The sequence below is a fragment of the Salvia miltiorrhiza genome, chromosome 5, assembly GCF_028751815.1.
Source record: "Salvia miltiorrhiza cultivar Shanhuang (shh) chromosome 5, IMPLAD_Smil_shh, whole genome shotgun sequence".
Taxonomy (NCBI): domain Eukaryota; kingdom Viridiplantae; phylum Streptophyta; class Magnoliopsida; order Lamiales; family Lamiaceae; genus Salvia; species Salvia miltiorrhiza.
The window spans coordinates 8,891,375-8,952,322 of NC_080391.1; the positions used below are offsets into that span (position 1 = coordinate 8,891,375).

The window sequence follows — 60,948 nt, forward strand, 5'->3', positions numbered from 1 at the left end:
TTCCTGACCTTTGTTCCCTGTCCTCCCTTCGGGATTTCTCCCTCAGTGATTCCTCCAGATCCTGGAGTTGATGTTTTAGCTGAGACACTTGGTTTTTTAGCCGAGCTTTCTCCCTCGGTCTCTCTTCCTCGAACACCAAAGAGACGGATTGACTATCAGACTCGTCAACCCTCTCCTTTCTCACCACACTGTTAAGTCTGACCCGGCTCCCCTCTGGTCTTCTTTCCACTTCCCTGTCAGCAGGGTCCCCTTGTACTTCCAGAGGCACCGCAGCTTGTTTGTTGATTGCTAAAGTGTTTACCTCCTGAGCAGCGGGAGGTGGGGCCTCAGCGCCCTGCAGAGTAGCCGTTCCCACCAGTGGAGCTACAGTGGGAACAGCGGACAACATGGGAGTTCCTAGTGCCTGACGCACAGCGGAGTAGTGAAGCAGCGCCATCATCTGTTCCATCGATCCAAACGTGATTTGTCCCGCTCCAGACGCGGGGGTTAAGCATGGCATGTCAGATCCTGGAGTCACCAGAGCAGATCTCTGGAGGCTTGCATTCAACCCTGTCAACGGAGTGGCGGGGATAGCCTGAAACCCTGGTGGGGCAGTGAAGGTAGCATTGCCCTGGAGGCCCGGGAACAATGAAGGTGGCATCTCAGTGGTGAGAGCAGCGGAGTCGAACTCCCTTTCTAGGTTGCGGTGTGCATCTGATGATCCCATGGTACCTACACATAAACAAAGTGAGAAGCTATTCTAACGACGAAAGAATAAACCCCTTATTACCGATTGGGGTCCCAATGTAAGAAATCCAATAAGAAATCCCGGCTTCCGGTGCAGAGACCGTTAAAAAATTCCCTTCCAAGTAATTCTACACTCGGGGAAATAAACCCAGAGTATAGATTGAGAAAACAGAGCCCTCAATAAAACTTCAACAGACGCAAAATACCCAGGGATAAATACAAACAGAGCTACCACCAGAAGATACGTTAGCACGATTGCATTAAACATGATAAGAAAAGGAATTATGTAAGAGACGAAGCTAATAATTTCGAAGATTAGTCAAGGAAAACATGGAGAAGCATGAATAATCGTTTCCCATAAGTGAAGATCATTCACAAAACAACAATATGGATCTCACCATAACTAAGACAAAGTGTTTAATCATCATATTATTGAGGTAAAACTCTTGTATCAACGACAATAAATACTCTCGACATCGACGATTAACCACAAAAACCCATAAATCCGCAACAAAGAATTCCAATACATCAGGATCAAAGCATAACTTCCCAATTCAATCACCGAAATCGAAGATTAACCACGAAAATCATGGAAAACGCCCATAAACCCCCTCCCTTAAACGAAAAGCGTCTATAAACCCCCAGCACAGAGCCAACATAACAAAAACAGGGCAGCAACTCCGATCCAACGGTATAGAACGAAGATTTGTCATTCAGGCAAATGAAGTAACGGTAATTATCAACCTTAAACGGAGAAGACCCACAGATTTAACCACACGAGCCCAAGCACAACGAAGACTAACCATAGAAACCATGGAAACACTGATAAACATCCTTCTTAAATGAAAAATACCAGTAAATTAACAGTATCAGCCTCATCATAACGGAAACAAAACACCATTCCCCGATCCACCGATAAAACACGAGGATTAACCATAAAAACATGGAAAATACTGATAAGCACCATCCGCGAACAACAAACACTCACAGATCAACCACGCAAGCCCAATCATAACCAAAATGGAGTGCTAACTAACACCCTATCGCTGCAAACCCACAAATCCCCAACACAGAGCCAATCATTAAGCAAAAACAGAGCTAAAATTCCATAATTCACCGATAAAACCGTTAGATCTACGAATAATCTCTCCATTCTCCAAAGGAAACTCACATTTGCCCATAATTACCCCGATCCACAGTGAAGAAACGTAAATTTTCCCTAATTCATAATTTATAACCGTCGCCACCTTTTCCCCATGCACAAAAACACAATTGAACGTAGATCTCCCGAACTTGTAAGTAAATTTGCACGAAAACATAAAAACTGATCTACAATAACTTGAAACCTCCGAATGATGGCGTAATTGGGACCTACGCATGCAAATCCGGCGACGATTCCGGATCTGCATACGCAGGGGGTGGAATTCTCACGCCTTAGCCCATTTTTTCCCACAGACGGCGCCAGTTGGTGTTTAACGAAACCAACACCTAAAACTATACGATGAAACAGTAAACTATACCTATTGGGACTGATCGGAAGGAGCGAAGTAGAATGATCGGAAACTTAATACGAGAGAAAAATGACTGTTGTATTTGGAAAATAAGAGATAGCGTAAGAAATAATACACGAGCTCGGACCCTATTTATAGATTTACAAGCGGAGGGGTAAAATAGTAAAAACATCTTCGGTGCATGCGTCCTGCGTGGTGGAAGGGTACGTTGGTAATTTCGATAATACGCGGGAGACCTTCCCGCGCGTTTATTGGCTCCTCTGATGGAAATGTCTTCTCTGGCGAAGGCGTCTTCTCTGGTGATATTGACATCTCTGGCATGAGGGACTCCTCTGGTAAACACGTCTTCTCTGTCATGAAGAACTCCTCTGATAAACACGTCTTCTCTGTCATGAAGAACTCCTCTGGTAAACACGTCTTCTCTGGCAAGGGCGTCTCCTCTGGCGGTAGTGACTTCTCTGATGGAGTTGACTTTTCTGATGACGATGACCTCCCTGACGATGGTGACCTTTCCGGCGCGGATGATTTCTCTGGAGGAGAGGGCTCCTCTGTCAAGAATGACTTCTCTGGTGCGGATGACTCCTCTGGCTAGAGTCATTCCTCTGATGGATGAAATCCTTCTGGTATAAATGGTTCTTCTGACCCATACGGCTCCTCTGATGAGAGTGGTTCCTCTGATTTGTACTCTCTCCCTACTCTGCATATATTGCTCCTCACCACCATATTTCCTTTTTCGTTCGTCCACGAAATGAGTACCCATTTTCCTTTTTGGCAAGTGTACCCCACAAAACTCTTTAATTAATACACTAAAAAAGGTGGGACCCTTATTCTATTCACACTACACTCAATACATTTCTTAAAACCCGTGTCGTCCACAAATGAGTACTCATTTCGTGAACGGAGGGAGTAGTAGTATATACTATAGTACCAAATCTAAACTACACATTCTGTACATGTGGCGCACTAAGAACGCGACATGTGGTAGAAGGCTTCCAAGATAAAATACACGCAAGAGTAAAAAAAAATCAAATTTTAAAACAATTATTTTATTTTATTTACTTTTGTCTGAAATTTATTTAATGCATATAATTGAACATAAAAATGCATAACTTTGCACATAAATATGCATTGCATTGTGGCAATATCGTTCACATAGCATAATTGTATGTGTATATATATATATATATATATATATATATATATATATACTGAGCAAAGTTATGCATTTTTGTGTTCGATTATATGCATCATTCAAACGAGAGGAGGGGGTTCATGGCCGAGAGAGGTACTTGACTGATTGCATAGTGCAATGTATTTTTGCGTGCAATGTTATGCATATTTGTCTTTATATACTCCCTCTGTCCCATTAAAGTTGGCCATATTCTTTTCAAGATTAAGAAAGGGATTGTTATGTGTTAATTAAGTGTGGTCCACCAAAATTAAAGAGTTAATTAAGTCTTTCTTGAACCTAAATCTGTGTCTTCTTCTCCATTTTCCGGCTGACGGCGACCGCGACACCGGTGACGGCAACAATCGCCCCAAATTTTCTGGCTATGCGAGTTCGTTCGTCTGTCACAAAAAAACCAAAAACCAAAAAATCAAAAAACAAAAACCAAAAAATCAAAAAACCCAAACCAAATCAGACTCCAATTTCCTCAAAACCAAATCAAACCCCAAGCAAAATCAAACGGCGACGTGCGAAGGGAGAGGAAGAGGGAGGTCGGGGGCGGGGCGGCGGCCGACGCTGCTGTCGGAGAAGAATAGAGAATGGGGAAGGGGCTGAAGCTGCTGGTGCGTGCGTGTGAGAGAGGCAAAGCCCTAGCCCGAAATCGGAGAGGTAGCGCCGACTAGAGAGGCGGAGCGGCGGAGAGGCAAACCCAGAACGGCCAAACCAGAGCAAACCCGCGCTGCGGACGAGGCGGGCGGCGGTGCTCTCCGTCGAGGAAGAAGGGGGCGACGTCGATGGTGCTGTTGTGCGCGCGCGCAACGAGAGAGACATGGAGTAAGAGCAAAGATGAGTGTCACGACCGGACATAATTAAGGATAATTAAGCCGGGGAAACCATGACTAATGGAGGGAGATTAGAAGCGGGGTAGAAAGGGGAATAATCAAACAAGAAAGGATCACATTTCATCATTTAACAAAAGGAATATTTATAATATAACAGAAGTTTAGTCGTATAGACTCAAATAACTAGTAAGTTCAGATATCTCTGACTTAGTCAAATAAACATAAAACTTCTGAGTACGCAGCGGAATAAGGTTCTGATTACATGTATGAAGACATGTAACCCTAGAGTTCATTAATACATAATAAGACAAAAGAGTCCCGCTCGTCACTTCATCACCATCGGCAGCTGCTCAACCTGCACATTTAGAAATATATGCAGGGCTGAGTACAAAAGTACTCAGTGGGCACATATGCCTACTATGAAATATAACATGCTTCGTAAAGTTGTAAATTGTCATGCCATCATAAACAGTACAGCAAGGGAGTTTTTCGCTAAAAAGGCCCAAGCTTACTAAATTCATTTGTGATTCTTAAAGTTCGTCTGCAGACTAAGTTCTCTTGTAATCTATCATATCTGGAACTGTGTGCCGGAGAGGTGGCCACCTCTCACGGACACTTGACCGGCCAACCCGCTAGATGACTCACGGTCACTGGTGTACACTAGCCCTGGCAGGATAGCTATCAACTGCTCAGGACCCGAATTCGATTTCATAATAACTGGCAAAGCCACATCAGATAGATATCATACCAAACATTGAAACATTTATGGCAAGACAACAGTTAAAAAAATTTTCAGTTCAAAGATTTTGCAATGAAATAACTATTCAAACATAACATTAAACTCATTTGATATATATGAAAGTAACCCACCTGATAGCAAAGCTTTGCTACAGATTAGTGACTCCTTGACGAGCTCTTATTCTTGCGCTCGACCTTTAATCCGAGAAAATAACGTAAGACTTTAAATCGAGGGAAAATTCTCAATTAAATGAGAATGCGTAATTAAACTATGCATGAATCTCGTATGCATGAACTATTATTCTGAGATAATAATCAGGGAATTTCTATTGTTAATCCAGGCTATCGGATTTAAACAAAAGCTAAGTCTCGTCTCATGAAGCCGGATAATTAACAAAAATTAATCCGTTCTCTTCGGGGTGTTCTAATTCGTCAATTAAATAAACCCCGCTCCTCGTAGTCAATAGAAAATAAATAAATACTTCAGCTTATTCGCTTTATAACCTCATAATTAATCGGCTTAATAAATAGGAATAAGTAATGTTATAAGATTAAATAATTAAAAGGCTCAACATAAGGCAACCTAATAATTAAGTAAAAGTGGGCTTGAATAATTAACATGAGAGGCCCAATTGAAATAATTCATCGGCTCAAGTAATTAAATAAATCTTGGCCCAATAAATAATTATTTGATTAGCTGGGCTCAATTAAATAAATCAAAGGAGGCCCAACGTAGATAATATAACAGCCCAATTAAAATAAAATAGATGGGCTTCAATTTAAATAAATTCGGCCCAATGAAATAATGTAATAAAAGCCCATCTGAGTAAAATAAATAAATTCAGAGGCCCAATCAGTAATTAAAATCGGCCCATATAAATAAAATCAGAGGCCCAATCAGAATTAAATAACAAAGGCCCATCTGAATAAATAACAGAAGGCCCAACTGAATAAAAGATATTCTGGGCTCAGATCAATAAAAGTGGCCCAAATGAAATAAAACAGCAGCCCATATAAAATAAGGTGCAGTTGGGCTTTAATGAAAGAATCGGCCCAACTAAATAAAATAACAAAGGCCCAAATGAATTACTCTCTCTCTCTCTCACTCCCAGATCAGTCGAGCCCCTTTTCTCTCAAATCAGTCGAAAACTCTCTCTCTTTCTCATATCAGTCGAGCTCTCTCTCCCTTCGGCTCTCTCTCTCTCTCTCTCGATCCATCTCCAGCCGAGGCGCCCGCCGTCGCCGCTCCACAATCCGGCGAGTCAGCTTCTACCTCGCCAATGTCCGACACCTCCTCCTCTCTTCAATTCCTTCCTCTCAAATTTACTGGAGAAATCAAAAAGAAATCCCAAATTTCCCTTTTTGGAGCTGCCGCCGCCGCTGCATTTTCCGGCGAGCATGACGCTATTTCCGCCATTCTGAGGTCCGACGAGGTCGGCTCCTTCCGTCGCTGTCGGTGCTGGGTGAAGGCACCACGAACCGCCGCTGTGCCCAATTTCCGTCGAGTCCGTCGTTGCAACTGGAAGTCCGACGTGATTCGCCGCTGCTATTTCGCCGGGTCGCGGTCTGGAGTTTTATCGTCGGACGTCGCCGCTGCTGAGGTAACGTCGCCGCCTGGAGCGCCGCCGCCAGCCGCTGCTGTTAACAGCAAGGGCCCGGCAGCCTCCTTTCCCGGAGCCGCCGTCTTCCGATTCAGAGCAGGGCAGTCGGCCCTATTCCTTAAGCTAAGTTCTCTAGTCATTCTTCCTTTTTATCGATTCGAAAACGTGAACTAGACAAGGTGAAATCTTCTTGTTTTGCATAACTCAAATTATGCTCGTTTACTCCTATGTAATCTGTCACTTGTTCATGATCGCATAGTTGGGTGTTTACTAAGTTCAAGATGCTTATAACTTGCTATTCTAGAGTGCATCAGATTGTGAAACTTATGATCTCTCTACTGTACGACATATCTTCCCTATTTGATGCAGATGAACTGTGATATGTAAGATATGGATGTGAACTGAATTGAATATTAGGATAGCATGATTACCTTGAATGTTTGTGCTTTTGGTTGGCTGCGGTGATGTTGAGTTCAATGAGAAGATAGCTGAAAACAAATTGTGTATTTTGTTTGCTTAACAATGCAGGAGGAACTTAGGAAGAAACTGGAGAGGATCAGGTCAATCTTACCTCTCGAATCTTGCAGCAATTATGACAACTTCCTCAAGCTGTTGATGCGTAAAGAGAGAAGGATTTGGTGGGTGATATAATAAGGAGTGAAGTTGGTGGCTGTAAAGGGAGGAAAGCATGGCTTTTGGTGGTTGAAGAGGTGGGGAGCAAAGGATGGTGGCAGCACACTTATTTCTTTCCACTAACTTTAATGATTTTCCTTTATTGCTTTATTGATTTTCCTTTATTGATTCCTTGTCGGCTGATGGTATTAAACAAGGAATGGTGTTGCATTTGATGTGTAGTAATGTGGGATATGGATGAAGTAAAGCTCTTGCCTCTTGGGAATTATAAACTTGTAGTACAGTAACGCGCTTAATGAAATACTAATCTTGAATTCTTACTAATGTAGCGTATATATATATACTCGCACGATATTTGATTTCTTGCTTGCTAGCATCGATGGACTGTAAAATACATCTAAATTAAATCCGTAGATTTAATTCTCCTCACAAGCCGGAAATAATCCACGACTTAAGTAATTATAAATAATAGATTCGATAGTCTCATCTTGCTTAATTAATTAACGTGACTTTGCTAAGTCAGTTATAATTCTGAAATAATAGCATTGACTGCTTTAACAATATAAATTCAGGATCATAAGCTGAATTCATATCAGGATAATAACCGGTTTCATTCACTGATGAAAAAAATAATAACACGAAATACTGGATTTAATATACATAAAAGAGCGGGTCACTACAATGAGGGAGAGGGAGGTGAAGGGGAGGGACGGCGGCCGGCGCTGCTGTCGGCCGCCGGAGAAGAAGAGATAAGGGAGAGGTTTTGGGTCTGTGCGTGTGTTGTGTGTGTTTTGTTTTAAAGAGGATTTAGATTTAAGTAGAAGTTTTAATTAAATTAATTAATTGAGCTTAATTAAATTAAATTAGTGGCTTTAATTAAGTCTAATTTTTCCTTCTTTTAGAAAGTAGTCAATAATAGTGGGACAAACTAAAAAGAAAATGTGACCAATTTTAATGGGACATAGGGAGTATATGATTTTTCTGTTCAAATATATTCATTAAATAAATTTTGAATATATTTTTTTGTAATAGGCAAAAATGCCCTTTTCTTATAAACACTTGTAAAAATGCCCACTTTCACTTATGAAAGTGGGCATTTTTACAAGTGTTTATAAGAAAAGGGCATTTTTGCAAATGCCCCTTTTTTTAATATCCAAATTTTTTATTTTCATTTATCCATGTGTGTATTCTGTTTTGGAAGACCTTGAAAGGTTTCTGTTACGTGTCATGTCCTTGATGTGTTATTTGGACAAATTGTATAATTTAGAATTAATACTATCTAAAAGCATGTATAGTAAAAAAAATTGTTTTTTTTAGGCACAAACTTTTCTTTCAGAATTAATTAGGAAAGAGTGATGTTAAACAGTTATATTGTGGCCACCCACAAACTAGTTAAATAAAAAAATATATTAATTTATTCAACTAATTTTTAATGGTAAAGGTCACTTTCTGTCCCATCGTTTTAGCGAATTCTCAAAAATGTCCCAACCTAATGATAATATCAAAACGATACCCAACCTATCAAAAAAATATCATTCGTGTCCTATTAAAATTTTCCGGAGACCGGAAATTGACGTGGACGACCGGAGAGCCTACATGGCTTGCCTACGTGGATTGAAAGGAAAAAGAAAACTAAAAACTAAAATACACGTAATTTATCATTTCTTTTTCTTTTTTTTTCTCCGCAATTTCCGGTAAATGGTCAGCTCTTCCACCGCCAAAGACTCCATCCCTCTCTTAAGTCGCGGTTGCTCTGATATCGGCGAGGACCTCTGTTCGACATCTCGCCACCTCCCCTGTTGATGTGTCGTTTCCGCTGCCACTGGAGGGGGGCCGACAAGAGTCATCGTCGGCTCAGTTCCACGAATCACAGTTAGACTCGAATTCTTCTACAATTTGATCCAAATCAATAAATTTCGGATTCACAGAAGAAATAATGGGCTCAGAGAAGAATCCTAAAGCAAATAATGCGAAAAAAGAAGAAGAGCGAGAAGAATTTCTTCACCCCCTTTCTGCAGACTATAAATTGCAAACCCTAACCACTCTTTCTTCCTCCGCCGAGCAACCCTTTTTACCCGCCGTCAATCACCACCACTCCCGCCGTCTGGAAATAGGTCAAGAATGGAGAGCTGCAGCCGTATTCATAGGCGAAGGCTTCTCCGGTGACTCCATCAACTTTTTGGTGCGTCGTCATCCTCGAGGCGGATGTAAGCTCTGCTGTCGAGGCAGCTAGGGAGGGAGCCCTCCACCGTGTTGCAGGCGGTGGGGGGGGGAGGTCCTCCACCGGAGCAAAGTTGCTAGGGAGGAGCCCTCCAACGTCGAATTTGTGGTGGGAAATGAGGAAGGATATGAAAGAAAGGAGAGGGGGGAGGGGGAGGGGGGTGAGAGGGGCGGCAGATTGGGCCCAATTGAAGAAGGAGATGAGGGCAGACGGGTGGCGGTGGAGGGCGGAGGAGGAGAGAATGGAGTGGAAGACGTCGGAAGTTAGCTGGGGGAGGTAGGGCGATAAGGCGGCGTTGAGGGTGGGTGTGGCGGGGTTGGCAGTCTTCAGGAATGTGGTGATGGTGGAGATTTAATTTTAAGAGCCATGTTAAAAAAAATTCCAGCTAGATAAATTTCGTCCACGTCGATATGGCCATGTAGGCTCTCCGGTCGTCCACGTCAATTTCCGGTCTCCGGAAAATTTTAATAGGACACGAATGATATTTTTTTGATAGGTTGGGTATCGTTTTGATATTATCATTAGGTTGGGACATTTTTGAGAATTCGCTAAAACGATGGGACAGAAAGTGACCTTTACCCTATTTTTAAACAAATATTTAATTAATTTATTGTATTGTCTAGATTGTAGTTATTCTTTTATAATTTTTTTTGTAATTTTATTTTTTTAAAAAATAAAATAAAAATAAAAAATATTTTTTTTACAAAATAGTTACAATCTAGACAATACAATAAAATAATTAAATTTTATCTTTATTTAAAAAATAAATTAAATATTTTTTTTTCTATTTAATTAGTTCATGGATGATCATAACGTAGTTGTATAAGACTAGCAATAACAACGACTCCAATCACTTAAAAAACTATAATAATTATACAAAATGTAAGGGTCGAGTGATTGAAGTGAAGTGATCATGGATAAATTTCTCAAAATAAGTGTGATTGGATTGGAATAATATTGATGGTGTGTAAAAGAGAAAAATCAATTAAATATTAAAGAAATTAGATGGTTTAGTGATTGTAGTGGTTGATGTTAATGGTAATTTTGAGAGGAAGATAGACCTGTAAGGCTGTAAAAGCCAACTTTTGCCTTTCCCTCTGCACCAATCACATGGATTTATATAATGAATTGACTTCTTTATTCGATATTATTGAGTATCAATTACTGTAGCTATAGATACCATTCAATATGCAAAATTTTGTCTAGATAGTAAAAAATAAAATTTAGGTGTTGGAACCTTGTTCATCTTTGCACCATTTCACGTGGGAGTAATATATTAATCAATTAATTAAGTAATAGGGAGTATTATAGAATAAAGTTACATGTCCAACTACAATAGATTTTTATTAAGCAGCGATATTATCCTCCAAATTTCGGGGCACACTTCCTCCCCCCTCTCTCTATTAGATATTACCCGTCTCGTGCATCGATTCTATGTGATGAATCAAACACTAACACCTAATTTCAATGCTTATAAATAAAAAAAGAATAACACGTGCCAAATTTTAAAGATTGCTTGAAGGAGAAAACACTATTGGATATATATTTTCGCGTGATCCTTACAAATATACTGATCTATACTATTTATAGAGGATTACATGGAGGATAATACTGTTAATTTATGAAATTCACGTACACTGCATGGTGCTATACCTATCATTATTAACACGATTACTATTACCTTTACTAACTAACGAATAGCTTTTGTCTACTACCTTGGCAGAGCTTATAGGTTGATGCGGTCTTCACCTCTTAGCGATCTTCATCGTACAATCTTATAAAATCTTCTATTTTAGTTGAGCTCGGTGTGCACCGGCGTGCGAGTTCCCAATGTGAATGCTCTAAGGCTTGATCTTTTAGTTATGGAGTATAAAGTTTAGAGATCTCGCTCCTAATCAAGTACTTAATTATATAATTAGGAAGTAGTTAGATTTATTTTTTATTTTTTGTATATTAAAATTAGGGTGTTACATCAAATTCAATCATATTACCAAACTGATCATGTGTTATTGTTGTGCATTGAAATGAAATGCAAGCGACAGCAATAGCCGTAGGGCTGGGAATTTCGGGATCGGGTAATCGGGTACCCGATACCCGACCCGAAAAAATCGGGGTCTGAGTCGGGGTCGGGTATTTAGGCTGTGAAAAAATCGGATATCGGGTATACCCGAAATACCAGAATTTTTAATTAAATGTATTTTAAATTATATAATTAAATTTAATTTTTAAAATCAAAAGTTAAAGTTTCAAAATGAAGTCAGAGGGTCTAATCCCCATTTTCGAGAATCGAGAATCCCAAATTCCTTATTTCCTTTAATACCTTCCTTTTCCTATTTCCCTTCGTCTTCGTGAGTCTCCCGTCTCCGCCTCCCGCCTGCTGTTCCAGGGACCAGAATCTCCGGCCTCCCACCCAGCGCCCCTCGCCCGCCCGCCGTTGCTGTTTCCGCGACGGCGCGACCCTCTCCAATCGCCCCCAGGTCCGAGACCCTTGCTCAGTCGCCCAGCCGTTCCCGTCGTTCCGCCGCCGCCTACGACTTCGCCCCGCAGCAGCCGCACCACCTCCGAGCTCCAACAGGCGCTGCTGCTTCTTCTTCTTCCTCTTTTTTTTTTTAAATAAACAGATATGCTTTTTTGTACAAAATGGAGAATTGCTACAGATCTGAAAGTTGCTACGACTTAGAGTTTGAGAATTGAGCAAAAAAAATGAAATTATGTACAGATATGAAAGTTACTACAGATCGGGTAATTTAGGGTACCCGAATACCCGATTCGGGTACCCGAGTCGGGTATTAGGGTACCCGATTTCAATTTCAGGGTCGGGTATAGGGTTTAGGGGATTTTCGGGTTCGGGTACCCGAACCCGACCCGATTCCCAGCCCTAGCAATAGGTGGTCCACTGTTTCTTCATTCTTGTGATATATATGCAATATTTTACCAGTCAATTAATGTGAGAAATGTGCATTCATTTTTTGAAGATCAATACTTTAATATGGGAAATGTGCAGTTATTTTATGAAAATCAATACTTCATCTGCCAATAAAAAAAATATTTCTTTTATGATGGCACAGCTTGTAATAAATTGATTGAATATTATGAGTGAAATAAAAACCTCGTTTTTATTTTAGGTTTAAATTGATAACTAAATTGGTAAGTCTAATAATGATAATATTGATAAATAATAAATAATAATGAGAACTATAATTAAATAAATTATATGAGTGAAATAATGGTCTCACTTTTGTTATAGTTTGATCCACTTATGGCTTTTCATATACATATGTTGGGCAAAGCATCAAATCCTTCTCCCTTGATTCTCACGATTTGTATGGAATCACAATTTTGATTAATAAGGGTTCATCGTATTTTATTTTATTTTATTTTACCTTTTTTCTTGTGGGATCAAGTTTTGGCCATTACTGGTGATGTAAATTTAAAGTTCCCTAATCCCTACAAAAGTAAGCTTGAAAGTGATGGAATTGAGTTAGATGACTCTGTGATTGCACCATATTCTTCACCAAATCTGAGATTTTGAGGATCCTATGCTGTTAAAATTTATAATAATTAGTTGTCTGTTTTATTCGGAGTTGATTGTCGGAAACAATATAAATAAATTTAATATTTGCAATTTACATGATCTTTAAAGTGTTGCAGTTATAATAGTATGACTTTTTTTTTTTGGCCAATTGTTAAGTCAAGTTGGAAAAATGGGAAAATCAAGCATAAGAATTACTTCCTTCTTGTCAGAAAAGTTGATTAATTTTTTTTCGACACCGAATTCGAAAAATTAAAATTACAAATGTGTTTAGTAATAAAGTGAATAAATGATTAAATATTTTCTTATTTATATTTATTTCATATAAGGAAATTGATCAATTTAATTGAATATTTTAAAAAAAAATATTGATCAAGTTAATTATGACGAAGGGAATAAATGAATTTAAATTTGAATTGCATAAAATGTGTAAGAGAGAAAGCTTCGGTACATGAATAAGTAGTTACTAATTTGAACATGAGGTCACTATCTATATGGTACATGCTAAACGTAACGCCAAGACCATTAGCAAAATAACTTGGCTCAAGTCTAGTTAAAATCTATTCCTTCCGTTCAAGATATTATTTTCACTTTTGTTATTTTGATCCGTCTATAATTTTATTTTTACATTTATTTATAGTAGAATGGAATCATATAACACTTTATTTCCCCTCATACATTTATAGTAAGACCCAAACTCTAATCACACCAATATCCACTATTATCAACTACTATCCACCATTTTCTTAAAACATGTGTCGTGCACAATGTGGAAACGATATCGTGACGGAGGGAGTATAAGTAAAAAAAAAATCGATTGGAAAAAATATCTTATATTCCCTCCGTCCATGAAAAGTATGATACTTTTGCCATTTTTGGCATCGACCAAAAGTATGTCACTTTTCTTTTTAGAACATATATGGCCCCACATATATTCCTTAACTTTTATCCTTACAAATACTTCATAGTTACAAAAAAAATCACCTCAAATTCAATCTCAACCACACATCTCTCTTTCTCCGCTACATAAAAATCTTCACCAATTTTATTAAAATATGTGCCTTATACTTTTGGTGGACGAAGGGAGTATGAAACATAGTACTCGATCTAATATAATAATATGAAAATGATTTGGGCTACATGTATTTTCTGGTCTTTTACAGTTAATATTGATTATCATATTTGATATGTGCTTTCAAGTTTGCTAAGAGCTTCGCTTGAATTAAATGGGTAATGTGTCCTTACAGTCGGGCATTATTTCACTAATTAAAAAATATATCGTATTTAAAAGCTAACAAGTACGACGTCATAATATAATAATTCTTTCTAACGGGATTGAAAGTTTGAAGGTCTAAGACTAGAACAATATTTCATACTAGGCATATAATATATACACAAAATAATTGTTGGAGAAAGCAATGGAAAATGAAAGTCACATAAAATAGTCCAAAATTTATCGATATAGTTAGACATCAGATAATATTCACCAAGCGAATTTATTTTAGCGGAAGCAGAACATAACATTATTCAAATAATATGAACAACCTTTTCATTAGCCTCGCACATCACCACCAGTTGTTCAATCTGCAAAAGATTTTGAAAACATTTGCAGGAGTAAGTATTAGGGCGTGTTTTGTAGCCAAGTAGAGGGCATATTGCAATCCAAACTTGGGTATTTTATTAATTTGGTAGCCATTTGTCGGAACACTGAGGCCCGCTCTTAAAAGACGGCCCGCACCAAAAAGCATTGTTCCCCTACGTAATTGAAACCCGGGGTCACCCTCGGTTCTATTTCCAGGTGTGCTACAGTGGTAGCTGCTATTTTGACGTGTACAATTTTACCCACTATTTCAAAAAAAAAAAAAAAAATCAAACTTTCATTTTTCTCTCTCGTTTTTGGTTCTGCTCGACGAACCTGTGTTCTTCGCAGAGGGACGAACAAGAAGCAAAGTCACAGATCCTTGTCTATAGGTAAGACTCACAACATCAATGTATGTGAATTTTCTTGGATAAACCTTCGCTGATTTTTTTTTTTTTTGAATCAAAACCCCCAATTTTTTTTTTTTTTTTGGGTTTTGAGCATTCAGAAGCCCCAATTTCATAAACACACCAATTTGGAAATGTGGTGGCGCAATTTTCACAAACACAATGAGGAGTGCATGTGGGTATTTGTTGACTCAATTTTGTGTTAATTATTTGTTGTATTTCGTTGTGTACGCAGCTGCCTCATCCGGCCGCAGGATAGCAAAGCCGCCATATCGTTTCTTTGGTTTCTAGAAATTGGAAGGCTTCAATTCTTAAAAAAAGGATATTTGGTAATTTACAAAAAAGAAATCAGGGACATAATAATAAATTCACAGACTTTTCACTTTCTTGAGAAAGACTACCAAATATCCCCCATGGGTTTACTTATTTTTTTCAGTATCTACCAAACATCATTCCCCGGCTAGTAATCTGGCATCACCCAATGAAACGTGGCTGGACTTTAGCATTATGGACTAAACTATAGTCGGCTATAAAACACGCCCTTAATGTACTCAGTGGGTTGAGTCATTTAAAAATATTTTGAAAGCTAGTATATTATAAAAAGAAATAATTCGTGCTTTGAACAATATAAACACATAACGGTTTTAAAACAAGTAATTCCATGCATGCTTAAAATTCGAGTACTCTATTTTTGCTGGCTCATCGATTGAGTGCTATCTACAATTAGTTGACATCGGAAAAAATGAATTTCCCGAGACAATAGGTATTGGTGTACGTACACAATTTTGATTGGCAGAACCAATAATATTCTAGTAGAAACATTTAACCAATAGAGAGCAAAACATTTTAAGCACGAACCATCAAATTTAATTTTTCATAAAATTGAGCTTATTAGCTCAACACATACATTTCAGAAATAGAATCTCACCTGATTTACAAACAATTTAATCAATTGAACTGGTTTGGTTAGAAACCTAAATCTCCGCTTTTTTGTGACCTACAAGATAAGTTCTCAACCTAAACCCGTAGCCCTATGAACCAATCTTAATCTTTTTATAACTTGTCATCATTTCTAACTAAATTCACAACATATGAATTTTCAAAAATTCATAATAAATCTTGAAAATCATCTATCAAGCTAATATTCTTTCACGGTAGATTAACATAATGCGTCAAACACTTTCAATTGAAATAAAACAGAGGTCCAATTAAAGATATTAAATCATAGGCCCAATTTAAAGATTATAGAAAGGTGATTTTATACATAGCCCCTATTTTTTTTCATTGTAGCCTCTTATTTTAAAAAATAATAAAAATATTAATGAATTTACTGTTTTACCCTTATAACCCCACGATTTAAAACAATAATATGTTAGTTACTTCATTTGTAGCCCCAAAAATGCAGAATGAAACAACTAATCCGTTGACTACTTCATCACTATAGCAATTTCAAGAATTTTAGTAGTTTGTGTGGTGTCAATTGCTCTCCAACTAATATTTTCTTCATCATCTTATCTTGGTTTTCTTGAAAACCTGATTTCTCTTCCTTTTACCTGCTCCATCTAAAGACAAATTGCAGGGCCTAAATGATGATTATGATATTATAATAGTAAAATTCTCTTGTATCCGTAGAATGGCTGATGATGCAGCTGGAAATACCTCTTTGTCAACGAAAATGGAGTTGTGATTACAGTAACGAGGGATGGGAGCATGAAGAAGAGAGGGCTATAAACAAAGAAAGGATAAATTTGACATCTTGGTCGATTAGGTTTGGAATCTACTCCCTCTGTCCTAACGAAGTTGAGTCATATTTCTTTTGGGACCGTCCCAACGAAGTTATTCCTTTTTTAGCAAAAATTAGACAATTTAAAGCTTTAATTAACAAAACTAACTACATCTTTTATTTTTTATTAATCAACCCAATTAATCAACTTTCTCTCACCCCATCTCACTAACTCATTACGCACACACACAATCGCCCCACCCATCCCAAATCGTCGGCGCCTCTTCGGACACTAACACCGGAACCTCTCTCCCTCTGACCTCTGACGTCAACACTTTTCTCCCCTTTTTATTCTTCTCCGATAAGATAGATCAATAGGGGCTCTCACCGCCGCCTCTGAAATTTCCGATGAGGCTAAACGGCGTCGGCCCCCTCTCTCTCTCGCCTCTCAACTCTGTTTCCGTCAAACAACGGAACACACGTACCTCACACCGCCCACGCCGCCTCCTTCCTTGACGACGACGACAGAGGGAGTATATTTTACAACCAAACTTAAATAAATAAACAATAACTCCTTAAATCTCGTACCCAAAACAAACGCCTCAACTTTGGCGGGACGGAGGGAGTATATTTTAATTATTTGTTTAGCTAAGGATATTATAGAGATAAAAATTGGGGCTACGTATAAAAATACCCTTATAGAAAAGCTAAATCATTATGTTCAGCCTATGTAGCCCAAACTACTTTTTCCTTTTAATCAAGCCCAAGAATTTAATTAAAGGCCAAGCAATTGAGTGTTGTGCAACTGCAAGGGCTTTATGTCGCCCCGTCCAACCCATTTTAAATAATTCCCGGAATTCATTACAGACAAAGAGGATTCTCAATATTGGGCCTATGATGAAAGGGGCAGATATGCGAACAAGGATATTTGTGTGCGACGAAGATAATCAAAATTCTTCCGACTACCCAGCCGGGGCTTGGAGGGCAACTCAGAATCTCATTGGAAATCTCTTTCGACACCATATTCCGTGCAATGGTATCTGTTTTCGACACAACATTGCCTTCTTTGGTGTCCCAACATATTATTCGGCCATTTAAACACCTACAGTTGGATGATCTTTGTTGTGTTGTGGAAGAGGCTCTGGGGGTCCAAGGCTTAGAATTTTGGGTCTTCTTGCTTTGCTTTGTTGGAAATATCTTTGCTCCATTAAACATAGTGATTGTGAGGAACAGAGGCGAGTACGGGAGAGATGATTCTTGCCGAGTACCAGAAATCCCGTGAGAAGGTGTTGATCGAGCTACAGGCCCTACCGAAGAAGGGGGAAAGACACTGGTTTCCGCTGCCGCGACGTGGATGTGGCTTACCGTGATGGAGGACAGGATGTGGCTATACACATGCTTCATGATTCCCATCATGGCTCGGATTCTCTATGTGACCATCTTTGGGAGGTGTTTAATCATGCCCGAACAACCGTGGTGCTTGAGTTCTATCACGCTCCACGTGATGCTAACAGAGCCGCGCATGCGCTGGCTCATTTCCCTTTTTCCGTTTCTGATGTAATAACCTGGAAGTCGGAGTTTCCTTCTTGGCTTACAAATATTGCCATTTCGAACTTGTCTTAATTTTAACTATATTTTTCCTTCAAAAAAAATATTGGATTCTGATGTCAAGTTCTCAAAAATATGATTGGTAATTTTCTAATATGATTGTGAAAATATATGTAACAGGAAATGGGTTGTTGAAGAAAAATGTAAAAGAAATCCGTTCTATTTGAAAGAAATGCACTCATACCGTAATTCTAAGGTTGAGATTCGATTCAAAATTGAACTGAACTGACCATCTACATAATAATCGAAATTGAAGCCCCTTTTTATAATCGAAATCGAATCGATCGTAGCATAGTATAAACAAAGCGAAATCGATATTGGTTTGAAAATCGATCAAAATCAAACCGATAAAAATTGATCGGTTTTCAAACCAAACCGACTAAACACGCACACACTGATTCTCAATCTCTTATCCAAAATATAAACAAGAACACATAAATTTTTATTTTTATTATAATTTTGTTAGAGGTAAGATAGTCTATTTATAGAAAAGTGATTATAATTAGTAGTTTATATTATATTTATTTTCATAACAATCATTAATATTTTGTTAATAAAATAGTTATTTAGAGGCATTAACAAGTGAATGCTGAAGTTGAAGAAGCTTCAAGTGTTGTTAAAATGGAAAAGGAATGTTCAAATATTTAGAATAGTAATCCCCTTGAGTTCCAGTATAAAATGCTAAAAACAAACGTAAAGGATGATACCTTGTGAGTTGCGGAAACAAGAATAGCAAGGCAACAAATAAGTCGAGTTGTAAATATTGTCATTCTACACATTGCATAACTATTGTGAATGAAAAACGAATAAATCAACGAATGAGGCAACACGTAAGGCAACAAAATTCATTCCAAACTAATATACACGGTAGGCATTGCAATCAACAAGAACTTGGTCATCCTTTTGAAGCTTCTTTACAAATAGAATTTATTAGACTAGCACACAAGATATATAAATGGTAACTGTAAGAAATTTAAACCTCTGAGTCAATTTTCGACTGAGGGTCGTCCGAACATAGCTGGAGGTGCACTTCCTTGGCTTCAGTTTGAGCATTTTCGCTTTGACACCATTGATTCAGCTTGAGCAGATCAAATGTGTAGAGAGTTAGCTTCTCATCTATTAAGGCACAACTTGTTCTAGTAGGCTCTACATCAGAATCAAGAGGCCAACGGAGGCCATCAAGGACAGTATATAGTTCGAGCCCGTTTGCTGAAAATCTGATACAAGAAAACTTTTCGTGTAAGCAACAGCACTACGGAAAAACTAACATCAAAAGTGAATAATTTTTTTTAAGTTTTTACCCTCTTGTCTTGTCATGAAACTATTGATTTACCAAGTTTTACGAGGATGATGATCATTATAGTATGCGGCATGAAACTTTTAAGAATGGCAAAAGGCAGTATAAAAAATATTAAGTAGAATAATCGTATGGTGTACAGAATGGACTTACTACTTTGTCCAGAAGCCACTGCAGGAAGGGCAGGAATTTTGATGGCTGCACGAAAAAAGTTATGCTTGTGAGTAGTTCAGAGGAGAAATATCCTTCAAGAATCTCAGAAAATTAGCACAATATTCATACTAAGTTTCTAAGTCGATTAGCAAACATACTTTTGTTGCACGATGAAGCAGGCAACTGTGTGGTTGCAGGCCAAGGAGCTGGAATGTTATCATTCAAATCACAGACGAAGCTGACCCCTGCAGATTGGTCAAATATGACATCTGATGGCAAGCTGGGAAGAAGGCATCCGGATTCTACTCAAAATCAAAATGAGATCAAGTGAGATTATAATCAATTAAAAATTGTAAAAATATGAAAAGCACAAGAACAAGTTTACTATAATCGGATTCTAGTTCATTTACAACTATTTGTTTTATCCAATAGAAATTAAAATCAGCTTGCCAATTAAGAAGGTAGATGCCATGAATGGAGAAAAATGGCTTGCACCGTGTCAGGTGTTGTATATCTGAATTTGATATAGAACTAAAAAAACAAAGAAAATAATCTTTTTTAAACTTCTCAGCTCCGAGTGCGACAAGCTTATAAAGCATCTGTTCTAAATAGATAGTCAGGGTTTCATGTGCACTTTGTAGCGCGCATAAATTCTATTAAAAAAAAGGTGTTGAAAAGTGCAAATAAACCTATGAAGTTGGTTATAGTGATCACAAATAGTGAAAGCAAAGGTTAGAAAATACCTTGAATACCAACTGCAGTCGTAATGTGATCAATGCCCAATCAGACCAGCATGACAGAACAACAAAAATTTCAGCATTAGCAGCAGCCCTTTCTGCATTTAAGTTGTAATGACATGTGAGTAGCCACGGAGACCAAACTAACCTTGGAGGGAGAAGTCTTTGAGGCTAATATGACACTGGCTGTAGACATTCTTGGTAATGTTTGCTTTCCGTAATCTTACTCCAAGTGAGGCAGCACAATTTAAAGCTTGCAAGTTTGTGACAAAGCTCTGCCTTTGCAGGTGAGAGACGTAGCTCTCAACTGAACTGCAACAAGCTGTCTGATTGCTTTTTACAGCACCACACCCTTCTATCACATGGCTCATGTTCGGAAAATTCAGAGGACATACTGCAATAACAATGTAAGAGGAGAGGAGAAGTTAAAATTTAATTAATATATCTAGGAAATTCTACTAAAACATTTAATGAATTAATCAAAATGTGGGGCAAAAGAAGTAGTGTAGAACAGCTTGTCCACTGCCTAGACTAAGTACAAGGAAAGTAAAGGCTCCAGTAACTCAAGTCGACAATGAATAGACATTCTGCTGAAATGTAAATCTAATCTAAGAGAGTAAAGTTTCTAAAGAAGTTGAAGATACTCAAATTTTCCTACATTCAAGAAATGCCATAATCTTTTTCAGTTGCATGTCTTAGTAACTTGACCAAGAAAATGAGATATGCGATGCGGAACATGTAAATGAGCGGGAACTTTTTCAGAAGAACAATTTAAAATAAATAAGTTTAACCAACCTTATGAAAATTCCTTTTAAGGGCATAAAGAGTAAAGGAAGAATCCAAGCTTTTACAGGATAATGGTTATCACTTTAATTATGCATAGACTGAACAAAAGATATATTGGGAGGTACTGAGAGTCTAAAAAGAACTAGTGGATGTAAAGAATTACAGAGAAATCATAATCATAGAAGTTTGTCTTTCTTTCTTTTGGGGATTAGAAACAATGGGGGGATTATTATTTCAATAATCTGTTTCCAACATTAATTTAGGCATGTATAAAGTGTGTTAGAAAATATATCAAAAGCAACATAATGTTGATATAAATACAGAGCCAACATTTGGAGTAAATTTTTACAAATAGATTATACTCCCTCTGTCTCAAAAGAGTGTGCTCACTTTCCTTTTTCGTCTGTCCCACAAGAATATGCACAATCCATTTTTGGACATGACCCCACCATTAACCCCTTATTTTTTATCCTCACATTCAACACTTATTTATAACTTTACCAATATGGTCCAGCATTATTTCTCCTCTCCATTCACAAAAGTGGACCCCTTTCTCCACTCACAACATACTCACTTAATATTTATTAAAACCCATGCCAAACAAACTAAGTATACTCTTTTAGGAACGAGGGAGTATCATACAATGATCAAATTTACCTTTGTTAATTCTGCAATTAGATAGTCCTCGAAGAACATCCTTTGCACGAGAAGGCTCGAGTTTACTTCCAAGCCACCGTAGTACAATACTTTTGCAGTCATTAATCCTAGTTGTATGATCAGACAGCACATGAGAACCATCTAGGCTTAGAAGACTGTAAGCTTTTTGGGCAAGCTTCCTAGCAGCATCAAGAATAGCATTCTGACAAACTTGCTCACAGCATTCATTCACAGAATCAATCTTTCCACATGCAGCTAGAAGGTTAGATGTTTCTACAGTGCTCTCAAACTCAGAAACATCACTAACTGGGCAAGAACCTCCAGTAAGATTTGATGAATGAATGGAGCATATCTTAGATAAACTATCATTGGCTCCCTGACCCACCAAAATCTGTTGAAAATCTGAAAGGCAATGTGCAGCAAGTGTTCCATTTAAAGCTAGTGTATTGGTATATTTACTAGATTGGCCAATGAGAATCACCAATGTAGCCTCCACTTGAGGACAGCACACTACGTTAGCCAAAACTGGTGCAAATGCAGCCATACAATCGGTTGATGTCACCATCATCATGTTTGATAGTGCCGTAAAGTTCAGCACACAAAATCCTGTACAGATTCAAATTTAAATTAGTACAAATGTGAATGACATGAAGATTAATGTCTATTTTTTAGAATATAGTGAGAGAGACAAACCAGATAATTTTGGGATTGTGCTATTTGTGAATGGTGTTAATGGAGATGGAGCCAGAAGAGGAAGAAATGGCTGAGGAGCAGAAGTTGGGGAAGTTTCAGGTAAAAGTAAATCTGCCCTTCTTTCTTGCAGAGCAGAACTTTTGGAATAATCCAAAAAGTTGCCAGATGATTCACATATACCTGTATAAGCAGCAAGTGACCGGTATAAAGGATTGAAACTTTAGAATATTTAAGAAACCAGACTGAAATGTATAGATCATGCATATCATTATAAGTACATACTGTTCAAGTGGTTAATCATGTTTTCACTTAATCTGAATCAAGTTACTTTCTTCCCTAAAATGTCTGAATACTTGCACAAGAAAATGCAATATACTGTTAATGAAGATCATAATTGCAGAAATTATTAATCACAGATAAGCTATATTTTACTGCTTCATCAGACTGTATAAAGGTAGATTGCTGAAAATTTTCAAAAATCTTGACATAGTTGACTTGAATCTAATATCTCCTTAATTAAACAATTATACAGAAATGACCAACATTTACCTACAGAAACAGAGATGACTAGACTACTGTCCAAAATAGAGACTCGTGAGAACTGCAGTAGACTTGACAATCACCTTTCAAGCAAAATCTTTTGAATGTATTCATTAGCTTAGCTTGAATTGTCGAACATGAATTGAGTTTCTATTTCTCCGGAATTCCCCAATGGAGGTCACTGGTAATCTTTTCCTCGTGATGAATACAGAAGTGGGGAAGCCATAAGAAAAACTTATGACTATTATCTAATTCTTGATTAACATATTAAATGCCATAATTAGTCGTGAGACTAAAGAGGGACCATATCATGAGAATGTTCGTAATCACGCGTAAAAAGAGAAAAAAACACGGAATCCCCAATTATAAAGCCTAATAGTTTTCCTTGAAAAAAATTCCAGTGGCATTCTCAAACACGAAACAGCCACACGTGAGGAGGATTCTTTTTTTTTTTTTTTGAAGTATTACAATATTGAAGGAGCTGAGCAGCATTCCAGTAAACTTCAGCAGAGTTCAATGATTGAGATACCCAATGTAGGAATCCATAACACAAAGACAAAAGCACTAATTAACTTGCCCCAAAAACTCAATTTTGCAAACACATATCTCCTCAAACCGCATTCAGATACAAACCAACCCAACTACTTTCTTGGAAACCCAAAAGTTTGACAAGATTAAGGAAAGGCATCAAACTTAACAGATCATTCAACAAACGAGACAAAAACAAAGACCTAAAAATAGTTTTTGAAGTTAAAAAAAATGCTCACACAGAAGAGGCAGAAGCAGAATTGAAGCACAAATGTGCAAACTTCGAAGCGGCGGTCCCCACATTACGGGCTTCCGTTGAGCTCCAACCAAAATGAGAAAATAAAAGAAAGTGGGAATGTATGAGCAGGAAGAAGAGTTGGAGAGAAGAAACAATATTTTAGGGAGGGGGAGGCGAATAAAGAGAGGAGAAGAGGGTTGGGGCAGCCATGAATGAGGTGCTTAAGTGAGTGGGGACAAAGGGCAGCAATCAACAACAATAGCTGTACATAAATTGTGAAGAGGGTGAGGCCCCACAAGCGAAGCAAATAGACATAGTAGTTGAAAATAAGCGTGATTTCCTTGGCGAGGAAAAACTCCGGTAATTACATATACAGCATATGCTGTGCAGCTACAACCACCCAAAGGGGGTGAGAGCATGATGCATTAAAGTCCCATGGAGCTGCCCCTCTCTCTCTTAATTTGCACGCTTTGATGGATCACATGCGCGGCACGTGACAACCGTATCTCTCGCTTCTTTTATGACTTTCTCTAATTTCTAAATTGTCTTCTTTTGTTTTAAGAAACCAGCCTGGAAAATACGTCTCATTATTATACACATCAAAATTTCACTCTTTGTGTTCACTTTACAAACTGATTTTCTTTAGACTATGTGATACTCCCTTCGTCCTACAAAGCATCACTAAGGTTTTTTTTTTTGGTTTGTTCCCTTAAATTTGATCAATTTTTTTTATTTACATTTTTACTTTTACACCTACCACATTTAACACATAAAATACCAATTTTTAAAAATTTGTGCCAAAAAAAAATAATCATGATTCATAGGACGGAGAGAGTTAGTTTTTTTTAAATTACAATTTTTTTATTCACCTCTCACATATAATAATAATAATAATAATAATAATAATAATAATAATAATAATAATAATAATAATAATAATATAAGTTTAAAGACAGAAGCTTCTATGCGCTCGTCTTATTATTTGCGAATCGAATCAGTTGAAATCTTATCCAAATTCAACTTAATCTTAACACAAATTTTGACTCATGATCCATTGGAATTGGGTTGTTTGAGTCGGGTCGAACTCGAATCCAGGTGGAGTTCAAGTGATGCAGTGAGTCCGCCAAAACCCACAGGATGGCAGCCCAAATTCATATATATCCCTGATCGCACACTGTCCTATTTTTTAAGTATATTCGTTGATGTATTCATTTCATCGCTTTTGATCACATCGTTAAAATGAAATCGCACCGTCGATCATAAAGCTTGAACGACGAAGATTCTCCCAGAATCTCCAATATCCCTCGATTTAATTCCCCTTCCTTTCTCTCTCCCCTTTTAAATTAATAATTTAATTTGTTATTGCTAAAATCAACCGAAACAGATACTACAATTATTACTGAACTGTGTTGCACTAATGAATAGGTGGCTAACTCATGAATTCATTAGAAATAAAAAAATAATACTAACAAAGTATTGCACAAATATCTATCTTCCTGAATTTAATACCAATAAATAATATTGACCAGTAAGGACTGTATGGTATGAATATAAGTTTCTTTGACTAATCAATTACTGTATTAGATTGTACTGGTTTTTGCAACAAAAAAGGAGCTACTTCGTAGTATATCTGGCCCAAAATATTGGATAGGTGGACCTAATAACTTAGAAGCAATTGAAGCTGATGCTTTCGGCTATGCTATTATTCTATCTCAAAATCAGCTATTTATTATAATAATGTCGTCAGGATAAAATCTATGGTGTGAATAATTGCATTTGGAATTCGACAACGTCTATTTATAATAAGTACTCCCTCCTGTTCATATTATATGTCGTCCTAAGCTCGTACACACATATTAATAAAAAATAAGTTTACCTAAATTAACCTTATTTATTGATAAATAGATAACTAGTGGAGAGAGAGAAACTAACTATCTTCTCCATGATGCGCCACCACAATTGTGAATGCATATGCATGAGTAATTAATGAAAGAGAAAATAATTAAGGGCAAATAATGGGAAAAAATTCCAAAACGACACTCAAATTACAAATAATTTAAAAGCTTAGAACGACAATCATTTAGAATAGTTTGGAGTAATGTTTAAACTTTAAACAACACAATTTTCACTGTTGAGGACTGTGCACAATTAATCTTTGTGGATTGCAATGTTTGCAGTATCATAATGTAATATATCAATTTTGACTAAAAAAAAGGTAATATATCAATTTATATAATGTTAGCATGTTTACAATAATGATATCAACGGTATATTTGATCAGCATAATGCGATAGAATAGCGAAAAAGGTCAGGAAAGAAAATGCCAATTGAAGTTGTATGGTTAAATAGTCAATTGTGAATCTTAAATTTGAGTTGGGCTAGGCCCTCACATAGGCATCTGTTGAGGCCCAACTTTTTGGGCTGGCGAGGAAACGCAAAAAATTTCCATGCTCAGAGTTTGTAGGTTCGTTATATCAATAAGAAAAGAAAAAATAGAACTTGCAGGTTCGTGATAAGGTTTCACATTTCCGAAGCAAGTGCATGGAGCTGTCCCCGTTATTGGGACATTCTCAAATTTGGTTACTGATTTACTGTTGAATAATTTAATTCAAAACAGAAGGAAAAACAGAGAATAATAAATGAGTGCATGGGGAACCTTTTCGCCACTACCACAAGAGACCACACCCCACTCTTTTCTTGTCGTTGTTACAATTTTGTGAGTTAGTATCTATGGTAGAGACATATATTGTCGACTGATAAAATAAGGTTCGAAATTAGTATATATACAATAGTATGATGTACTTTTTTAAAAATTATAAATGGTGTAGATTAGGTTATAAGAGCATACACAGAGCATCCACAGCAAAGTTCACGGAGTGAGCATATCCGTTTCGTGCGAGCCTTGCACCGCTGCCAGGGGGTGCTCGCTCGGTGCGGAAGAGGAGAGAGAGGGTCGCGTGCCCTACACCATCAATGGGAAAAATGAAAGAACTATGACAATGGAAAAAAACTGCAAAATGCCAATTTTAATTTTTTTTTAATTGTGAAAGAACCATTTCATCAACGATCATCTCCTTTTTTTCTATTTTTTTATTTCTAATTTTATTTTATAAATACTACTATATTTTTCCTCATTCAATTCACATCATTCTCTTCTACATCATCTTCTTCATCCTATTCTTCAATTCATATTCCTTTCCTTTTTCTCATTTAAAAAAACTGGAGCGCAATTGGAGAAATAGGTGGAACAACAACCCCCAATGTCAGCGATGTCGCCGAAACGTCCAAATTCGTCCGACAGTGCTTTTCCGTCATTCTCTGAAGAATCAAACGCTTTCACTTCGGTGGGTCTTGAGGGAATAAACTTCAACAACAATTTTGTTCAAGACGATGATGTCTCTGAGATACCCGTCATGTCGACGACGACCAAGCAATGCGACTGTTACACTCAAGCGAAGACGGGGCTCATATGTACATTGTGGGCCGAGACTACACTAGATGCCCAGGGAAGCCAATAAAAAAAACTCTTGTATATTGAGGAGGAATCATGAAACAAATCAAGTCGTACTTCCAACGAATCCAAAAGGACATAAAAGTTTGGGAGAGAGTATACGGGAAATCACATTCAAATTAGGAGAGAGACATGAGCGACGACCAAATCACAATGGCGACACAACAAATGTATCAAACTGAGTAGGGGTCTATGTTCAAATATCCTCATGCTCGACGTATTCTACGTCAGTCTCAAAGATTCGTGCCATCCGGCAACGACATCCACTCCGCCAAGCATGCGAATGGATCCGACAGGGCCTACACCACGACTTTAAATGAGTCAAGTATCACAATAAGATCAATAGGCCAAAAGGCGGTGAAAAGAAATAAGGAGAATGAAAAGAAGAAGGCCAAGTCGTCGGTCCAAGGGATAAACATGAAAGAGCCGTCGTGGCCATGGAAAACATGGTTAAAGTCATGGATGATTTCTCTCAAACGCAACAAGACCTCATTGACTCCGTCCTCATGGGTAAGGATGTGTCGACAATAACTCTGAAAGAGTTGGAGTTTCACCAAAAGATGGTCGCGGCAATTCTTAAACGTCGGGGATGGTGAATTTTATTATTGTAATTTTATTTTTAATAAATGTAGAATTTAATTTTTATTTTAATGTAATTTTTTTAATTAATAATGTTCAATTTTAATTTTAATAAATTTTATGTTTTTAAATTCAATGTTTAATTTTTAATTTAGAAAAATATTTAAAATAAAGATAAGATGAAAAATAAAATTAGAGAGCCCCATTATGGGGAATTGGCTCTTAAGTGGTGGGTACCACCGTACCACCTAAGAGCCTCTTTTAGGGGCTCACTAATGTGAGTGCTCTAACGAACTTATGAGAGCATCCACATCTGCTGACTGAAGTCAGCCCATCTGACGAGTCAGTCGATGCAAGCGTGGAGGCTCGAGGCTCGACTCATCTCAACAAGCTTGGTTTGGTCGGCTTAATTAGGTGCATGTATTACACGCGCCTAGGCCTATCGAACGGTTCGGGGTCGGGTACTCCAACCGAAATTTTCGGCCACCCAAACCTAAAAATTGCCCAAATTCAATACCCATTCTCGAACGGAAATGAATGTTCGGTTATCCAATAACTGAATCAGTTAATTGGATAACCGAACACCCATTAAAAAAATTAAAATATTGCGTTGTGTTGGAGTTAATTTTTAACTCCATAAAACTTTTATAAATTATTATTATTATTATTATTATTATTATTATTATTATTATTATCTTTATTTTATTATTATTTTATTTATTATCATTATTAGTATTAATATTATTATTTATAATAATTCATTATTATGATTATAATGATTTTTTATTATTTATCATTGTTTTACTATTACTATTACTATTATTATTATTATTTTGATACTAATATTATTTTTTATTTTTATTATTTATTACAATTACTTATTATATTTATAATATGATATTATTAGTTTTATTATTATTATTATTATTATTATTATTATTATTATTATTATTATATGAGATTAAATTTGTCAAAATAAAAAATAAATAACACAAAGATTGTGTGTTTATTACTATTTTCGTTCGTCCACAAAGATTGTGTGTTTTTCTTTTTTAGAAGCCTCTTTTATACTGTAAACTTCATTCACATTCAATATTTACAAATACCCACCATTTACTTTTACAATTTGGTGGGCCCAATACTACCATTTAATATTAAAATCACATCTTCCAACTGATTAAAAAAAAAATTCACATCTTCCAATTTTTTTTATTAAAATCTGTGCTCTCTACTCCACCGCACACTCTTTGTGGAATGAGGGAATACTAAATTTATTGAAAAGAAAAAAAAATTATTTTTTGAGTAATTTCATATTCGTGGGAATTAATACAGAATAACATGGAGGAGGGGAAGAATAACTAATCTCATATTAACGGAAATAAGCATTTAATCGGGAACGATGATTCTCATTATAAAAACCGTATCAGTTATATTTTTTTTTATCAAGCAAACTTTATTGAGAAAAAAGAAGGAAAACCACTGGTACCAGAGGTACCGAAGGTTAGTACAAGAAAGAAAGCGAAAATCCACGTGAACACCATGTAGAGAATGAAGTGTTCGAATCAACAATTTTGAAAATCTTATTCCACCACCGTATCAGTTATATAATTGAGAATAGAGATGGAAATCATTATTTCATTCTCATTTTATTTCTGTATATCACTCATACTTTAATTATCTAAGGTTAAAAATGATTCATTTTTATAATTTATAATATATATATATATATATATATATATTTTAACTCATCCATATATATTATGTCAAGTACCTATTTTATATTTTATTATTGTAGTGCGATTTTTTCCTACGAGTTTTTATTGATTCTTAAATACGCTACTATTTTAAGAGTAGTTGGATCATAATCGACAATCCTATTAATTAAAATTTGTGTAGTTGAAAGGCAATTAATATTTAATTGATGATATTGTGTTGAAAGCGTTTTTTTGCCCGAGGGAAATTGAAGGTGAATGTTGTGTTGTAAAGAAGTTCGTAGTTTATAGAAGTAGTTTGTAGTTTATGGAAGTGGACCTCACTAAATTGGGAGGAGGAAATGAAAATAAAGCAATAAATGCTCTATATCCCTTTCTTGAAAAAGGTAAGCAAGAAGGTATCTACCCTTGAATATTTTTGCTTCTTCCAAACTTTAAATTAAATTTAAATATTACAAATATGTACACCCACCTTCGTGCCACTTGCTCCTGTCCCTACATCATCCATCACCTTCCAATAAAAACAATAGTTCAACCTCTTTTTCAATTTTTGTGTGGTTTTCCCCCATTCTGGGACGAAGAGATTCTATATATATGCTTAAATTCAATAAATTGTATGGGCTGTGACTCCTACCGTTTGTTAGTTTCTGTATAAATATATATTTATAGAAGTTAAATGTAAATAACATCTACATACATGATACATAATATAATTAGACATAATTGTGAGTGAATTAAAATTAATTTAGGAAAAATTCAAATTAATTTAGAATAGATATTTGATTTTGTTCCAATGTATAGCGTTTTAACAAAAATGTCATAACTTTAAGATAAGTGCATAAAAGTACCCATCATATCAACTTTCGATTATTGTGCATAAAGGTACCCTGAGTGTTGACGTGGAACATCAGAAATCCAAATTAAAAATTTATGCAAAAATTATGTTCGAAAAAAAATAGAAAGGAGAGATAGGAGGGCGAGGTCAGAGTCGAGAGCCAAATATAGGGCGCAGGGAGAGGTTTCGCTCTGATGACGGCAATGTCAGCTTTGTTCGTTGTTGTTGTTGTTCGGACCGTGAGAGGATGAAGGCGGCGACCTTTCGTCGAAATTGAAGGCACAAACGGTCACCGAAAATTGAGTGATAAGGCAGTGATGATTCGGGGATCTAGGGTTTCATAGATGAGGGTAAGATAGAGAGGGAGATCGAGAATAAAGAAAGAGACTTGAAGTCGGGAGACAAGGCAGGTGCAGCGGCAGCATGCTACTGCTGTCGCCGAAGAGGGATAAAGGCGGGATGTTGTGTGTTAGTGGTGGGTGGATGTGAGAAACATAGAGAAGAGAGGTCGCTTCACTAAAGAAGAAGTAGTAGGTGGTGATGGCACTGATAATTTTTGGGGATCTAAGGTTTAGTCTAGACATAGAGTTAGAAGAGGGAGCCCTTGTGGTGGCGGTAATCGTAGTGGTGGTAGCTTCCGCCGGAGAAGAAAGAGGTGATGAATGTGCCCATGTGTGTCTGTGTGTGCGTGTGTTTGTGTAAAATGACATCGTTTTGTGATGAGGAGTAATATGTGTAGAATAGAGAAAGGATACAAATCAGAGGAATCATCTTCACTAGAAGAATCATACTGGTCAAAAGGATCATTCTTACCAGAGGGATTTCATCCATCAGAGACAACTCATCCACTAGAGGAATGGCTTTTGTCAGAGAAATCATCATCGGCAGAGAAGTCTTCCACACCAGAGAAGTCCTCTACACCAGAGAAGTCCTTCACGACAGAGAAGTCACCTCCATCAGAGGGATCGCCAGAAACGCGGAAGACTTCCCGCGTAAAGATGAAATTCCGGATATACCCTTCGACCACGCCAAATACATGCGCCTACACCAATTTTACCATTTTACCCTTCTCTGTACTCTATAAATAGGTCGCGCATTTGTACCTTGTAATCACGCTATCATTTGCTTTTGAATACAACAGTCATATTTTGCTCTCGTGCTCAATCCTCCGATCGTCACTTCACTCTTTCCGATCAACTTTACTAGGTATAGTTTATGCTTTTCACCCCGTAGTTTAGGTGTTGGTTTCATGAAACACCAACTGGCGCCGTCTGTGGGAAGGCTACTGAGCTAGGATGTGAGATCACGGTCGCCGGCGTACGCAGATCTGAAATTCCAATCGGATTTGCGGGCGTTGGCACCAATCGAGCCGATAATTCGGACACCCAGCTGTTTTTAATCGGTTAATTGCGTCTTCTGGGTTAATATGCTATTAATCTGCTGTGATTTACGTTGATTTTAGTTTTTGGTGCATGGGGAAAGGTGGCGACGGGCATAAGTCATGAATCGGGGAATTCTACGTTTATTTACCGTTTGTTGGGGTTAATTGTTTACGGACGAAGGGTTTCCTTGTAGGATTGATGTTTTCTTCACTGATCTAATGTTTTATATGGGAAAATTGGGGTGTGAGGCTCTGTTTTGATTATGTTGGGTGCTCTCTTCTTACGGATCTAGTGTTTTGCATCGATGAACGGCGGATTGACCTTTTATCTCCGGTATCTTGAGTTTATGCTGTTAGTATACGGGTGTTTTACGTATAAACGTAATAGTTGTGGGTGATCTTCATGTTTTCTCCGATAATCTTAGAATTATGCTTGTGGGCTGTTGAGTATTACCTTGTTTTTGGGAGGATGTGAGGTTTGGTTGTTAATTAGGAGCTTCGCACTGATGAAAGATTGTTTAGTACTTTGTCTCTTTTTTCATGGACCTTTCTGCTGTTAATTCACGAGTTTAGCACCGATTAATACGTCGATTAATGCTTTGTTGTTGTTATAATGGGGTTTTGTGCTACTGAGGGGTGGATAATTTGCGTTTAAAGGGAATAATTACGGATGTCCTTCATGCTTGCTTAGATTAACTCTCGTCTTATGCATTGAATACTGCCTTATGCTGCTAATTTGGCTGATTGCCGCGGTAATCCTGTTGTTTATAGGCTTTGTGGTTGCTATAGGATGTGATCATGTTAATTTTGGGTTATGATGTTCGTTTCCTTACATAGCTCTTGTTTATCTATCATTTCTAACGAATTGCGCTGACAAGCCTTTTGATGGTTGTTTTAGTTTTCTTGGTGCTCTGTTTTTTCCCGTCGGTTCTCAATGCGGTTTCATCGGGGAAAAACTCCGTTACGCGGGTTCTGTTCTTTAAGATTTATGCCCTGGGTTTATTTCCCAGTGCATAAGCGTTACCTTGAGGGGAATTTCTTAACGGTCTCTGTACCGGTATCGGGGATTTCTTATTGGATTTCTTATATCGGGACTTCAATCCGTAAATGGGGGATTTATGCTTTCATCGCTGGGATTTTTCTCTCACTCTGTTTATATGCAGGTACCATGGGATCCTCTGATGCTCACCGAAACTTGGAGAAGGAGTTTGACTCCGCTGCTGTCACTACTGAGGTGCCTACCTCGTTGTTCACTGGCCTTCAGGGCAATCCTACTTTCACAGTGCCACCGGGATTCCAAGCTATCTCAGCCACGCCGACAACAGGGCTGAATGTCAGCGCACAGAGGTTTGCTTTGGTCACACCGGGTTCTGATCTGCCGAATCTGGCTCCCGCGTCTGGAGGAGGATCGATCAACTTTGGGCTGGCAGAGCAAATGATGGCCTTGCTCAGCTACGCCAACATGCGGCAGGCATTGGGAACTCCCATGATGTCCGTCATCCCTACTGCGGCTACCCAGTGGGAGCAGCCAACCTGCAGGGCACTGAGGCCCCACCTCCCGCTGCTCAGGAGGCAAATATACTGGCAATCAACAAACAGGCAGTGATGCCTGGAGAAGGACAAGGGGACGCTGTTGACAGAGAGTTAGCTATACCAGAGGGGAGCCGTGTTAGGCTTAATAGCGTGGTCAGGAGAGAGCGGGTTGACGAGTCTGACAGTCAATCCGTCTCCCTGGTGTTTGAGGAGGAGAGACCAAAGGAGAAAGCACGGCTGAAAAAGCAAGTATCACAATTGAAACATCAGCTTGAAAATCTGGAGAAATCGCTGAGGGAGAAATCCCGGAGGGAAGACAAGGAACAGAGATCTGAACGGTCCTACAGAGTAGAGAAGTCTCATCGCCTGGAAAAATCACGGTATACCGAAAGAGGAGAAGAAAGGGAGCTGGAGTTTTCCTCTGGCAGGCCAGAGCATCGGGCTCACAAACGTCATGACCGAGATGTGCCAAGAGATAGAAGGGAGCAGGGAAGATATAAGGAAGACAAGAGGGCTAAGACGTCAAGGTTTCACCCTATCAACAACCGCAGTCCTTTCTCTGACGATATCTTGGCAGACACCTTACCTAGAAGCTACAAGCCCATCTCACTGGATTATGATGGCACTACCGATCCGGAGGTGCACCTCAATCGGTTTGAAGGGTTGGTGACGCTGCACATGTACACTGAGGGCATCAAGTGCCGAATTTTCTCAACTACTTTGACTGGACCAGCTCAGTTGTGGTTTGGAACGCTTCCGCCGAATTCTATTTACTCTTTTGAAGATTTACAGACTCGCTTCCTACGACAGTTTGCGAGTTCGCGGAGGGTAGGAAAGTCGGCCCTTTCACTGATGGATATCAAACAGGATCAAGGTGAGACGTTGAGGGAGTATACAGCAAGATTTAACCTCGCTGCTCTGGAAGTGCCAGAGGCAGAATCACAAATAAAAAATTGCGCCTATGTCAGAGGACTCAGGCCGAGGATCTTCTTTGACGAATTGCAAATCCGACCAGCAAGGGATTTTGATGACATTATGGCAAGGTTGCCAGGTTACCTGCAGTTGGAGGATGCCAAGATGGCGAGAAAGGTGGAAAATGATAAGCATAGGGTCAAGAAAGCTGAGGAAGCACCTGAGAGACAGAGACACCAAGATAGGGCCCCATTCAGAGGGTTGCCTCCGAGGGTATTGCCACTTCAGGGAGGAATGCCATCTCAACAACGCACTGTAAATGAGGTTACGCAGTTTACTGAGTACACGCCCTTGAATAAGCCACAAGAGGAAATTTTCCATTTGATAAAAGACCAACCGTTCTTTCGGGCACCGGGAACCTACCGGAATGGGCCGCCACAGGAAGGGTCCAATAACAAGTTATATGAGTACCACAATGCCTTCGATCACCTTACAAAATATTGCGGACATCTCAAGCACCAACTGGAGTTGTTGGTGCGCTAGGGATATCTCGACCAGTTCATTGACAGAGGAAATGAGGGCCAGAGGCGGACTGATCAGAGGGATCAGCGAGATCAGAGGGATCAGAGGGATCAGCGAGATCAGAGGGATCAAAGAAATAATCGGGATCAGCGACAAGAGCAGGGAAACAACAGAGATCGCAGGCCTGATGACAACCGGGATAACCGCAGAGAAGGGGCAGAGAGGCCAGCCCCTCCTCCACCATACAGAAGAGAGGTGCACATTATTTGCGGAGAGAACGGGACGCCCACATCAAATCGGGCTAAAAAGCAAGTCATCAGAGCAGTAAAAACAAGGTATTATCCTAAAGGGGTCATGGAAATTACGGGTGCGGCAAAGGAGCAGAGGATATGCGTACATTAATGTACCCGCATGATGATGCGCTGGTCATCACGGCGGACATAGCAGGCTGCATGGTACACCGTGTCTTCGTCGATTCTGGGAGCGCCGTGAATATTTTATATAAGGAATGCCTCCAAAACATGGGAATAGAAGTGCACATTGAGCCCACAAATGCTCCTTTGTTTGGGTTCGGGGGAGAGATGGTTATGCCATTAGGGTATGTGGAGCTGCCGTTGATCCTCGGCAGTGCAGCCAATATCAGCAGAGCAAGGATGGTACGATTTTTAGTTGTAGACATGCCCAAACCCGCATACAATACCATACTCGGACGACCTGCCTTGACGGCGTTCAGGGCCGTGATCTCTATGTTCCATTTAAAAATGAAATTCCCAGTCGAGGGGGGAAGAGTAGGAGAAGTTTGTGGGGACCAAACAGCGTCGAAAGCATGTCACGTCCAAATGCTTGCACACTCATCGGGCCAGAAGAGGGAAAGAATGACAGAAGGATCAGATACACGGAAGAGGGGAAAAATGGGCGAGGTGCATGCTTTAGCAGAGGAACGCCAAGAGTTGGCGGATTTATTAAAAGACAGAGATAGCACAAAAAAAACCGCGCTGGTGTCCACCAGCGATGTCTGCAACATGATAGAGTTATTTCCAGGAAGAGAGGGTTTCCAGACAAAGATTGGGTCTGCCATGAGTGATCAGGTCAGAGAGGAACTCATTGGGTGTCTTCGAAGAAATGCAGACGTATTCGCATTCAGTACTACCGACTTAAAGGGGATTGACAGAAAGTTGGCAGAGCATTGCCTCAACGTGGACCCTAAGGTGAAGCCGGTAAAGCAGAGAACAAGGAACTTTGGGGCAGAGAAGGACACGGCAATAAGGGAACAGGTCTACGGATTGTTGGAAGCAGGGCACATCGTGGAAGTGCAATACCCGGAGTGGATTTCAAACGCAGTGATGGTACCCAAGAAAACAAACACTTGGAGGATGTGTGTGGATTTCAGAGATCTAAATGCTGCTTGCCCAAAGGACCATTATCCTCTGCCGAGGATCGATCAGCTGGTGGATACCACTTCAGGGTGTGCTTTATTGTCCATGATGGATGCATACCAGGGATATCATCAGGTCAGGATGAATAAGGGAGACATTGCCAAAACAGCATTTGCCGTTTGTTGTGGAGTATATGGATGGAGAAGTATGCCGTTTGGCTTAAAAAATGCGGGAGCTACATATCAGCGGACGATGGAGAAAATTTTCAAAGAGCAATTGGCAAAGAACATTTCAGTATACGTGGATGATATGCTTGTGCGGAGTGTCAGGGCAGAGGATCATGTTTCTGATCTGGAAGAAATCTTCACGGTGGTCAGAGATCATCGGCTTATGCTGAACCCAGCGAAATGCACCTTTGGGGTCACAACAGGGAAGTTTTTGGGATATAAGGTCACGCCCGCAGGAATTGAGGTTAATGCCGAAAAGGTCAAAGCTATTATGGACATGACACCGCCCAGACGAATCAAAGAAGTGCAGACTCTGAATGGGCGCATCACTGCTCTGAGCAGATTTATATCACGCTCGGCAGAGCGCAGCATGCCGTTTTTCAAAATATTGAGGAAGGGAACTAAGTTTCTGTGGACAGAGGAATGCAGAGCGGCGTTTGAGGATCTTAAAGTCTATTTAACCAAGTTGCCGACTCTGACCAAGCCGGTGTCGGGGGAAACATTGTATCTGTATATAGCGGTGGAAGAAGATGCGATCAGCTCTGTGCTTATCAGAGAAGAGGGAAGTCATCAGAAGCCTATCTATTTCGTTAGCAGAATCATACAAGGGCCTGAGCAAAATTACACAGAGATTGAGAAGGCTGCTCTGGCAGTCATGGTCACGGCCAGAAAGTTGAGGCCCTATTTCCTCTCACACCGAGTGATAGTACGCACATCTCTTCCCTTCAAACAAGTTTTGGGGCGCCCGGATTTGTCGGGAAGAATGGTTAAATGGGCTGTGGAATTAGGGGAGTATGACGTAGAGTATGAACCGAGAACAGCGATCAAAGCGCAAGCATTGGCAGATTTCATACAAGAAACAACTCGTCGTCCCGTACCAGAGTTTTGGGTGGCCTTTGTGGACGGATCCGTGACGAAAGAAGGATGTGGGATCGGGGTTTATATCACTTCACCGGGTTATGGGACATACCAGTTCGCCATCAAATTCACCTGTCGGTTGTCCAACAATGAAGCGGAATATGAGGCTGTGGTCAGAGGGGCTCACATCTTGTCTGAGCTCAAAGCCGAGTGTGTCACCATAAAGACAGATTCCCAGTTGGTTGCCCAACAGTTTTCAGGGACTTATAGTATCAAGGACCAGCGGATGAGGGCGTACCATTCCAAAATCAGTGAAATGAAAGAAAAGTTTATGGAATTCAGGATCGAGCAGATTGCCAGAGAGAAAAATACGAAAGCGGACTTATTGGCGCGCATGGCTAGTGCAGTGGAGCAAACTTGGAATGATGAAATTATTTTACTCTATGATACCAGAGAGATGGAGATTTCGCAGGTTTTCTCGGTAGAGATCAGGGACGATTGGCGGGCTCCGATCATACACTTTCTGAAGACAGGGGAACGGCTAAGCAGAGAATCAAATCAGAGGGCTCGCTATGAGAATTACTGCTTAATCAACGATCAACTCTTCAAACGATCTTTTACTCAGCCTTTACTAAAATGCTTATCTCCAGAAGAGGCTAATTTTGCTCTGAAAGAAATTCATGCAGGTTGCTGTGGTGGGCATACGGGATTTCGGGATCTTGTACGTAAAATTATCCGGGCCGGGTTCTATTGGCCTCACATCAATAAGGAAGCCAGAGAGTTCGTCCGCAAGTGCGAAGCTTGCCAGAGACACGCCGGGCGAATCAACGTACCAGGGGAGCCTATGGGTGTCATGTACGCGGCATGCCCGTTTGACAAATGGGGCATTGATATAGTCGGAAAGTTGCCCACAGCACCGGGGGGAAAATGCTTTCTTATCGTTGCAGTAGATTATTTTTCTAAATGGATTGAGGCTGAGGCTGTGGGCAAGATAGATGAAGTGACAATGGAACGTTTCATTTGGAGGAACATTTGTTGCAGATTCGGTGTACCGAGAATCATTGTGTCTGACAATGGGACTCAGTTTACAGGGCAGAGGATAGCAGATTTCTGTGATCGAATGGACATCACTCAGCGCTTCGTCTCAGTGGCTCATCCACAAGCAAATGGCCAAGTAGAGTTAGCCAACAGAACAATCTGTGAAGGGATTAAAAAGAGGCTGAACCAGAGTCGAGGGAAATGGGTGGAGGAGTTGGACACCGTTCTTTGGGCCTACCGAACTAGCCCAAAGACGGCCACAGGCGAGGCACCTTTCACGCTGGTCTATGGGTCCAATGCAGTGATCCCAGCGGAGGCCAGACTGGAATCATACTGCATCATCACTTATGATACAGAGCATAACGCCGACCTTCGAAGAACTGAGCTCGACTTGGCGGAAGCACAGCGGGAAGAAGCGCAAATCAGAGCAGCAAAATATAAAAGTGTCATCAAAGCAGGGTACGACAAAAGGGTCAGAGCAAGAAAGCTGGTCAAGGGCGATCTAGTATTGAAAAGAGCAGACGCATTAAAGGCAGTGAGCAAGTTTGAAGCAAATTGGGAAGGACCATTTATCGTTACAGAGGTCTTGGGCGGCGGAGCGTACACATTATCGAATTCAGACGGCAGAGCTCTCCCCAGGCCATGGAATATAAACATACTCAAAAAGTTCTATGTATAACTGCTACTTAGCAGGAGTAATCACTTGTAGGCCGGATACTCTTTTTCCCCACAGGGGTTTTAACGAGGTCCGGGGCCATGATATCAATAAAACAGATATGTGGTTCTAGGGAATTCCCTGGTGTTGCGTTTGTTTATTTCAATCATTGCTTTCTTACATTACATATGCTATTTAACATGTTCATGCAGAGCATTGCACATGTCACCAGAGGGGGGAGTAGGGTGGATACCCGTAATTCCCAATTTTCAAATTCAAAATACAAACTGCTTCTTAGCAGGATAAGGGAGAAACAAATACAAAAACTGCTTCTTAGCAGGTCAAAGGGAAAGCAAAACATCAAGAGCTGACGACTTCGCCTCTATATGTCAACACTTCAAGCTTTTTTCCTCCATCGGGGGATACTCACGCCAGATCTACCTCAGATCCACCCCGAATCTACCCCACACCTGCAGGATATCAAGAAAAACAACAAGTCAAAATGCCAAAAAGAAAGAATACAGAGGAAAAGACCAACCAACGTCCAGATCTCGGGAAACCGGTAATAATGCTCTCAAGTAGGGGAAGTCCACTCTTTACAACCACAAAGCTAGAGGCCTGCGCCGGAAGCACAGAGGGAAAAGCAAAACCTTCAAGGATGCGAATGTTCTGAGGGGAACTTCCCTTACTTGAGTGCCTTACAACCAAGCTAAGAACGGTTCAGGGGGGAAACTTTCTTCAGGAACCCTGGAGATAAAACTCTCAAGCGGGGGAGAGTCCTGTCTTTTCAGTATACAACCTCTTAACAGGACTCGCTCCCCCGATTGAGAGCTTTACAACCAAGATGGGGAAAGATACAGGAAAGGAGAGGCAAGGGAAGGAAGATCTAGGGTCTGAGAGGAAGTCGGAAGAAGGCAACGAGGGAGCTTCCTGTAAGAATCTTGGAGATAAAACCCTCAGGCGGGCGGGAGTCCTGTTTTTTCAGTCACCAACGGGCGCCGGCGTACTTTCGCAAAAGGACTCACTCCCCCGACTGAGGGCGTTACAACCAAGATAAGAAGGCATTTTAAGCCAAAAAGACGGGAGATCTAGGGTTTGAGAGGAGAGCAGTTGGGGGCGGCGGAAAGAAAATAAGGGATTCTGAGCTAGGTCATGAAGGATGGAGGGGTATATATAGAGACGGTATTGGGCCTAAGAAAGGGGCCAAGGAGTAATGGGCTCACGCGAGTCTATGGGCCGGTGGTGGAACAAGAAGTAATTGGGCCAACATGTTCATAACAGAGTATTGCACATGTCACTAGAGGGGGGAGTAGGGTGTATACCCGTAGGTCCCAATTTTTAAATTCTAAAATTTCTTCTCAAGGAAAGCAGAGGAATCACGCTCCCGCAGCGCAGAGGAATCACGCTCCCGCAGAGCAGAGGAATCACGCTCCAGCAACGCAGAGGAATCACGCTCCTGCAGCACAGAGGGAAGGTTACTACTTAATCGTAAGCCGCAAAAGTTGGTCGTGCCATCCGGGCCTTCCATGCTCCGCGCAGAGATTGCACATAATCGTAAGCCACGAAAGTTGGTTGTACCCCCCCTGGGTCCTCCATGCTCCGTGCAGAGGTTGCATTTAACCGTAAGCCACGGAAGTTGGTCGCACCCCCCGGGTTTTCCATGCTCCGTGCAGGGGGTTACTATTTAATCGTAAGCCGCGAAAGTTGGTCGTGCCATCAGGGCCTTCCATGCTCCGCGCAGAGGGTTACTATTTAATCGTAAGCCGCGAAAGTTGGTCGTGCCATCAGGGCCTTCCATGCTCCGCGCAGAGGGTTACTATTTAATCGTAAGCCGCGAAAGTTGGTCGTGCCATCCGGGCCTTCCATGCTCCGCGCAGAGGGTTACTATTTAATCGTAAGCCGCGAAAGTTGATCGTGCCATCAGGGCCTTCCATGCTCCGCGCAGAGGGTTACTATTTAATCGTAAGCCGCGAAAGTTGGTCATGCCATCCGGGCCTTCCATGCTCCGCGCAGAGGGTTACTATTTAATCGTAAGCCGCAAAAGTTGGTCGTGCCATCCGGGCCTTCCATGCTCCGCGCAGAGGGTTACTATTTAATCGTAAGCCGCGAAAGTTGGTCGTGCCATCCGGGCCTTCCATGCTCCGCGGAGAGGGTTACTATTTAATCGTAAGCCGCGAAAGTTGGTCGTGCCATCCGGGCCTTCCATGCTCCGTGCAGGGGGTTACTATTTAATCGTAAGCCGCGAAAGTTGGTCGTGCCATCAGGGCCTTCCATGCTCCGCGCAGAGGGTTACTATTTAATCGTAAGCCGCGAAAGTTGGTCGTGCCATCAGGGCCTTCCATGCTCCGCGCAGAGGGTTACTATTTAATCGTAAGCCGCGTAAGTTGGTTGCACCCCCCGGGTCCTCCATGCTCCGCGCAGAGGGTTACTATTTAATCGTAAGCCGCGAAAGTTGGTCGTGCCATCAGGGTCTTCCATGCTCCGCGCAGAGGGTTACTATTTAATCGTAAGCCGCGAAAGTTGGTTGCACCCCCCGGGTCCTCCATGCTCCGCGCAGAGGGTTACTATTTAATCGTAAGCCGCAAAACTTGGTTGTACCCCCCGGGTCCTCCATGCTCCGCGCAGAGTGCTCAAGCTGGGACGGGAAGTAGCTCGGATAGGAAGCAGCTTAGGTGGGAAGCAGCAAAGGAGCACTTGGATGAAAAGCAATTACGAAATCTCTGGCAGAGAAGTTAACCAAATCCTCGTAAGAGGAGGCGGCAAAATCTCTGGCAGAGAAGCCAACCAAATCCTCGCCAGAGGAGTCATCAAAATCCTCGTCAGAGGAGTCATCAAAATCCTCGCTAGAGGAATCATCAAAATCCTCGCCAGAGGAGTCATCAAAATCCTCGCCAGAGGAGTCATCAAAATCCTCGCCAGATGAGTCATCAGAATCCTCACCAGAGGAGTCATCAGAGCCCTCGACAGAGGAGTCATCAGAACCCTCGCTAAGAAGGGTCATCAAAATCAAATCAAATCAGCAGAGGAGATGCAAGAATATAAACTCAGCATGAACAAGCAACAAAAAACAACACAAAGAACAAAGGGAAAAAAGCGACATAAACGGAAAAGAAGTTTCATAAAAACGCGCCAAGGAGGCACAGATGTACACCAAAAATCGGAGGTAAGTATTCAGTCTATACAAAATAAAGAGTTACAGAAATTGTTATCAAATTAGGCAGGAGGGATGGAGGCATCTTCAGGGGAAGTAGAGGAAGTAGGAGCAGAGGCAGAGGATACTGGAGGAGGAACACCACTGGCAGGGATCTGGCTAGCAGAGGTTCCCCCTGTAAACACTGGCAGCATGCCAGCTTCCTTTACCTCGGGAAGACGGACTCCCAAGTCCAGCAATTTCACAGCTTCTTGTACAAACGTTTTCTCATCTCGATACAGGGAGAAAAGCTGATCCATGGCAGAGGAGGAGGAAGCGGAATCTTCAGAAACGGAGGCCGCCAAATCAGAGGGCAGAGGGGGCACCACACCATACTGGGAAAAACTTCGGGTACTTTTGTTGGTGGGATCCCGCAGCCGGTTCACAAAGCCCGCCAGGGAGGCAGAGAAAGCAGGCGCATACAACGGAGCGGAGGGCACTGAAGCAGACCCAACCCCAAAGGCGAAATAGGGAATGGCCTTCTCCAGCACTGGATACCACCATTCTGGTTTCTTCGGAGAATCCGCAGGGATCCCCATCAGCTTATTTATTTCTTCATCATTGAGGTTATCCATCAGGGCATGCAAATCCAGGGTAGCGAGCTGCTCCGAGGTCGCCCCCGCCATCTCTAACGCCTTGGAGGCGGACTGCTGTATCACATAGGCAAAGAGGGGTCCGAAATCCTCCAGGTATTCTTGAGTCCGCTTGAAGGCCGCCAAGATGCCTTCCAGCATCAACCCCAGAAAGTGTTGACCCTGCGGAGACAAGAAATACTCCAGGCGTTGATCTCGCGCCCCCAGGACATAGGCACGATTCTGCGCTTCCACGAGCGTCTTCTTCCAATCACGCCGAGTCGCCTTGTAGGCTTCTTCATATCCCGCCTTGAACCTAGCTAGGTTCTCATGACCTTCCTTGGTTGTCCTTGTTAGTTCAGAAACCAGGGAAGACTTCTCCACCTCTGCTTGGGCCAGCTGAGCCTTCAACTCAGCAATCTCTGCTTCAGCCTTACTCAGACGTGCCACCACCCCAGCGACATCATCATCACGCTTGGCGATGTCCGCCTGCTCCCTCTCTCTCTCTTTTTCTGACATATCATAGTCATGAATGCACTTAACTGCTCCCCACATCCGAGCCTCCACTTGCAAGAAAACAAAAAGGATTCCGACAGAACAATAAAGAGGTTAGTAATTTCGTTTTTACTAGGATAAAAAGTATAAAAAGCAAGGTACCTGAAGAGCCAACTGGCACAACTGAGTAACTAAAACCCCCCGGGTTAGCTTCTCCACTTTCTCCTGGTCCTTGGAGTGGACACGAGCTATCAAGGCATCGATTAACGCCTGCCCCGACAGACTCGAAATCGGCCCAGGAACAACATCCTCTGGTTCTTCAGCAGAGGCCACAGCTTTGCCCTTGCCTTTTCCACCTGCAGAAGGGAGGGTCTTCAATCCACTGGCAGACTTCTTCGCTAGTTCCTTACCCTTTCCCCCGGCGGAAGGGAGGACCCTCGAACCACCAGTGGACTTCTTCGCTGGCTCCTTGGACTGACCGGCCTTCTTCAGGCCTTCCTGTTTCTCCTTCTCCCCCACGGAGATCAGGGAACCCCTCTTTCTTTTCTTCGAAAGTTCAGTCAGGGTGATACCGGGGACCGAGTCAGGGGAAGGAACTTCATCAGTAATATCCACAATCTGGATATCCCCTTCACAGGTGCCAGATGCACCATCAGTACTGGGACGCCTGCATCAACCTCCTCTACATCAAAGGGGCGGGAGACTTCCACATTCCCCTCTGGGACCTCTACCACCGGGGGAATGATGACCAGCTCGGCCCCAGCTGGTTGTTCTGAAGGAGCAGTTCGGGAAGCAGAATCCCCCGAGCCATGCTTTCCGCTGGGAACAGGAGAAGCAATAGCGGGCAGATTGTCCCCGCACTTCTTTCTCCAAGACATGTCTGCAAATCAAAATTCCACATCTTTAAAATCAGGGTAACAAAAGTTAATATATTTTCTAATTCATATTATTTACCTATTGATTTCTGGGGATATAGGGGAAACAGGCCATTGTATGCCAGAGCCGAATTATTCTCAGCAAGGTATTTACAGTCTAAGGGTTGAACTTTGTTCATAGCATTCAGACGGGCTATGACATCCAAGTCAAAGGCAGAGGGAGCTTCTGGGGAGGCTGGTCTATAACTAGTCCGGGGATTGTGCCACTCTAGTTCCCGGACATGATAATCGCGCCAGGTGCCGAACAGGGTGCGCACATAACAATAATAGCTCAAAAAGCCGCCATCAGAAGAATTTAGAGAGGAAAGGAAAGAAGTGGGAAATCTTCGAAGACACGCAAAGCTATACAAAGGATTGCCCTGCATGCGAAGAGATTGAGTTTGACAGAACAGTTTGGCGGTGTCCTTAACACCGTGGGCTCGGCAAAGGATATGGAAGGCGTATAGTCTTCGGATGGCAGATGGAGCGACTTGGAAAAAAGGGATACGAAAATGGTTGCAGACATCAACCAGAAAGGTAGGAGGAGGAAGCCTTAGGCCAGCGTCTATTTGGGCTTGCCAGATGGCTATTACCCTAGGGTGGCGAAGGCTCTCGGGAGGTGTTGAATCTTTAGAGAAGGCCTCGAATTTTAAACCTTCGGGGTGACGACATTTACGTGCCAATCTCTCAACCGCCGCGACGCCTAGGAGGGATTCAGGAATACGCTTTGGGGGTAGGGGAGTCTTCTTACCCCTTTTCTTAGGCTGAGAAGAACTGGGGACAGTTTGGGAGTCATAAGAAGCAGAGGGGGAAGGGAGGTTATCAAGATCCTGGAGTTGGGGAGAGGAAGATGAAGAAGTTCGGGTAGAAGGAGAGGGTGAACGCGAGGGTTGAGGAGCGGAAGTGGAAGCCATTATCAGAAATACAAATCCTAGGGTTTTTTAGCACGCTCAGTCAGAGCACCAAATAATTACACCACTACGCTACAACTAATCACAAGAATTGGGAGAGGAGGGTATGCAAATTACCTAGGTCAAATATAGTTTGATTGTAAATACCGGAGCGGAAGGGTCGCTGAAGGTACGCCGGAACAGGAGGGAGAATCGCCGGAATTTGCAGATAGAGGAATTTGAGAAAACCGGAGAAGAAAAATAGTGAAAAAACGGGAGTTCGAATCAACTAAGTAAAAGTATAGGCGGGCAACTACCAACATGCGGGATGAACGACACGTGGCATACGGAAATAAATCGACGGCTAAAAATCCCTAAGGAAAGACGAAAGGACGCAAAGGTTAAAAAGATAACCTCGGGGTACGGGAAAAGCACTGTAGCTTTGACAGGCATTTAATGCGGGTGACGTCACCCATGCGGGCGAGTCCTCTGACTAGTTGCACTAATCCAGAGTGAACTAGCCAGACCAGGGGGTGGGAGTAACAAAAACACTGGAGAATAATTTATAGGGTTTATCTTTGCTTTCTTATAGTATTAAGGTTTTCGTGTTTTCAGGATTTGCAGGGATCAGGGAGAACATCATAACACCAGCTTTAACAATACTGCAATGGTTGAACACGAAGAATACCCGGTTCAACCAGACCAGAGGGGGGAGTGGTTGATGAGGAGTAATATGTGTAGAATAGAGAAAGGATACAAATCAGAGGAATCATCTTCACTAGAAGAATCATACTGGTCAAAAGGATCATTCTTACCAGAGGGATTTCATCCATCAGAGACAACTCATCCACTAGAGGAATGGCTTTTGTCAGAGAAATCATCATCGGCAGAGAAGTCTTCCACACCAGAGAAGTCCTCTACACCAGAGAAGTCTCCCACACCAGAGAAGTCCTTCACGACAGAGAAGTCACCTCCATCAGAGGGATCGCCAGAAATGCGGAAGACTTCCCGCGTAAAGATGAAATTTCGGATATACCCTTCGACCACGCCAAATACATGCGCCTACACCAATTTTACCATTTTACCCTTCTCTGTACTCTATAAATAGGTCGCGCATTTGTACCTTGTAATCACGCTATCATTTGCTTTTGAATACAACAGTCATATTTTGCTCTCGTGCTCAATCCTCCGATCGTCACTTCACTCTTTTCGATCAAACTTTACTAGGTATAGTTTATGCTTTTCACCCCGTAGTTTAGGTGTTGGTTTCATGAAACACCATTTTGATTACATGATTGTTTTCTTTTTCTTTTTTATCGAACTTAATTTTCATGTAACTTGCCAATTTAGATTCTCAGTGTTCCACGTCAACACTCAGGCGCTAAAATATTTTTTTTGACACAAATAATCGAAAATTGATTGGATAAGAATTTTTATGCACTTATCCTAAATGTGGGACATTTTTGTTAAAACGCTAATACTTTCAGACAAAATCAAATATTTACCAATTAATTTATTATTCCACGTATAGCATACGATTTGTGTAGCAGAAGAATTGCATTGAATTAGTTGGAAAAAAGGGGTTAATTGTAGCTTATGGTTCGAAATTTAAAGTCATTTGTAAAGCGGCTCAAACTTAAAAAAAAAATGAAATTTGAATTTATTTGTAAAAATAGATCGTATTTTAAAAATATTGAAAAATGGTTTTAAATTTGGAGTCATTTGTAAAAATGACATGAACTTTAATAAAAAAAATACATAAAATATTCTGAACTTTGAAGTAACTTTAAAAAAAAGTACAAAAAATAACTTGGACTTTCACAAAAGTTGTAAAAATGACATGGGTTTACACTTTTGAACTCGAACTATAAAATCATGAAAGAGTCAAAATTGACGTGAAAATCAAGTGAAAATTCAAAATACTTAGAAGATTCGTAAAAAATATAAGAATTCTCATCTCCTATAAAATATAATCTTACACATATAATTCTTCTTAAGCAAAATATTCTTGATAGTTGATAGTAGCCACGAGCACCACAAATGATTTTTTAAACTTCAGGCTTATAAAATCATAATCTCGCATTGACAGAGAAGAAAAATTTAATAATTTAAAAATAGTTTGAGGTTTAAAGCGATATTACTTTTTTTTTATGAAAGTTCAAGTCTTCTTTTTGGATTTTTTTTAAATTTGAGCTATTTTGTACAAATAACTTTAAAAGTTCATGTTTATTTTTTAAAATTCTGATCATGTTTACAAATAACTCTAAAGTTTGGACAATTTTTACAAACGATTCCAAAGGTTTGGCTGTTTTTTTTCGTATTTTTTAAAGTTCATACAATTTTTACAAATAACTTCAAAATTTATACTATTTTTTATATTTTTTTTAAAGTAATTATTTTTATAAATAACTCTAACATTCGAGTCATATACTACACTTAACCAAAAAAAAGTGTAGTAAAGGTGATGGCTCTGGTCACAACATAGGGGTACATAGTGCACCAAAATCTGTACCAGTAAATAAGTAGAGAATTGTCACTTTCCCAAACAGATATGGCACGAGTAGAGCAGGCCCAAATTTAACCACATTTCCTGCTCCAATAACGTTCCAGTAACTCCTTCAAAGAAAACAAAACAAAAAACAAAAAAAGTTCCAGTAACTCAACTATTGTTTTTGCGGTTCCAATTTCACAAGTTTTTCGGTTTCGACATTTGATCGTGTCTCAAGGCTTTCTGGATGAAAAATGCCATGATTTTGAGAGTCATGGAAATTATTGTTCTTCAAGTTTTGTTTCAGTGTTTGGTTCTCGTGTTGTGCTAGTAAACGACAATTCCATAAGTCTCACCATTGTTCAAATCCCATAAGATTGACCGTCTCATATTTCACCATTATAAGTTAAGACATACTACTAAATAATAAATAATGAATCTCGTGTTACATTTTATGATTGATACTGATACACTTGAAAATCTGAAGAGCGCAGATGCAAAATGACCACTTACTTAATTTTAGTAGAGCAATACAACACTGAGAATTAAACCAATATTCTTTTTATGTGATTAGGGCCCAACGGCCTCCAACTTCACTCACTTGGTCTCACTCATTACCCATTACCCATTCACAAAAATCCAAATTATCAAAAAAGAAGAAGAAACAATAATACTCAGTAGTGACGATATCAACATATATGCTTCCAACCTGGCTCATAATTAGCCATCGAAGCCGGTCTGGCTCCACACCGCGTCTCGGACCCTGCTCATATCGCGCCCCTTCAGCGTCCGCCCCACTCCCTCAAACACCGAATTGCGGCTGCGTGCGTACTCACGCGCCAGATACTCGTGTGGGGGAACCAGCTCCGCGTCGTCCAAGCCGTCGTCCGAGTCATGCAACGACTCCACCGAGTCCACTCGGTAAATCTTTGACCAGTCGGGCACGTTCACGGGTGCCGACGTGGCCATATTGCGCCCACGTGGCGATCCCGCCACGCCCTCCTGCGGCCGGAACTGGTGGATGATCCTCTGCGACGCGGTGCTGCTGGGCTCATCGAAGGCTAGTGATAAGCCGCCGACTTGGTTGTGGTCGGACCGCTGCGAGGGCCGGCGGCCCCTGTAACCGCCGAAGCTTCTACTGCTGTCGGCGGACGCGCGTGAGCCCCAGTCTCCGTTTGCGTAGCGATCATCGCCGTTGACGGCGTCATCGGCGACCGACCAGATGTCTTCTTCTCTCAGCTCGGATGCAGAGCTCGCCGCCGCCTGCCCACCGAAACTTCCTAAAAAGCGTTCGCTGCGGCTGCTGCTCAGTTTCCGACCCTTGGCCATTAATTGCCTACAAAGAAAACAAAAAGTTTGGATATTCCCGGCCAGCTGTTCGCCGGAATCCTAATAAATCTGTGTCTGTAAGAGTAAATTGTGTAGTAATGGAGCACTGGCTGCCGGCACCTTGGTTAACCGGCGGCCGGAAAGAGGAAAAGAAAAAAAGAAGAATAAAAAAGAAAAAAAATAAAGAAAAATTGATAATTAAATGTAAAAATGTGGATACGTAAGTAAAATAATAATTGAGCATGTACACAGAACTCAACTGCGATGGCTGCGGTCGTATATATAACGATTTCATTGCGTAACGGGGGCTTGGGGCCCAGCCGTTTATTTCATTTGAATCTGGGTTTCATTTTGTCTGAATTTCGCGAATGCCACCAATACGGACAAGGGAAGCATGTTGATTGTTGAGAATGGGAAGATGGCTACGAAACTGTAAAATCGAAGAACAATTTCCATGACCTACTTCGAAGCGCGTGTTCCGTACGTGCGTGTTACTAGAACAAAGCTTGTCTTGTCATGTACATGGATTTCTTGAATATAGGCACAAATGTATCTTTTCATAATTAATCATATCATTGTTTTCAGACACTTGTGACTAAACCCCTTTCTTTCTTTAAAGTCCAAGACCATTAATTACTTACTTTTATCTTTCTATCGTAGCATTCAAAATCAAATTGTTTCTTTCACCTAAATCAAATCAAATTGTTTCTTTCACCTAAATCAATCCACAGTGTTAATTAAAAGTCCAATTATTCCACAACTAGCACGTTTAACAAAAACATTTTAACAGCATGTGATGTGACTCAACAGCATTTTACTTGTAATAATTGGTACTCTCTGTATTTATTACTATATTCGTCGGTTCACGTATATTGTGTATTTTTCTTTTTTAAAAATCTTATTTATACTTTAAACTCAATTCACATTCAATATTTACAAAATACATACCATTTACTTTTACAATTTGATGGCCCCAATACTACCATTTAACACTAAAATCACATTTTTTAATTTTTTTTTTATTAAAACTCGTGCTCTTCACTCCACCACACACTCTTTGTATACGCAGAGAGTATAAGATTTCGAGGGAATACCTAGAAGTATTATTCTGGAAAGACGAAGCTTGGAGATTCCGACGGCGAGTGCGACACTGGAGGGGTGCTCTAGGGTAAGTTCCCAGAGGATTAAGTCAGAATGGGCTCTTGATAGACAAGAAAGTGATGATACACTAACAATGTGAGTGTTAGAAGGTGTTCGATTAAGTTTATTTTAGAGAACTTAGAAGTGTCAATAATTTATAAGATATTTTAAAAGCTCATAAGACGATGTAAAATTGTCAAAGTATATGGATAATTAAGCTCCTAACAAGAGAAAATCATAGCTAGCTAGATAGAGAAAATAAAAAGATTTGGAGTTTTTAAATTATCAAAAGATTTGGATAAATTGAGCTGCTAAAGAGAGAAAGTTATAGTTTAAGATGTGTTAGGATAATTGAGTTGCTAATTAAAGAGAGAAAATCATAGCTTGAGATAGAAAATAAAAAATATTTGAAAGTTGAAGGGTAACTTATACTCCATCCGTCCCTAAAAATTGTGATCTTATTTCTATATTGGGACGTTCCTAAAAGTTGTGGTATTTCATTATTTTGAAATGACCTCACAAACTTTCCATTTCATTATTTATAAAAAGGTGTAGACCCAATTTTTACTCAAACACAACTACCATACATTTTATTAAAACCTCCATTGGACCACAATTTTTAGAGACGGATGGTGTATAAGCTATTAGAACTTATTTTTACAACTTATATTATAGTAGCTTATTTTATCAAATACTCCTTTTGTCCCACCTTTTAGTATCTATATTTCTATTTTTGGATTCCACATTTTTGTATTCGTTTCTATTTTTAGTAAAAGTAGGTGAGACTCTTATTTCACTTTAATTATTTTGATACTCACATAAAGGGTGGAATTCTTATTCTACACACAACCACTTTATTAAAACCTGTGTCACTCTCAATTAGGGCTGTAAATGAACAGAGCTACTCGCAAGCTATTCGAGATTCGGCTCGAAAATAGCTCGTTCGCAGCTTGATTCGATAATAAGCGAGCCGAGCTCGAGCCTGATTTTGAGCTCGAGATTTTTATCGAGCCGAGCTCGAGCCTGACAGTGCTCGGCTCGTTGAGCTCGCGAACATGTTAGGATTCGATTGTTCGCGAACATGTTTGCTAGCCTGTTCACGAACCTTCAATCGAGTTAATGCACGAACCTTAAACGAGTCGAACTCGAGCTCGAATAATATATTAATTAAAAAAAATTCTTATATTTATATCAAATTCGAGCTTGAACATCATATATACGAACATCTAACGAGCCGAGCTCGAATTTGACATTATCGAGCATCACCCGAGCCAAACTCAAACCGAGCTCGAGCTTGATAAGTGGGTGACAAGCCGAGCTCGATCATCAAGATAAAAGCTCGAATCGAGCTCGAGCCGAACTCGAACACCCGAATATTTAAACGAGCCGAGCTCGAGCCTACTAGTATTCGATTCGACTCGGCTCGGCTCGTTTACAACCCTACTCTCAATTAGATACTAAAAATTGAGACGGAGGAAATGCTTTTTAAGAATTTATAAATTCTTAAACAACTTACAACTTAAACCAATTACCCTCTTAAGTGTTTTATGAGTAAGATTCTCGGAGAAATGCATATGTAGAGCATTTATAACATAAGACTTTGAGGGTAGAATGATAATTAGATCTTGACAAGATAGGAGCAAGATAGATACTTTGATGGTGACATACATAACAACCTATGTCACTTAATGCACGAATCTGTCACTTAAATTGGAGTTCTCACAAATTAGCAAACAGTATAGAGAAAATCTTAGAACTTATATTGATAACAAAAAATAGTATTAAAACCCAAACAGAATGATTTCAACTAAAAATAAATAAATTCAAATAGATGTTAGTACATTAACGTATGCGAAAGTTTATTTTTTGTGATTAACGTATGCGAAGTTAATAGAGCTGGAAGAACAAATATTCTTGGCAAGAAACTAGAGAGCCCATGACCGAAGTCTCCTAATTACATTAGTTATTAGCATTTATGTTATGTCATAGGGTTGAAATGAATGGATGATTTCAAGGAAAAAATAGACAAATTAATTAGACAGCATTTGACTTCGGAAGTGCTTAATTTTTTACTTGGCCCCACAACCCACGTGGACAATGGTCCCACTCCTCTTACTCATATAAGTCCAGTATTGGACACATGGATGGTTTCTGGAAAATGTGGGTCCCGCATGGCACAAGTCACCTTCTATGCCACGTCTGTTTGGCTGGACGTTACAGAAAAGTTGAAGATGTGACTATAATAAATTTCTTTTATAAGAATATGAACCTATAATATTCAGTCACCATTTCTTTTAAGGAGAGAAATCGACTGTGGTCGTTTGTGGGTATATACTGCAAAAAAAAAGTTGTTCAAAGAATAGTGGTTCATAACATAGTATTTAAAAAAGGTTAGTGAGATTCTAATTTAATAGGTACATTTATTTTAGTTATATATTCATATTTATCTTTGATCAACCTCTCAAAAAATATATTTGTCTTTGATGAAGAGATGTGTTGCATATTTTTTTAAGAACAAGCCTTAAAATTCGACAACTCTTAGGCGAATATTAAATAGAATAATCACAAATGATATTAGATCGAGTTTGTAATTTTTTTATTATTCCACTAAGATATAATTAAAAACGGTAATTATATTGACCATGACCAAGTCAAGCTGCTCAAATTTGGTGGTTTTATTTTAATAATTATCTCCTTAAAATGGTTGTCCTAAGATATAAATTTAAACTTTAGGATAGTTTCATTTTAAACTTTGCCAAATGTACGTACGTAACCTATTGAATATTTGTTATACAATTGAAAAAAAAAAGTAAATTAGAAGCAATTGAGGTGAGAAAGGAAAAAGCATAATATTAATATGGAAGTAAAGTAAGTGTCCCCTATTTTTGAAGCGAGATATGTCGATGCCCAAATAATGTGGAAAAACAAAAGAAGCGAGTGGTTTTGTTCGTGTGTGGAGAGGTGCAGCAAGATTAAGGCAGAGTCTCTTTCGAGAGGCATATTGGACGGCTATGAATAGAGTAGGCGGGTCCAGAAAATTACTTGTCGTTTTGGAAAATTAACGGAAAACCTTATCATCATTTCAGCATCAGAGGGGGACACTCAACAATCAAACTCACCGGGGCCCCACCCACTCCAAAATTATCTTAATCTCTTCGATTACTGCATATGTTGTGTACGATTGTCGATTGTAGGTTAATCGTTAATGACGAGGTTACTGATATTGACGACCTTCCTTGTATCGTTGCCATTACACCTTTATTTGCCAATGCTAAGTGTGTGTAGTGTTGATTGTTGAGCCAATGAAATTTGTTGCCCTCGCCACATTAGACTTTCACGCAGTTGTCGAGTCTATAAAATTCAAACTTTTATTTTTTTGACGAGAATTTGACAATTTTAGAGAATTTTAACTGAGACAATAATTCAAAGGTTTGATACTTGTTTACCAAGTGTTGAAAATCAATTCTAAACACCTCTTATAGTTATAGATTGGAGTAGTAGTAATTACGTGATGCATTAATATGATTATGATTTATGAGCTAGGACCAGTCATTTGAGTTGTCATCTTCTTACGTTTCGCTTGGATTGATTGAACTAATTTGATCATCTGACTCGTTATAAAAAAATCTTATATTTTTATAAATATATAAATAAATAAAATCTAATATATGTAATAATTATATTAAGGTTAAATATCATATTAAATCCCAAATTATACCTGCTTTATTAAATTTGTTTCGAACTGCAAGAAATATTTTTTTTAAATCTCAAACTATTAGGTTTGTATAAAAAATATCTCGCGTCTATTTTTCGGTTCCCAAAATAATGAAGTAACTTGCCGAATACCACCATATAATTTTTATTTAATTATTTTAAATAAGATGGCACAAAATGACGTCGTTTTTGTGAGCCCTACCACTTTTATCCAATTTACATCTTTTTCTTAATCTCCGTGCTGAAAAATAGTGAGCCATGTTTAATGGGACAGAGGGAGTCTAATACTCTATACGTCCCCAAATAACTTCCTAGGAGAGAAATGTGAAAAAATACTCTATAGGTTTTAAGTTAAAAAATGTGAAAAAAAGAAAAGAAAAGGTATTGAGATTGGTGAAACTGTGAAAATTACGGTAAATGGAGAATTAAAATTGTGGGCTAATGTCCAAAAATAGAAAGGAAAGTTTTTATGGAGATGGACCGAAAAAGAAAATTAAGAAGTTATTTGGGGGATGGAGGGAGTATGTGTTAATAGATAAAAATGCCGACATTTGTCAAGTGTGTATGAAAAATGCCCACTTTTATAAACACAAGCATAATATGTCCTAATTAAAGTGAACTCACTAAAATACTCTTAGATATTGATGCCTTTGTTTTTTTGTTTATTGTTTTATTTTATGTGAAAAACCTACATGTTTCTTATGCAAGTATAATTGTGTAAAAAATGTATATGAAAATTTTGAAAAAATGAATGATTTGACAACACTCAGCAAAGAGCCATTAAGTTGGCGGCCAGACGGATTTTTGCTCAGTGTTGTGAAACTATTTACTTTATGAGAATATGTTAGGAATGTGTAAGATATTATCTTCTAAATAGAATAATGATTGAGACATTACAAATAATTTAGTCAATTTAGATATAGAATGCATATAGTTACAAAAATGAGCATTTTTTATATAGAGTAAAAGTGGATATGGACAATTTTGATTTTCACCCATATAATATTAATAAATTAGCGTTAAATAAATGAATTTTTACGCATTGTTCATTGTTTAAAATATACTAAATTTGCCTTCTATGTTGCCCGCTAATAATTATATATATATATATATATATAGGGTGCGGTTATAGTGAGAACCACAATTATCGTGAGAACATAAGAACCAATAAAATTACTGCATCGGCTATACAAATTAATGCATCCGCTATTAAATTTAATGCATCCGAAAAAAATAATTTTTTTGCTCCCTTCAGGATTCGAACCCAGCACCTGCATCCATCCACCGTAGATCTTGATGATCGAATGGCTTAAAATAGTTCTCCGTTCTTATTTTATTAGTGGTTCTTATTTGAACATCTCCATATATATATATATATATATATATATATATATATATATATAGGGAAGGGCTAAAATAAGAGCATTTCTTAAGATATAAAATAAGAATTATTTTCAGCCCTTAGATCATCAAGATCTACGGTTGATTCATAATCCTGTTGGATGGATTTATGGTCCTGAGTTCGAATCCCAAAGGTAGCAAAAAATTATTTTTCACAATTCATACCTTTATACAACGAATTCATACGTGTTCTACATAAAATTCATACATTAAAAATTGTTCTTATTTCTTATTTTAAGATGTGCTCTCACGGTAGCCCACCCCTATATATATATATATATATATATACTCCCTCCGTCCCCAAAATAAGTTCATCTTTGAGGACGGCACGGGCTTTAAGGAAAAGTGGTAAAGTGTATTGATAGTGGAGAAAAATATGTTATAATTAGTATTGGGAGTGGTGAAAAGGTGAAAAAGTGTTATAATTAATATTGAGAGTTATGAAAAAGTGAAAAGTAAGAATAAATAAAGTATTATTAGTGGTGGGGTAGTTGTCCAAAAATGGAAAGAAAGAAAGATGAACTTATTTGGGGACGTCCCAAAAAGAAAAAAGAGGAACTTATTTCAGGGACGGAGGGAGTATATATATATATATATATATATATATAGGAATTGGTTCAATTGAGAAGCTCAAATGTGTTGAGAAGTTGAGAAGCAATGTAATAGATGAACATGTTAGTACATTTTGATGAACATGGTAATTAGACACTATATAAATAAATTCTTTGAATATATCAAATACAACTGACGAACATACGAATCTATTTAATTTGTTAAAAAATACGTCACCGCCAATGATCGAACCCCAGATCAAACTCGTGTTCATAAAAACTAATTAGCATGTTCATCTATTAAATTGCTTCTCAACTTCTCAACACATTTGAGCTTCTCAATATAACCTAACCCTATATATATATATATATATATATATATATATATATATATATATATAGAGAGAGAGAGAGAGAGAGAGAGAGAGAATGGTTCAACAGAGAATTGTAAATATATAGAGAATAGAGAATAAATCTTGTGCATTGATCTTGATGAATCAAACGGCTATCATTTCCTATCAAAATTGCCGCAATTTTAGTAATAAGGTTAAGTAAGTAATTTGCTTTTTCTATTACTAACAACTATTCCTACATTTAAGGTAAATTTCGTTTATTGTCTATAGATTCTATTTTTTTTTTCTTTTTCACGTGTAATTTAGTCATGTCATTAATATTATTAATTATTTCTGTATCTGTATTCGAAATAATTTTACGCCTGTTCAAAATATCTTATGTTAAATATTTTATGTTAGTAAAAAATATTCAAAAAGTTTATTTAAGTGTTCGTAATTTTTTTACACTTGTTCAAAATATTTTATGTCAAATATTTTATGTTAGTACAAGAAATTCAAATAGTTTATTTGGGTGTTCGTAATTGTTTAAGGCATGTTCAAAATGTTTTATATTAAAAAATCAAACAAAAAAATCTGAATTCAAAGAAGAAATGAAAACAAAAGCGATTCGCCGATTTACTTAAGAAACCCTACTTGTTCGTGCATAACTTTAAAGAAGAATTTATTATTAAATTGAGGTTTATTATAAAGTGAAAAAGAAAAAACATCCCTTGAAAGCACAAGATGCAGACTAAGGGCACAAAACTTAAAAAGCGAAGGAGAACAACTCAAAAAGGAAAGTCAGGATCATTATCCAAATCATCCGACCAACGCCTATGGACGACATTATTCATTGCAATCATACTAGGCCTATTGGTGACGTCAACCACAAACTCCATCGGTTTGTCACTCATTTCTTCCGCATTCCTGAGACGACTTTTAATACAACCTTCCGGAATTGCATGTATAGGCTCTCGTCCCTTTACCGAGCCCTTTGGACGACCACGTCCGCGCTTTTGCTCCGAGAGCAGCTGCATCCCCTGATTAACTTGCTCCTCTAACCTAATAATACGACTCGCCATGTCATCCGGAGAATAAATGGATTTATTATCAAAATCAACTTCCTTAATAGGCGAATTAACCCGCTGGCTCGCTGAATCTTCTGCCCCAACTATCGGTTGTTGCTCTACCACAGCTCCACTATTCATTCCAGAATCCAACTCCAAAGTTCCCTCTACATTCGAGCCCTCCTTATCACTAGCCTCCGTGTGAGGCGACCCATCATTTTTTTCCTCATGTAAAGGCTCTGCTTCATAATTGGAGTCCGCAATGATAGTCTCCTCCACTTCCTCTTCCTCATCCTCATCTAGCGCTTGATATCGGTTAGCATCCCCCGCCAGAGGGAGATCATTTTTCTTAAAAGGTGCCGCGTCTAGAAGATCAGGACCTGATAGAGGTTTAAGAATATCAACTTTGGGCTGCCATGCAGGAGTTGGACCCTCTCCCTTATCAAGATTCTTCAAAACCACAGCAGGAGGCTCATTGATCTTTTGCTTGCTCGTGGCCCTATCAGCTCTCCGGCATTTATCCGTTGAATGACCTGTAAGTTTACAACGCGAGCAAAAAAGGGGCATAGATTCAAAACCAAACTCAATGTAGAACGATCTATCGCCGTCATCAATGTACATCGAGTTGAGAATAGGCAAAGCCATGTCAAGTTCCACCAAAACCCGCGCAAAGTGTCCCACAGGACCAGTTGCGGAGGCATTATCAATTCGCAAAGGATGACCAAGCACACGACCTATACCAGCAATAATCACCGGAGTCCATAACTCCACAGGGAGATAATATATCCGAACCCATACCTGAGCCAGAGACGACACTTCCTTATACGGATCGAAATACCTAGTCCATTCACGGAAGCGTACGTGGCCGATTGACAGTTGGAGAAAAGAACTCCCCTTAGCTTTCTTTTTCGCTTCCATCGTCAAAAATTTAACAACGAAGAATCCCTTAGCCATGGGCACCAGTTGACAGTCGGCGCACTGCCATATGGTTCGAAGTTCATGAGAGAGGTCGGCGAACGTGCGTGGCTTGTCCCCTTTACGTTGGATAAGTCTACTGATTAGTGCAAATTGAAACTCTTCCAACTTTGTTTGATATTCCGATTTGGGCACTGAGAGGGTGACAACCTCTCCTTCTCGCTGTATTTGAAGGCCTCAGAGGCCATACGCTGCAACATCCGGCTTCTTAAGGGATTTGGGTTTGACTTTATCAGCTACTTTGGCAGCGAAAGAAACAGCCGGAGCAGAACCCGACACCTGCGCTACTGAAGTCGGCAGCGGCTGTATCAAACCAGGGATGGCCTGGTGAGGCTCACCGATCAAACTCTGCGCCGGTGAAAAACCCGACGAGCGCTGCCCAACAGCCACTGCGCCGGAAGAATAACCCGGCTTTACGAGAGGCTGAGATGGAACATTGGCAGGGGACTTAGATCGAGACCTGTCAAAATTAGAAGAGACCAGGGGAAGATTGAGGCCCCCCTTGTCACGATGGAATTCCGGCGAACTCGAATCCATCACCGGCAGGAGGCGCCGGTGGAGAGTCTGGAGTCGCGGCCGGCCGGAGAAGAGCCCTCGCGGTGGGAGAGTCTGGAGTCTGGATCGGTGAAGAGCCCTCGCCGGTGGAGAGTCTGGAGTCTGGATCGGAGAAGAGCCCTCGCGGTGAGAAGAGCCCTCTGGATGGGCAGGCCCGTCGTGCTATCAGCGCCGCCCACCGGATCGAGAATCCGAGCAGATGAGAGACCGTCCTGGAGTCGCGGCCGAGTCTGGATCGGCAACTGGACGCCTGGAGTCGCGGCGTGCCGTGCCTCCCCCACTCCGGAGCAGCAGCAACGGTGGTCAGGCAGCAGCAGCAGCAGCAACGTCTTGGAGCAACGTCAGGCAGCAGCAGCAACGATCTCAGGCAGCAGCAGCAGCAGCGATCTCCGGCAGCAGCAGCAACGTCTTGCAGCAACGTCAGGCAGCAGCAACGTACCTTCGCCGGTGTTGGAGGCGGCAGACGTTCAGATGCGCGGCAACCAGAGGCGGGTGGTTGGTGCCGCAGGTCGAATGCGCAGCTGAGGCAACCAGAGTCGAGGGCGTCGCGTGTTGGCTGGTGGCCGGGATCCGACTGCAGCGGGCGGTGGTGATGTGCACGCCGCTCAGCGGCGCGAAACCCAAGGCGTAAGGTGGTGTGCGGCCACCCACTTTTGACTCACGAGAGAGAGAGCCCCCTATTCTAACTTTAAAGAAGAATGGAAGCTATAAAGAAGGAGTGATTTTAGATTAAACGATTTTCATCCTATTAAATAGTGTTCCACGAAGAATCACAATTTATAAACGAACAGAACACAATTTATAAATGAACATAACACAATTTATAAATGAACAAATATATTCATATTTACTGGACACATGAATATCCCCAAATTTACATGAAAATTTCATTCAATTTGACGGAAACAAAAAAAAAATATAGCAGTGCAGATCAACAGCATTGTCCTGCAGCAGCATCAGCCATCCATCCGCCTTCAGCAATGTCTCGGGGATCGAATCAGATTTTGGACGTGATTTGTCAATGAGAAAATTAAAAAACGACATACTAGATCTGTTCGAAAATTTTCTTAAAATTGAAAAATAGATCGGAAACCCTACTTTCGTTGAACTTCCGTCGTCGAACAGGATCGTGATAGCCAAGATCCTGACCATGGTCGACGAGATGGGAAACAAGCGCGGAGGTGGGACACGCGCTCAGACCAGCAGCGGCGGCAGCCGTGTGCGTCGACGAGCCCTTCGCGTGAAGTCATCAGCGGCTGCGTGCGTCGACGAGCAGATGACGGTTACCGAAGCGATTGTCCGGCCTAAAGACAGCGAAGAGGGAGGCGGCAAGGTGGATGCAAAAGGAAGCGAGGGAGACGGCTGGATGATTGAGAGAGAAACATATCCCAAATTGATTGACCAAAAATGATGGTAATTGGGTATTGTGGAGACTAAGTGCGTTTGACTAATGGACATATTTACCCTTCTGTTCAATGTAATGCACATAAAATATTGATTAATTAGTAAATAAAATGGAGCATTCAATTTAATCATAACCGTTCAATCCCACTAAAAAGATGGTGATGATTTATTCTTTATTCTCTACATATAAGGGATTCTTTGTTGAACTCAACCCTATATATATATATATATATATATATATATATATATATATATATATATATTGTTGGTGAAAATTATAAAGTTTTGATTTAATACTAAAATCCTTAGCTAGATTGATAATATATGTTAGGGTTGTATCTTGTAAACTGCGGCTCACTTGTTAGGGAACGTGCGTTTTATGTTTACAGATCGCAGCATGAAGAATAAGTATGAAGGATCAACTGATCAGCATATTGAAGTTTGCATGCATTGTTGGCCAAAGAATTCACTAAATATGAAACGCAAACTGATAGAAATATCAATTTTCTCAAATTGATTGAAGGATTGAAGCTGATGCACGCGTGATCAGAAAGATTTGGATTCCAAAGAGAACTACTAATGTGCAAGGACCAAATCTTAAGTGGGTACCTAAGACATAATTTTGCAGGTTGCTCTGGTGGGTAAGCTGAAGGAAGAAATAAAAGAATCCGTGAGCTACAAAGAATGATAATTGGACAGTGAATGCTCAATCCATATGACATGATTCAAGGATCACTTCACTAACATCATAGCCATGAATGGCTTGAAGGTAACCTTTGGTGATAACCAGTTGGTTACACCAGGAGTATTGGAACTTTAATGGCTGGAAATGCTTAAATGAAAAATGTCAAATATGTTAAAGGCTTAAATCAAG

General features: G+C 39.8%; 2 protein-coding genes and 2 long non-coding RNA genes across 6 annotated transcripts; all 4 read right to left on the reverse strand.

The window, feature by feature from the left end:
* Positions 1–4,470: 4,470 nt before the first annotated feature.
* On the reverse strand, positions 4,471–7,319 carry LOC130985778 (uncharacterized). Its single transcript, XR_009089078.1, has 4 exons — positions 7,158–7,319; positions 7,018–7,074; positions 5,118–5,180; positions 4,471–4,602 (listed from the first exon to the last, which is right to left on the reverse strand). It is a non-coding gene; the product is annotated as an uncharacterized LOC130985778 (long non-coding RNA).
* An 11,801-nt stretch (positions 7,320–19,120) lies between these two features.
* LOC130985757 (uncharacterized GPI-anchored protein At1g61900) lies at positions 19,121–24,445 on the reverse strand. 3 transcript variants are annotated; one of them, XM_057908874.1, is made up of 7 exons: positions 23,920–24,445; positions 22,613–22,792; positions 21,920–22,525; positions 20,610–20,870; positions 19,898–20,044; positions 19,740–19,784; positions 19,121–19,506 (listed from the first exon to the last, which is right to left on the reverse strand). In XM_057908874.1, the coding sequence occupies exons 1-4, from the start codon at positions 23,981–23,983 to the stop codon at positions 20,620–20,622; spliced, it is 1,101 nt and encodes a 366-aa protein (XP_057764857.1). In that variant the 5' UTR covers positions 23,984–24,445; the 3' UTR covers positions 19,121–19,506; positions 19,740–19,784; positions 19,898–20,044; positions 20,610–20,619. The 3 variants fall into 3 exon arrangements, with proteins under 3 accessions (XP_057764857.1, XP_057764856.1, XP_057764858.1); XM_057908873.1 differs by having other exon boundaries at positions 19,898–20,041; positions 20,483–20,870; XM_057908875.1 differs by having other exon boundaries at positions 23,236–24,344.
* A 23,656-nt stretch (positions 24,446–48,101) lies between these two features.
* LOC130985769 (protein S40-5-like) lies at positions 48,102–49,499 on the reverse strand. Its single transcript, XM_057908889.1, has one exon. The coding sequence runs from the start codon at positions 48,933–48,935 to the stop codon at positions 48,327–48,329; it is 609 nt and encodes a 202-aa protein (XP_057764872.1). The 5' UTR covers positions 48,936–49,499; the 3' UTR covers positions 48,102–48,326.
* A 9,969-nt stretch (positions 49,500–59,468) lies between these two features.
* LOC130985783 (uncharacterized) lies at positions 59,469–60,077 on the reverse strand. Its single transcript, XR_009089083.1, has 2 exons — positions 59,769–60,077; positions 59,469–59,642 (listed from the first exon to the last, which is right to left on the reverse strand). It is a non-coding gene; the product is annotated as an uncharacterized LOC130985783 (long non-coding RNA).
* Positions 60,078–60,948: the final 871 nt, after the last annotated feature.

Bases quoted from the DNA above. Each gene is read 5' to 3' on its own strand.
- LOC130985757 (XM_057908874.1), bottom strand. From the start codon at position 23,983: ATGTGGGGACCGCCGCTTCGAAGTTTGCACATTTGTGCTTCAATTCTG. The intron at 22,526-22,612 runs GTTTGTCTCTCT...GAATCTGTACAG, and splicing joins CACAATCCCAAAATTATCTG to GATTTTGTGTGCTGAACTTT. The intron at 20,871-21,919 runs GTAAATTTGATC...TTGTTATTGCAG, and splicing joins TAATTGCAGAATTAACAAAG to TATGTCCTCTGAATTTTCCG.
- LOC130985769 (XM_057908889.1), bottom strand. From the start codon at position 48,935: ATGGCCAAGGGTCGGAAACTGAGCAGCAGCCGCAGCGAACGCTTTTTA.